This window comes from Nyctibius grandis, chromosome 7 (genome assembly GCF_013368605.1).
Source record: "Nyctibius grandis isolate bNycGra1 chromosome 7, bNycGra1.pri, whole genome shotgun sequence".
NCBI lineage: Eukaryota > Metazoa > Chordata > Aves > Nyctibiiformes > Nyctibiidae > Nyctibius > Nyctibius grandis.
The window spans coordinates 10,925,156-10,996,128 of NC_090664.1; the positions used below are offsets into that span (position 1 = coordinate 10,925,156).

General features: G+C 43.3%; 3 protein-coding genes across 3 annotated transcripts in view; 2 read left to right on the forward strand and 1 right to left on the reverse strand.

Moving 5' to 3' along the window:
* Positions 1-469: 469 nt before the first annotated feature.
* GGCT (gamma-glutamylcyclotransferase) lies at positions 470-10,664 on the reverse strand. The gene is made up of 4 exons (XM_068405513.1): positions 10,510-10,664; positions 6,947-7,092; positions 3,951-4,086; positions 470-1,976 (listed from the first exon to the last, which is right to left on the reverse strand). Exons 1-4 carry the CDS (start codon positions 10,639-10,641, stop codon positions 1,827-1,829), a joined length of 564 nt encoding a protein of 187 aa, XP_068261614.1. The 5' UTR covers positions 10,642-10,664; the 3' UTR covers positions 470-1,826.
* Positions 10,665-43,709: 33,045 nt separating this feature from the next.
* ENTPD3 (ectonucleoside triphosphate diphosphohydrolase 3) lies at positions 43,710-61,266 on the forward strand. The gene is made up of 9 exons (XM_068405251.1): positions 43,710-43,829; positions 47,943-48,060; positions 51,632-51,782; positions 52,550-52,709; positions 55,039-55,269; positions 55,714-55,986; positions 56,084-56,194; positions 57,815-57,952; positions 61,033-61,266. Exons 1-9 carry the CDS (start codon positions 43,710-43,712, stop codon positions 61,264-61,266), a joined length of 1,536 nt encoding a protein of 511 aa, XP_068261352.1.
* A 6,441-nt stretch (positions 61,267-67,707) lies between these two features.
* The window catches only part of RPL14 (ribosomal protein L14), a 3,522-nt gene continuing 256 nt past the window's right edge, over positions 67,708-70,973 (forward strand). The window contains exons 1-5 of the mRNA XM_068404970.1: positions 67,708-67,855; positions 68,395-68,496; positions 69,134-69,228; positions 69,935-70,034; positions 70,416-70,469. Of these exons, the coding sequence (XP_068261071.1) occupies positions 67,853-67,855; positions 68,395-68,496; positions 69,134-69,228; positions 69,935-70,034; positions 70,416-70,469 (354 nt within the window). The 5' untranslated portion in view covers positions 67,708-67,852. The remainder of the gene's footprint in view (positions 67,856-68,394; positions 68,497-69,133; positions 69,229-69,934; positions 70,035-70,415; positions 70,470-70,973) is intronic.

Consider the following 70,973-nt stretch of genomic DNA (forward strand, 5'->3'; position numbering starts at 1 on the left):
AAGGAGGCTGAGGAAAGACATCACTCCCTACAACTACCTGAAAGGAGGTAGCAAGGTGGGTGTTAGTCTCTTCTCCCAGGTAAGAAGTGATAGAACAAGAGAAAACTGCCTCAAGTTGTGCCAGGGGAGGTTTTTCTAGATATTAGGAAAAATTTCTTCACCAAAAGGGTTGTCAAGCATTGGAAGAGGCTGCCTAGGGAAGTGGTTGAGTCACCATCCCTGGAGGTATTTAAAAGACGAGCAGATGTGGTGCTCAGGGACATGGTTTAGTGGTGGACTTGGTAGCGTTAGGTTAATGGTTGGACTCAATGATCTTAAAGGTCCTTTCCAACCACAACAATTCTATGAAATTACATCCATTAAAAATGCAAATAGTCAATGGAAGTTTCAGTTACATTTCCACATTGCCAGCTTTTGCTTACATAAGCAACACTGATATTCTTGAAGCATGCATTGAAGGGACACAGGAGAGGTTTGGTAATCACAATTTTATTTACTCAGCTTCAGAGTAGACAGTGCTAATACAGAAAGTACCACGTTTTACTGCAGTCACCATGCCCAACTCTGGAAATGGGCATCTGACATCAGGACAGCACCAGTACATCCCTGGCAGAAGTTTACAGAAAAATTTTATGCAGAGAAGACATAAGTCTGTTACTTTGTCATTTGTCTAAGCATTCACAGTGACACCCCTTGTATCTTACACCCCTCTGTTCATCAAGACAAAAAAAGAAATATGTTGTACAGAAGATAAGACAAAGTTTTGTTGTTTGACATCTTCCAGGTTGTCAAATTTTCCTTGTCCCCCACAGACTACCTACAGGGGTTGCCAAGTACCATAAAGATAAGTTAAGTACTCAAAACCTTACAAGAGCTTCCAGTTTTGCAGGAGGTTGTCAAAGCTGCGGGGTTGGTGGGTACAGGGAAGAGGCCAAGTCTGTTCATCTGGGGTTTAACAGACAAACAAAACCATGAAACAAATGTGCTAGGACTCACAGGAGACTTCCTGATTTCATTGGACATGAGACCAAGGCCTACATAAGTAACAAGCTTGTCAAAAAAGGTAATTTAAAAAACCTTGGAATTATCTAACTAAAACGAATTCTTTAAAATCTGTTGGTTATACCTAACCAGTTCACCTATGACGATTACTAGACATAGAAAGGAGGAGGCCACTATGCTTTGAAAGAGATCCTTTTCTGAACGTTGTCTTCAGGCCTCGGTTGCCTTTTGGACTAACAATTAAAAACATGGAGATAGTTAAAAACCTATTACTCTGCTTTCTTTACTAACTATATCAACAGAAACAGGAACTCCATAGCTTCAGATAGGTTGGGCTTTAAACCATTAAGAGAAGCAGCAGAGAAAAGAAGTTTAGTCTTGGTTTAGTTTTGAGTCTACTTTGCACTCTAACAAATCTTTGAAATTACTGATAATTGTATATACAACAGTTAAAAACAAAGAGCCTGATCCTGCAGCCCTTACTCCTCAGAAGGCAACAAATGCCAATATCCAGCATGACAGCCTTTTTCTTTTAAAAATGTCTATAAAGAGGACATGAAGCACAAATCTGCATGCAGCACTGCACGACAATTACAAAAAGATAATTTCCAAATCTGCAAAAACTTCAGCATGTACTCAAGCTATACCACAAAGTGAAGGAGTTACCAATGTCAGTGTGTCTTCAGACTGCAAATTATGTCTAATGGCTTACTGTAGATGCACAGCAAACTCATCTTTTCTTGACAAATAAAGAAACTGCTGATCAGCATGGTAAGGAGAGGTATCTAAATCAAGGTGAACAGCCAAGCAAGTGCAGAGGTGTTCTATGCAGAATTTATTTTCTTTGCTTCAATAGCAGCTTCAATCTCTTCCATGATTGGCACTTGCCCTGCATACTTATTAGTTTCAATAGCTTCTAATTTATTTTGATAGTCAGTTGGCAAGCCATTCTGTTTTGCACCCATGCAGATAACCTATAATCAAAAGGAGGGGGGAAAAGTGCATTCATTAATAGTGTTAGGAAGGACAGACCCCCTCCAAACATTTACTCACACAGGAAGAGCCACTTAAGGTAACAAGAGAATTAATTCCAAATAACACTATTTGTACCTAAAGATAGCCAAAGGCTTCTGGAAGACCACTGAAGACCTTAATAGCATAACAAAATTACTCTGAAAAGGCTTGTAACTACCAAGACATACCTCTAAGATTCTGAAATGCTACTAACGTGCACAAGACTCTACAATTAAGCTGTTATTCAGTTATTCCATTCTTTCTTCCAGGGAGGATGAGAACTACTTTTTATGCCTTTAGCCAGCCATAGTATCACATCTGAGTGAGAAGCAGCATATATGACTTAAGCTATTCTTAAAACTAAGCTGTTCAAATCCAAAGCACAACAGTGTGTACCTAGACAAGTTATAGGAGTAACAGATACTTAGCTTAGTGAAAAAGCACAGATTCCTTAGATTATGCTACTACAGCTTCCTTTCTACATACAAAATAAACTTAAGTATTGGTGCAAGAGAAAATAACTGACAGTGAGAGGCAAAGAGGAGGCTGTAGGAGCCAAGGCTTGAAAGAGACACCAACAAGTTCCCATACAGAAATGAAGCAGCAGATAAATATGCAGATTTTAAAAGCTGACAATATTGTAAGTACTCTTTCATGCAATCAACAGCCAGGAAATTCAAGGATGAGGTGTCTAGAAAGGATGAACTTTGCCACATGAAGCACACAACAGTAGATGGGTGTAGATCACTGTGTGCCAATGCAGTCACCTGTACCAAATTTTTAGCCCTACTGCCTGGTTAGCTCAAACAAATAAAAGCTGAGGGTGGGGAGGGAGAGGAGAACTAGCAGTTGACCCCGACAACAGCAGGAGGGAATGTTTAACTAGATAAAGTTGCCAATATTGGAAGTCTGCTCTTACAGCATACTAGCACGAGCTGATACGCAGCAGCAGACTATGTATTAACTCCCTGAAAAGCCCTAAAGATCTGTCTTGACAGGAAGTGGGTTGGCATGGAGGAGGTTCATGAAGTAGCAGAGCCTGCTTTCTAAGCAAGCTTTCTCTTCAGAGTCCTGCAGCAGCTGGCCTTAGCTACACTCCTGGAAGCTGATTCATAGGAGCGAGTTCCTCAGTTAAGAGAGGGCAGCACGCTTGGGACTGAACAAGCTCAAGCCCCGTTTCTTTGCTTTCGGTAGAAAAAGCTAACACATTACAGTGATGTCTATCTGCAATTGCTGAAGTTATTGCACAGCTGCAGACATGCAGTCATGTCACCTGAGGCTAAGCCCGCATCAGATCTCACAAGCTAAGCAGGTCAGGCCTGCTGCATGACTGGATCGTGTGTCTCTATAGAGTCAGAGTGTTGCAGAACAGTGTTGAAACACTTCTGCCTCACCAGCCATCAAGCGGGAACCCTGCAGTGCTCTGCAATGTTGCAGGAACTCCCAAGATATACTGATGATGCATCTGGTAAAAGGAGGCAGGTGGACTCCTGTATTAAATGATAGTAAGATACTTCATAAGACAACAAGGATAATCCATGTCCTTGAGACTACTAGCCAGGTGCTGTGTTCTCCTCACAGAAGCTTCCCTCTGTCCTTTTAGTGGAGTAATTTTTCAAACAGAGAATTGCTGCATATATGTAAACAACATCCTTCAGAAATCCTTGTGTCAGTCATAACTAATTCACAAGTAGAAGCTTCATGTAAGGCATAACTAAGCCAAAAAAATAAAACTGATTTACTAGGCCTTTAAGAGCTAGCAATCTTCTGCAAGCATCATTACACTATTATTACATTGCACAAGGATTAAGTTATACCTTTACATTAGTTACTCATGCCTTCCATCCACTGTAAATAAAGGACTTATTAAATAGAAGTACTGCATTATATATTTCTGTTCATTCTCTCCAAAATTACAGTGATGCAACACCTACCTTTTTATACTGAGGAGAAGGGGGACCACAGACATAGTCCCTCATCTGGTAGCTTCGACAGGTCAGTACCTGTCCTGCTTGAGTGTGGACATTAACTTCCATTGGGACGTAAATGCCATCTTCAACTCCCTCTTGCCTGTGAAGGACATATATTCCTTTCATGCCAAATAACTGATGCATCTTTCAAACAAACTGTGCAATTAAACATATGCATTTCCTATAACAGAATTCGAGGCAGGACACTGGTCTGCACTGTTAACAGACTTAAAGAAAAACAAATAAAGCAAAACATAGTCCAGTACTTTTTGTGCAGACTTGTTTCATATCCAAAAACAAGTTTCTAAAGAAGCAGCAGCATTCACATTTATCATTTCAGCTCTGTAAGAAAGATGACTAATGGTTAACTCACAAAGTCAGAGTGAGAATACTCCTGGTGAATTAATTACTGTGCAAGTCTGGTAATCTACAAGAGAAACAGAATCAGAATTATCAGAATTAACGAGCCAGGCACATATCATTTGTTACCTTCCGCTCGGATAATGAAACAATTGCAAAGTTTTATCTTGGCCATTGTGTTACATTTGAATAAGGGGAAACTCGCACAACTCTTGCAATGCACATTCCAATGAATAATCCAAGACACCCTCTAATTTGCGCAAGACGTGTACAGCAACAATGAGCTAGATAAGGGCAAAACCAACTTTGTTATTTTTTTATTAGCAAAATCATGCTGTCTTAGGAAAACAAAATCAAACTCAAAAACAAGGCTATTTGTTTTCTTTAACCTGTAGCATTTAGCCACCAATAAAAGTCTGAGGAAACAGTAAGACATAAACGAGAAGCTTACGTGATACAAGACAGACTTTATAGTACAATTAATTTCAGATGTGCTTTAGATACTAGTGATAAGATGGGTTTTAACACTGCCCATCAAAATATCATTTTGACAACTTACCTTTCTTTCAAAGACTTACTACCATTTCACATTATTTAACATACATAACACGGGCCATGTTATGGGAGTAACTAGGCTAAGTGCAAGTAGAGACTGGAAGCTAACTGCAGATTCCAGGCCAACAGACAACAAAATAAGTCACATGGGTGTGTGAAAGCAAGAAAAATGTTACAGTTAAGTAACATCCATTGCTAGGATATATGCAGAAAAGTTGTGATTTAGTCTGTAACTTATAGATTTGTGAAGTACAGAGGACAAAAAAAAAAAAAAAAAAAATCACCTGACCATGAGACAGCACCAAGATGTGTTTGAAGCCAAAAATTTCAGCCATCTAAACAAAAGATTCCCCTCCCATATTTGTTTTCTATATATTACATTGTTTTACTAGTATTTCAACTAATGACATGCAGCATCAATTACACATTCCCTCCTCTACTTCTGGATAACAAAGCACAGACTTTATCCACATTAGGGGCGGGGGGGCGGCAAATAGTGAAAATTTTTTTTTCTCGATACATGGAATTTGCAGGAAATAACTTAGTTGAGAACTTAAATATATCTGCTTGCGCACAGCCAAAGAATGCCAATATCTTCAGCAGGAAGACATGCAAGCTCTTTCAAGTTGGTTAGGAGCAATCCTTAGAAGAACACCATCAACTATCATTATAAAAGTCAAGAACACATCCTGTTTCCTTCCATTTCCAGTCCACCTTCATGGCATCAATGAGGCAGCTGGGGAAAAGCAATCTTTAATGCCAGTGTCCGTCTTGCAGTTTTGGGTGACGGTATAGCACTCAAGTCTCTAGCATCTTTGCCAGCATTAAAGTTTATCCCCTGTCAAACAAATGCCAGGGATCTGCAATTCTATAGTATTATACAATACTATATATAGTATACACCACTTCTAGAAGTTAAAATACAACATGCTGTCCCCATAGGGACAGTGTTACTACCAAAGCAGATGCTGCCAGACAGCATGTTTATACTTCTGAAGTTTATGCTTTAGAAGAGCATGGTAAATCAGGAGATTTCAGTAAAGGTCAGCAGAAAGGGGACCGGGAGGTAAGTGCTAGTGTAAGCAACAGAGGGGGAATGGAGGAGATAATAAAGCAGGGACACGTGAAGCTCTCCCCAACCAGAAGCATACCAGCTAGATGCCCTCCTGCTTGAGAGTAACACTCCCAACCAGGACTTGAGAGTGCTGAGAGTGCCCATTCCCATCATGTGCAAACAGAACTTGGACAACAGTTCTGTTGTTTTTCAGGTTCACTGTAGGCAATGAAAAGCAAGTTGGAACCTCAAGTTTCATGGCCAAGGTTATGAGGACACATCTACACAGCACAGTGCAGCCATAACCAAAACTGCAACAGTACCAGAGGCAGGAGAACTGCATTAATGTAATCCTTTCAATGGGTTTAATACGCCCTGCTTGCTTAACCTCACTAGGCCAGATTTCTACTGGAATTAATTGACAGTGATGAACTGCTCTGAACAAACAATCCTTGTGTACCAGAAGCACCATGCTCAAAAGGTCCCTGTGCCTGTGTTAAAGATCTCCTCCTCTTTTGCAAAGTCTTGTCCTCATCCCTTCCTTTTCCACTACAGCTGGAGTCTACAGATGCATAGAGACAGAAATTTATGACAGAAATTTCTTTAGGGAGTGTCAAAGGACACTCTCCCTAAAACAATGGGAAAGGTGTCACAGGACAAATACAGAGTTTAGAGTAATTTAAGGGAAAGGATATTGTGAGGACAGGAGTTAAAAAAAGGAGCCTGACCAATATATCAGCTCCAAATAGAGGTCCACACCTTATTAAAATACCTTTAAGTAGCTTTAGCTTGAAAACAAAGCCATTTTAATCACAAATGTGTCAGAAGTCAACACATATACTATGAAGTGAAATTCACATATTAAAATCCAAAGCATCTTCTTGATTCTAACACCAACACTTCCACACAGCTCTCTACCAAAAATTAACTACTACTTTTCAATTGCTCTCTAAAATAGTAAAGACAGCAAAAGTTAAGTCAAGTCACCTACTTATCCAGTGAACTTAAATTGCTAGCGTGCATTTTCCACACTGTTCCCCATACTTCTTCTCCAGGGCTCTGAACAATGGTAGCTGTACCTCCATGCCAGACAGAACTTGTCCTGCCTTGATGATGGCCAAACTCGAGCTTAAAATCCTGCAAACAAAACCAATGCAGAGAATCAATTTCCCCTTAAGATGAGGGCTATTGGCTATTCTTGACATGAAAGGGGCAGCTAAAGCAGAGCCTACAAGTAGTCAGTGGAGTCGCAGAAGGAGGAACGGACAGGTGGGATCTTACAAGGGGCTGAAGTCAGCCTCTTCCACCTCTCCAAGAGAAAGAGCAGCCTTGGGACCAAGGGAAGAGGGGTCTGGCAGAGAGCATTACTGGTGCAAGTCTTGGTCTGCAGAGACCTGGATCAACATCCAAACCTCTCAGTATGCTGGCCTTAACAGTAGCTAACTATTTCTAGCGGTGAGAAGAAAGTGGATGTAGCCCTTTTTCAAGAGTAGCACACATACTCAATTCTGCAGTAAACACAGGAGTGCTGAAGAAGTGTCAGCTTAACTTTTGTCACACTTGAAAGAAGTGTCAGCTGGCAGTGACAGGATTGCTGATGTGCTTCCCTTTGGACAATCTGAAGGACCCTCAGCTGAGGTGCGCTATGAAGGAGGGAACTGACCACTGCCGCCTTCTCATTCCTCAAAAGACATGCCTACCCGGAGCCCATTCCTTTGCAGCTTTTGGTGCAGTTATAAAACTTAAATGCTACCATGCAGGGTCCAGGAAAATAGTAACAGTAAAGCAGCCTGCAAGATGGTGAGCTTTGGATTTTGTCCTCATGCACTAATAGAACTGCCCAATTATAAAATACCATCCTGTGTATTTTCCAGTGTTCTGTGCCATGTATCACTCAACTTGAACATTCTTGGGTATTTTTAAGTCAAGGTGTATACCTCCTTGAGTGAGCTTCTTCAGGTTTTTGCAAGTTGAAACATTCTTTTAAAAATACAATCTCTCTCTTCCTTATAAGTAATATCAAATACTACTTTATAGGCAAAAGAGAATAATGGGTTCTTGCATTTTTCCAGGGTAATTTCCCATCTGACTCCATACACTCAGTTTCCTCTCCTACTTGTTAGTTAGCTTGTGGATCCTTCCCTAGCAGTAGAGAAGGAAAAAAACCCCACCAAAACACAACTTTTCTGGAAGACTACCTGCTTAACCACAACCACAAAATCTGGCAAAGGCAAAAAGGATTAAAAACAACAAGAAAAATAAAACCCAAACCTATACAACCCCACAGCTTTGCTTATTTCTCATGATCACTCTCTTTAGGCTATAATTTTGATTTGAAATATATGTGTATACATATTAATATTCATTTTCTGAGACATGTTACCTTCTTGTAATATGTCTTAACAGATATGGGGAAAAGGTTGCAGAAGTTGAGCAGCTGGGGGCTTATGCACAGAACAGCACTGATCAGAACACTAATGTTTGGTTTTTTTTTTTGTGTAAGTGATAATCAGCAGCCTGGCAAAGCCACACTATTCACTCCATGAACAGAGTCATCTTCCTTACCCATAAAATGTCCCACATTAAACTAATTTCACTTAAAAAAAAGTTTACTTAGACACACTAGTAATCAACCATTCGACAAGCTGCTGCAAAATGGCTTTGCAATGTTCAGGTCACTGGATTGGGCCAGGATTGTCCGAGGAGGACTCTGGACTAGACCCTGCAGACAGTCAAGCCCAAGTCATTTGCACACAAGGCCAGTCAAGTTGCAGACTGAAGTTATAGATGTGGACAAGTGCTTGCAGGGCAGCCCCCAGGAAATACTCTTGTAGAACTAAGTATGCTCACAGTAGTCTAGTAAAAAAAAAAAAAAAGCACCAATTTTTACTTTATTCCTCCAGTTACATTTTCTTGGACCTGACCTCCACTGAATACCTGCAAGGAGGTACACACAACCATCAGGTACCACCCAAGAAGGGCAACCGAGACCGTATGGAAATAGCAAGGTTAGCTCCAGTTCTGGAAGCAGGAAACACTATGTTACGCCATGCGGGCAACTGCAGCAGGCACTGCATGGCAGAGGGAACACACACAGGAGACACTTTCTTGGGTCAAGAGCTTGGTCTTTGGCCCTTCTAAGTACCAGTGTAATACCTTTCCTGTGCTTGTTACGCATCCCATTTCTTACAGCTTTTGATTGAAGATTAACAAAGTTTTACAAAAATAAAAACAGGGAAGCTAATTTAATATTCTAGTTTAGCATCCAAGTACTCTGTTTACAGGCTATTTTTTAGCCTTTTTTTTAAGCCAACGTGGTACTACCATAGAGCAATTAACAGAAACCAGCTCCAACCTTTGTGCGCTTCCTCACTCCCAAGCATCAGTGATTTTCCAGTTTGAACAAGGGAGAGAAGCCACCCGGTGTTAGCAGGGAGCACAGCCATGAGTCAAAGGCTGGCTAGAAAAGCTAGCACCTGACCGCCAGCTCTAGCACAGCTAACCTGCAGCGTGGCAGGAAATATTTACCGTGTGACCTGAAAATCTACCTGAAACTCACAAGGGGAGCTGAAACATATAGCTTTCTTTCATTCAAAGGTAAGCGCACAATACTACTGCTTTCCTCCTCACCTCCAAGGCCTGATCCTGCAAGGTGCTGGGCTCTCGGCACGTTCAGCTCCTCAGTGGTATCTGTAAGCGTCTCACACTTTACAGGATCAGGCCTCAGTTGCCAGCCCAATGGTCCCAAGAGACACCAAGTATCTGACTATAGGAAGTTTATTAATTACAAGTTTTTGGAACTTCATACACTTTAATATAGACAGTTTCCTGCCAGTTACCCCAAGGGAACCTTCAAGTCATCCTTAAGTGGTAAGAGTCGATGCTCTGCTCCTCCAAGGATCCTTCCAGCCGTACATCTTAATGACCATGAGCTCCTGTTTCCAAGCCTACATTAAAGCCAAGCTGATATACCAACATTTAATAACCCCAGGCGAGGGGAGAACTGCTCGGGCCAAGGAAGGTGTCAGCTGCAGTACTGGGTGAAAGCTTGCGTCCCGCCTGACACGCAGCACGGGGAGGGCTCCTCGCCTGTAACCAGCATGGCAGGGGGGAAGGAGCAATTTTGACTTTTAAACAAAGCACCATCTTTTAAAAACTGCCAGAAACTTGTCCCACAAACCCAAATGAGCACCTGCTACTTACACGTTCAGGTTCATAACTCCTTACGCCTGGGGCCTTGCCTGGCAGCCTTGGTTAAACCCGGTGAGATGAACCCCGCAGAGGTGGGACTAACGCACGCACCGCCTTTGGCCGAGGGCAGCCCACGCAGCCGCCCCGAGCGCCCGCAGCTTCACGGCGCACGCCGCGACCTTCGGGGCGATGGGAGCCCCCGCCTGAACCGCGCTACGGCCGCCCCCGTTACCAGCAGGAGGGATGGGCCGGCCCGCAGCACTGGACTGCGGGCGGCGGAACCAGGCTCCCCCGGGGCAAGCGGGCTTCCACCGGGCCCCGCTCCGCACCCGCGGCACCGCCGCGCCGCCCCCCTGCACGCACCTGCAGGCGTGCCACGGCGCACAGCGCCGCCGAGGGGTTGCTCAGCAGCAGCCGCTCCCGCAGCAGGTTGCTGCCGTACGCGTAGTACAGGAAGCGGCCGCCCCCCGGCTCCATCCCGCCGCCCGGCTCCATCGTTCCGCACGCGGCACGGCCAGGCCCCGCCGCACCGCCCTTTAACGCCCCCCTCCCGCCGGCGCCCGCCTGGGCGGGGCCTCCGCGCGGAGCCGCCCGCCATTGGCCGCCGCCTGCGCGCCGCGCCCGCCTTCGCTACTTCCGCCGCCGCGTGGGAGCGGTATGCAGCGGTGCTGTGACGTGGCAGCGGCGGGGAACGTCCTCGGCATACGTCACGCGGGCTCGTGGCGGGGTGTGACGTAGAGCAGCGTGCGTTCCTCTCGTCCATCTGCCCAGGAGGAGGGCAGCGCGCTGCCCCGGGTCCCTGCCGCGCGGCACCGCATGACGTCAAGGCTGCGTTCACTACGGCCGGGAGCGATGCGCGTTTCACGGCGTCAGCCGCTCCCTGCGGAAAGGCGTTCTCGGTGCGCGGAACGCGCCGTCGGCTCCTGCAGCCCCTCGCACCGACACGGGGACGGTTGGCGTCCCCCTGCTGAGTTCAAGCCAATGCGTTTCGGTCGGGAGCCGCCTCTGAGGGAAATGTGAGCTGTGACGGAGTCTGGGTATTGTCTCCGCTCAGCCCGCACCCGGGGCTAAACAACAACCGGTTCTGTCACCCAGCGTCCCCTCCCCGACGGAGAAAGGGAACTGGGAAAAGGAGGGAGACTCGTGGGTTAAAATTTAAACAGAGTCAGTAAAATAAGGAAACCAATATCAATGCTAATACAAAACACACAAAATTATACTTAGCCCACAGAGTGGTGGCAAGTAGCTCCAGGGATAGTAAGTGTTGAGAGAAGAAAGAGGGAAGGGAAAAGAAAGCAGAGCAAAGAGCCCCCCCATTCCTAGCAGCTTTCCCATTTATAGTGAAAGTGACATTAATGTTACAGAATACACCTGTGGGCCAGCCTGGGTCAGCTGCCCTGGCTTTCACTCCTAATGGCCTTGATCACCACACCACGGCTGGACACACAGTGAAACAAAATGTAACAGAAAAGTGACTCTATAAATTTTATCTCTGCAAAACCAGGACATGTATATTCCATGAGAAGTGAAATAGTGCAGCTTTTCCCAGCTGGGAGCGTTCAGAGCAGAGTAAGCTGGGAATATATAGGAGTAAAGGGTGAGAAGGTGTGAGCAGCCAGAACTGCAGACCCACAGGGGCATTTCCTCTCTTTCCCTGACGTAAGTGATGCTCAAATGAGACAGGAGGAGGCCTTATCGCTAGCTCTCCCTAAGCATAGGCCGCTGAAGGAATATATACATATATATACATAGAATACAGCAAAACAGCCATGGAAGGCCATAATTAACAATAGTGTAACAATTAATGGTGAGGCACCGTTCATTAATGCTGTGACAGCAGCCCTCAGCCCACGTTGGCTTCCTGAGCGGAGGCAGCTCATGCAGGATTTGTCACAGGATCCCTGGCAGCACAGCGCCCGGTCTCTGGGCACATCCTCGCCTGCGTAGTACGGAGGGGAAAGCAGCAAGCGGGAGAACTGAAGCCGCTCCTTCCTTTAATGACGTGTGCCGCGCTCCATTTGGATCCCTGCTTTAGTTTTCCCACCGCAGGTGTGGGCAAACTCAGATTCATCATAAAGTACACGAAGTGATAACAGTGGTTCTGATCCTTCACGACAAGCAGTTTTCTGTTTTTAGAGGGGGTTTTTCCCTTATGTAGGAATAAATATTTTAGGCTGAGAGAGAATCACCGTGTTCACTTGTCACACGATCATAGCATTACACAGCAAGGCTTCCTCAATCTTACTCCTTACGACAGCGAGTGGCTGAACATATCTTTTGAAAATCTGCTTCTGGTGTATGCTTTTAGTCCCCTTTCCCTAAGGAAATGCCAGCTCCATGAGGAGAAATGTTATCTCTCTCCTCTTCCAGAAGCTTCTGGACTGTTGGCTAATTTCAACCAGAGGTGACAGAAAGCAAGAGCTTTCAGAGATAACTAAGTTTCTGCCACTTCCAAGAAAATGGGCAGACAGAGGTGGCTGTGAGACAGTGAGGATCCCACAGGAGAGGCTTCTGAAGGGCCCCCGGCTTTTGACTAAAGCTCACAGCTTCGTGTATCCTGACATCAGCCAGCCCCAGGGAGCAAGCCTGCTGGAGGGCAGGTTTTCCAGGCATTGGTGCATGCTGAACTGCCCGTTTGGGTTTGCTGTGAGCCGAGCTTGACATTTCATTCTGAACAGAAAAAATCTTCTGTAGGAATTGGAATGAAGCCTGTAGCAATTGCTACTTTTTAATCTCAAAATGACTGCCTTGTAGAAAAAATCCCCAACCAGCCTTTCATAACACTTTTTACATTATTGAAACTTTGGACATTCTGCACAAAAAATGCCATTTTTTCTCAACATTCAGAGTTTCAACAACAATTCTGATGACTTTTCATTCAAAAAGCATGGATGTTTTGAACAAGGAGAAACTCTTAAACTTGTGTCCTTTTTCATGCTATTCAAATCGAGACTTAAATGTTACAAAATCAGATGACTGACAAATGAGGAGACCGAGTCCCTGATGTCATAGCTGGGTTTGTGCACGTGAAAGCCTTAGTTAGCAAAATTACAGTCACACTTATGGGACAAGAACTAATTTAAAACGCTGCCACTTGCAATTCTAAGTACTTAATTACTCAAAAAAGGCCTTTTCAAATTAAAATGTCTTCAGGTTTCCATTTTTTATAGTCTGTAGTGAATACCAAGCCTGTTCTATGACCAAGGAGCAGTAGCCAGTATTTCCAGAAGCGTGGTTTTGGTGTGCGTGGTGTAAGTTGGTTTTACCTATTCTAGATATAGCATAATGCTAATTCAAATGCTATTGAAGTAAGACCTATATTTATGGTGTTTACATTAATTTTTAATTGATCCGAGTCAATCAGTTTGCACTTCTGAGGCCCATTTCTTGCCCCGCATGGCCCATGGCAATTTAGAAACAGCACACTGAGCCTCTCAACTATTCATTAGGGTGATAGACGTGAAAGTCGGATTGGAAGGGCCGACACTGACGGTGTGGGTCAGTGTCACAGTAAGTTTTGGTTTTAAACTATCTGGAAAATATAACCCTCTACTCCCAACAGCTTTTATTAAGCCTTTTTTTTTTTTATGAAAGCCTTTATTAAAATACAACTGATAGAGCACCCAAATGTGCTCTGAGCCAGTGGCAGTGAGGTGGCCAGTATCCACAGCACATCACGGAGCAGCTTACAGAAATGAGGCCTCTTGAGCCTACAGAAAGCGCAAAGCATTCTTTAAAGAGGAAATGTTAACTCTGAAACCTTCTGTCAGAAAAAACTCATTTTTCATCGCTAATCCAAAGACGCAAAGGCCAGTGTTCATGCTCATTAGGAATCAGCCCCTGAATTGTCTGTAGCTTCTCACCATAGCACTGTGAGGTGGCACAGCTTAGATTGCTCTTTGGTTTCATACTCTCAGGCCTGAGATGGAAGAAAAATACTTCTGCCACGAGCCAGAAAAGGGACAGAAAGCCCCGGGTAGGCCTGCTGAGACATGCTGCAGGTATGACCCTTGGAGAGGCCCCAGCCTGGGTCTCCCTGCTGCCCTTGGTGCAGTGTGGCCACTCTGATGGCGAGGCAGCATGGGAGGGACGTGAATGTGGTCTGGAGGGAAAGCTTTGCAAGCCTTTCCGCTGATGTATGTTGAAATCATGGCCAAATGGCAGTATGTGCATAGGGAAATGCTTGGGTGCTGTGGGCAGACCTTGCTTTGAATCCAAGTTTCCAGTTGAAAAAAGAGGGCTGAGGGTGGGAGGACCTTTTCTGTAGCAATTTGAGTAGAAACCTGCAGGGCTTTGGTGGCACTACTAGTTTTCACACTTCTGGTTCACGACCTCTTCAGGTGACAATTAACTCTTCTGGAGAGGAGGGTGTTAAATGAAACCCTGGGATATTTTTTGACGTTAAATCAGTTCTGGAGTTGCAGGCTATCTACAGAGCAGCTGACATGAGACCTGCGTTAACCTGTTTGAAGCCCCGAACAATTTGGAGGTATTGTTTCCCCTTGGATGTAACTACAAAACCTGCGCAGAGTAAGCAGTCAGGACTATGCTTCTAGTTCGGGAGCTTCCCAAACGTGGGTGAAAGCTCTGGATATCCACCGTAGTTTGTGCATTGTCCGTGGACAAGATCAACAGGGTTATTTATGCAGAGAAAACAGGAATTTGTTTCCATCAGTTTTTTATCCCTAGATACATTATATTCCTGGGCATATCTTACTTAGGTTTTTAGGGAAAAAATAAGGAAATTAGGAAAAGATAAGGTGTAGTGGGGTAAGTTAAACCTGCTGAAATGTCTGCCAGTCACTCAGTGTGCCTCCTCATCATTCTCTCTCCACCCCATGGTTGTCACAGCATGAGCTTTAATTAATATTGAAGAAAAAAAGAGAACCTGGAGGAATAATAAGGGCAACTGATGCAAATGAACCACGTGTGCAGTCCTCCCCACAGCTTTCTCTCCTCCCTGAGGAGCCATAGTAGGGCGTGCTCTGCAATTAGTATTTCATCGAAATGATACCTTTTTTTGCTGCAAGATGGCTACAGCTGGTTGTAGCTTCTTAATACAGTGTGCAAGGTCTGGGGGTCTGCAGAGATTTCATGTTCATGCAGATGAATGCAAATGGTTTTACAGTGTTTCATGGTGTTGCAGTCCTTGTTCCTTCTCTACAAAACAGGGACCATGATGTCCTGCGGAAACCCAGCCTCCTTCCCTGCCCTGCCTGACAGCAAAACCACTGGCCCACAGGGCTTGTAACCCTGCTGACCAGGAGGAATATCGTCCATCGTTCATTTTGCAATTCTGTTTTTGCATGTTTCTGCAAAGAGCATGTGCAGTCATTTAGGAGAGAGGAGCTATTAAAGTGGCTGTTCCTCGGCATGTAAACACCTGCCTTTTTTTGGCTCTGGCCAATGCCAAAGTAATTTTTGGACCTTTCCTGAGGCAGTCCCAAGCTCTCCCTGGCTGCTGCCCACTCAGCGCTGTCCTGAGATGTTTGGGGTGGAGGAAGTAGCAAAGGGAAAGGAGAGCCATGTTAATCCCTCTTCCAGATCAGATATTGTGAAGAGGAGGGTGTGTATCTATGTATTCCTTTGGCTTGTACCTCCTGGAGCCCAGGTCTGTACAGACAGACTGTAACAGGCTTCTTGCTGCCTGAGCTCCTTCTCACTCTTGGAGGGGCAAAGCGTATGAGATCTATTAAAAAAAAAAGCTAAAAAAATGATGTGCGTGAAATCTGGACACATGAAAAGTGGGAGAGAGCTTTTGGAAACAGATCCCAGTGCATGCGATCCCAGCATGCAGCTGGCTTTGATCACTTTGGCTTGTGAGGGCATCTGCTCTGCTCACAGACCTACAGGTACTCGCGGGTGTGACTGCAGCAACTGGTTTGAAAATCTTGACAAATATTACATCAGTTTTCAAAGGAAGAATCCTGGGTTGTACTGCACAGGCTGTACCTGGGGCCCAGTTTTTTATCTTGTATATGAGTGTACAGTGGGAACAGCTTAATGTTGAATTTCTGCTTATCTTTGTGTAACTAAATTCAAAATCTGGCTTCTTTCCTTTGACCTAGCATTTTACTTCTTTCACGCAGAAGCTCTTCTGAATGATAGCAATTCTCTAGTGACAAGGGGTAATGGTTTTAAACTGAAAGAGGGTAGGTTTAGATTAGATATTACGAGGAAATTCTTTACTGTGAGGGTGGTGAGACACTGGGACAGGTTGCCCAGAGAAGCTGTGGATGCCCCCTTCCTGGCAGTGTTTAAGGCCAGGTTGGATGGGGCTTTGAGCAACCTGGTCTAGTGGAAGATGTCCCTCCCTGTGGCAGGGGGGGTGGAACTAGATGATCTTTAAGGTCCCTTCCAACCCAAACCATTCTATGATTCTATGATACAAAGCAAACGGTTACAGGAGATTTTGTCAAAATAGTTTCCCTTGTTACTGAAATCTCTTCATTTGCTGTGTCAAAAGAATGTTGTCAGTGTGATGTTTCTGTGGTCTGTTGTTTCAGGGTGCATTAGCATCTCCCACTGCAGAAGCGATTGCCCCTTGCAGAGGACCAGCTCGTATTGCCGTCCTCCTCTAGTGGGGACTTGTGTCTCACCAAACACCAAGCACGTTGTCTCTCCAGGCTGTCAAGTACTTGAGAATTTTTTTTACCATGAATGTTACAACTATTGAATGTAGATTGACAGATGAAAGGGATATATCCTGCTGTCTTTAGGCAGCCCTGCTATTTAGTGTCCATTTACAATTTATTTCTGATTTTTTATTATATTTAATATTCATTATTATTTACAGTTTAATGTTAGTTTGCTTTCTTCCCATCCTTTTACCTTCTATAGGCTGGGAGCACTCTTGTTTTCTTCCTCCTTTTGTTCTCTTTCAGCACACGAAACCTATCGAATAAATTCAGTTCCAGATGGTATTTTCCAGTTCTGTTTTAAGCCTATGGCTTTACATTTGAACCCTGCAGTGTGTTTCACACAAGTGGCACTTTTTTTTTCGCTTGTTTTAAACTCATTTCAGCATGACATAAGCTAAACCAGAAAAATCCCTGTGTGTTAGAAAAAAAGGTCGACCCTCAGTATTGCATTGGTGTGACAACAGCAGCCTGAGCTTGCACTGTGGCTTACCATTGCTCTGCTCTTCTGTGTAAGCAGATCTTTGAACCAGCAGCAAGACCCAGTCCAGCTCAGCTGCACGGGACTCAGCTGTGGGTAGGGTGTTGGCAGTGTTTTCCTCACACCGGCCTTATAATGCAAAACCAGCAGGGGAAGAGAGCAGGCTGAGGGCAAGCTCTGTATGTCTGGAGAAGATGGGGCAAGAATATTAACGCTTCTCTGCCATCTGTGGGCAGATCTCAAGGAGAAACAAGAAAGAATAAATCCTTTGTCCCTCAAAGCTGTTTTTCTTTCCATCTTGCACTCCTACGTTGTTGTCTTTGAATGACTGTATTCTTAGCACTTGTTCCCAGCGATGGAGAGCTCTGCCTACCATCTCTCTCCCCTCATTTACCTCTTTCTTTCACAGCCTCTGCCATTGCATCAGGGGTGCAACTCTTGGAGCAGGACAGGAGAAAAAACTTGCTGGAGGGAAGGGTGCTAGTATGTCTTTGCTTTCTTCACCAGATGAACCTTCCAGGATACATCGGAGATGCATCATGTACTATCACATTTCTGTTACCTCGAGGGTCTCGGTTAAAAAAGCCAGAGAAGACATCCACAGGCTGTACCTGCAGATCCCACTCTTCATTAAAATTGATTGCGGTGCTCACATAAAGTCACCCTTTCTTCGGTTTCTGCCTGTTCCAGCTGCAATGCCAAACAGGCGGATTTCCCTCTCTGAGTGCAGTTACGGTGCCCAGGAAGGTGAGCCTGGCACACAGGAAAGCCAGCCCTGGTGACTTTTGCCCTGGGGCAGTTGCTGTATAATTGCTTCATCTTTGCTCTCATCATTTCTTTGCAGAACAGCAGCTATGGAAAGCTGGAGTTTGTTTCCTGCAGCCCCAGACTTTGTAGTGTGTTTTCGTAAGGAAGCGCAGCTCGTGCTATCACATCGTGTGCCTATGCCACTGAGTGCGCATCCTCCACTGCCCATCCTACTGACTTCTGAACATGTTGGACAACTCCTACCAAACCTGCAGAGAGGTACCGATTTCTGAGACCGTACATTCCTGTGAATTTTAGGAAAGCGGGCAGCTGGGCAAAAAATAAGTCTCAAACAGGGAAAGGTAGAAGTTTGAGTACAGCTGCTTTTAGACAGTAAATACCCTGCCCAGGAGAGAGACAGTGGCCCAGCTGCAGAAAAACTTCCAGTAGGAGTTTGTTTGTCAGAAGTAAGGGGACAGACAACCCCTCAGTCTCTGATCTCCAATGAAGCACTCATGCTCCAGCCGTACAACAATCACTCAGCGGCAGGACCTGAATTCGATGAAAAGAGGCTGTCTCAGGTTCAGTGCTTTGTGTGGGCTTGCTTTTCTGTTCATCTCTCAGACAGAGCCCTTCTGCACCAAAAATTTGGCTTGCCAGTCAAGTCAGTGATGTGAGGAGCACCCCCGGCAGAAGTTCTGCCTCAGAGCGCATCTATTATTCGCAGGGTTTGCAGAGGGAGTTACAGAAGTCGTGTCCTGCCGAGGCACAGAATGTCTCAGAGACAGACAGGAGAATAACAACATTTTCTTCCAAGGCACATGTGGTCCTAAGCATCTCTAGGGATGCACATTTGGTCGCTGATTGGAAACAGGCTTATTTTATCTCTGCCTGGAAAGGAAGCCTTGATTTTTTTTTTTAAGCAGTCAGGAAAAAAATAATACATGTTTTCAGCGAGCTAGGACAGGTCCTTGTTCCCTCCTTTCCACTCACAGGAGCATGATGATGTGGGTAGGGAGGCTTGTGCAGCGGGTGTGCTGCAACGACGGATTGTGAATTGGTGCTACCTGCATGACGAGGGGCTCGAAAAATAGCGAGTTACAGGAATAATTGCAGCCAGCAGTTGTCACTGATCTAATTAATCAGGACTGCTTTGCACAAAGTGCTCCCTTGTCACTTCCACTGTACCGAGCACTCAAAAAAAATAGTGATAAAAAATCAGTTTATGGCTAGTGCGAGGGGGACGTGACCACCAGGTGCCACTCTCGCTCCATGGGGAATACAGGGCGGCGTAAGGCTGCAGGAAAAGCCAAACCGGGCAGCCATCCCTCATTTCGTCCATCTCTGGTTTTTCCTACAGGCTTTCCCCACTCTCCAGTAAGGGGGACACTGGAAAATCCCCGATGCTGGAAAACCGCAGATACCGCTCGCCCCCGTCTGAGTTTCAGTTTGCCAGCAGCGTTTTTGCGCAGGGAGGGAGGGATGCAGACGGAAAGCTACTGCTTGGGAAGGCTGTGGCATCTCTCACCATCTCCCCATTCTGCTGTACATGGGAAAAGTTGGTTCTTCCTCCAGCCCACATCCCCTCCAGGAGGGATGAACACCCTATGGTGTTGTTTAGCACTGAAGAGAGATTTTTGTAGCTGCTTTACGCGCAATAATTACCTGTTCAGTTTTCACCATGGAATTCAAGCCTACGGTTTCCACAACGTAACCTCCCTGGTTTCGCTCATCTTCTGGGCACAGTTTTCTGTGTCCCAGGGAACAGGGTCCTGGCATTTCCTGTTCCTCATGTTTACTTCTGAATGAAATCAATCCCTTCTGGAGCCACAGCCACTGCCAGACTCCTTGGGGCCCCAAGTACAGTTTGGTTTTCATGGAGAGAAGCAGGCTTTCCTACCTGCTTGCCACCATGAGAGTTGCCCTGATGGCTGACTGGTATTACCAGTGGCCCTGGGGATAGCTCATGATGGGGTGCTGTAACCACTCTCATTTTTCAAGATGAAGGGGGTGGGAAGGCACAATTTGCACTTCCACTCTTGGTTTTCTGATCTTGGTGATCTGGGCTGATGTTTGAGTGCAGCGGTGTTTGAGAAGCAAAGGGCTTCTAGACCTCTTAGGTTCAGGTGGGCACCATGTGTACTTCTCACATGAGCCTTGATCACATCAATAAGTTCAATTTTTCCTCTGTTTCTGCTTGCCTTGCTCTCCCATTCCACAGCCCTTCATTCTGTCCTGCCCTGAAATGACTCGTCAGACTTGGTTTGTGAAGTAGCCTGTAACATCCCACTTGAGTTCTCTGATCAGATCTCTTTCCATTTGAGTTCCCCATGGACTAAACAAACCTGACATTGCCAGCCTCTGCTTCAGTTGAAGGCCCTTCTTGTCTACTGGTTTATACTTTATGCTGTTTTAACTTTTCTTTTCCTAGATCATGAATAAAGATATTAAATACAAGGTCACTGGGGGCTGCTGATTTCCAAACCCTGGAGCTAGTGATATTTCAAGACCAATTCCATTATGTGATTATGTTTCACTTACTGGGTTTTCTCAGGGAAATGATTTGTCACAGAACAGCAGGCTCCAGCTTCCTGTAACCCTCTTAAATCAATCTCATCATATCACAGAGGCCTTATTTTAATATCTTCTGTTGTAATTGTTTAATTGTTTGCTTGAAGAGGCCTTCCTGGTGTATTTAGAAGCAATTGGGTTTTTCAACCGATTACCATTTTAAAACACAAGAGCTAAAAAAAAAAAAAACCAACAAAGAAACCCCCAAACAAATCCAAATTTCCTGGAAAAATTATGAACTGAAAAATATGTTGAAAAATGTCAGCTTTCTGTTGATACTGGCCAGCTCTTTGGGTTTCTTCCAGTGGTGAGTGAGGTACCTCATACGGGGCTGGTAGGGATTTACAACGTTTGACAAGGTAGAGAGTGGGGAATGCAACAGCCTTATTTGAATGTAGGGTGGGTGACCCCATGGAGACTTTTGCAAGCATATTTTCATGTTCCTGTTCTGATGTGCTCCCTGGAGGAAAGTGGATCAGCTGATCTGCAGAACCAAATTTAATCTGGTGTCTTATGTTTTACATCTGTGTCCCGCAGAACGTATGCTTCTGTTAGGACAGGGTGATGTGTTTGTTAAGCTCAAAGTGGTATTTCCTAGGAAAAAAGAAGCAAAGTCCAAGTCACTGGTTTGGCATCCTGCTTCACATCTGATGTGAAGCACAGGGGAGAAAGAAATATCTTGTGCCCTTGCAAACAATGTCCAACTGCAGCCGGTTGTACAAGGATGAGAAGTTGCTGCTATTTCTAAAATGGCTGTACTTTGTTGGATTTGGAGGCAGCTGTTATCTGCACATTGGTGCCAGTGATAAGGACTCTCGTGGCTCCAGCAGGTTTTGGTTAGCTAGAACATTTCACTCTTCAGTGAACACTTTCTTTTTTCGTATCTAGTGTCAAAATACTTCCACAGGCCAGCCTACTGGCATGTTTCAATATAGAGAACAGTAATCTATAGATTTGTCTGCATCCGCAGACAGCCCTACCTGTTCTGCAGAACAAGTTCTTCCTGCAGTGATGAACACGTCAGGCCATTTAAAATGCAAAGCTATTGCTAGAATAATCACGATGGCTGATCAAAATTTGCATTTTGTTTTCCCCATTTCCCTCTTTTATTAATAGAAGTGTGCTTGTACAAATGAGAAAGAAAATATATCTGATTGTTTTCTGCACTTCTGTCCAGCTTGACTCCTTGGAAAGGCTCTTTGTCCATTTCTGCATTAGGAACCAGGTGATCTTCTATAGCATCAGCTCTGGATCTCCTGCTCCTTTATAGACTTCTGACCTCATCTTCCACCCCTGCTCCATGCACTAACAAGTTGGGCGAGCCAACCCTGGTATGTGCGTTCAGCGTGTTGGTTTTTCACATGGCGTGGTCCCTCAGTGTGGTGAAAGAAAGGCAGTAATGGAAAGAACTGCTAGTGGCCTGACTGACTCAGAGCTGGGGGAAATGCAATATGCCATCACTGGGAAGACACAGCCAGGGTGTTTTTTCTAGTTCTGATGTTATATGAAGGTAATACAGGGTTGTCAAAAGTATCCTTTTTGTCCAGGCAAAAACCCAGCTGGGGTCACATCACAGGGAAAAAAACTGTGACTATAACTCCAGAAAGGACCAACAGGCCCTGTCTGCAAAAAAATAAAATCAAAACCGATCCATTTAAGTGACCAGCTGTGCATCCAGTGATGCCTTGGTCTACCTGGTTGAATGCCTTTCTAAAGTAGAGCTTTCCCTCGAACTATTCTGAATTAACTGCAGTCATTGTCATTTGCTGTCTTGAGGGCTATACCTATTCCTAGAGCTAATTTAAATCATCTGTTCCAACTAATTAAAGCATCTTAATTAATGGAAAAATACTGAGTCTTTATCAGGCACTCCTTGGCCGGAACACAGACTAAGATACCAGAGCTGAGCAGAAAAGAGATGTTTTCTCTTATGCTTTAAATAGCTTGCTAATATGAAAATGTGGTTATAACCAAACTCTCAAGAGGATGAAGTTGTTTTCCCACAGGTATTACACAAATCAGGATTGTCACTCCATTTCCACTCAAACTTCCACTGAAGGTAGAGTGGTGTTACCTGAGGAAAGGCTGGTTTGGTGTGGGATGGCTCGTGGAGGAAGCGCAAGCTGGGGTATAAACAGGGGAGAGCATGAAAGCAGTATTACTCCCTTCCCTGCCAGAGGAGTGAGAGGGTGACGCGCTGGAAGTGGCTGGCATCCTCCCCCTCTGCCCTCCCAGCCCTGTGGTCATCAGTTGGATCAAAAACAGCAAGGAGGAGGACAGGGGCAAGCCATGGCCCTCCCCTGCTCAGACACTTGCTCCGGCCACAGGGTGTGAAGGCCAGTGGTGCCACCTAAATAACCCCACGTGAGCCCTGCATTTGCATGGGCCAGGCAGTTGAAGCCACACGCTGAATTTACACCAGGACTTTTGTATTTGCCTCCTTGTGGAGACAATATTCTTGTCTTGCTATTTCCAGATTCACCAGCTGAACATGAGAATCTTATTTGGTCAGCAAGCTTCCTTCTCTTCAGGTTTCCTGGGGGTTTCTCTGTTCCTGAATGTCTGGTGCTTGCTGCTTCTCTGCTGCCCAGGCACATCTGGCTCCAGACAGAAGTGGGTCTGAGCAGCAACGGATGTGAACATCGGAGCCCCCAGGAGCTCCCTCTGACCACCAACAGCACAAAAGAGAAGTGTTTTATAAGCACTCACCAGTCTGATGACTATGATGATACGTAGTTTTTAGAGGGCACATTAAAACAAGAAAAGTAATTACTATCCAGTTTAATTAGCTCAGAATTTAATCACCCTTGCAATTGAGGAAAAAGACCAGAGTCTGTCTGTTTCTAATTTAAGCGGTACAACATTTCTCAGTGCATGTCCTGGAGCACCAAATAGGTGAATCTATGTACCTTTTACCTCTCAAACGAGTGACCCTACCATCCTTTTAATTCTCCATTCCACCAGTGATTGTAGTGATCCAACGGATCATTTAAAATAGTCAGTACTAAATAAGAGTGATCATGAAGCCGCTGTCCTAGTTTGTGTGATACTTTCTCTAACACTCATTTTTTTCTGCTGCCACAGATAAAGAGTTCTTGACTGATCAGGACAGGAGAATCCCATGTCTGTTCCTGCAGTGTTTGCAGGAGAGAGCCCCAATCCACTCTGGTTTAGAGAGGGTGAGGGAGGAGAAATGTTCCCCTTGTGAACACTTTGCTGCGTAAACACCATTCCAGATTAATGATTTTTTGTCCATTAAATCAGCAAAGCAGATATTTCTTCCACTCTTCTTCAAGTCACTGTGAGCTTTTTTATGCCTGACTCAGACCAGATCATTCTCTTCTAGTTTGCTTTCATTTTTCTTTCCTGTATTGGCTTTTGCTAGGACAGGAAAATTATCTGATAGCCAGCTGGTGCCCCACTCAGGTGCGTTAGGAAAGGAGAGTGAGGAATTTCTGAATGGCTGAACATGTGTTTTGCACTATTGGGGACAAGACCCTGGAAGGTAGGAGCACAACTGCACGAAGGTTTTCTAGGTCCAGTTACTCTTACATATAGCTAGGCAAGAGGAGTGCATTGGATGAAGTTCAGGAGCATAAGAATATAGGTAAGTTAGAATGCAGATCTGCAGAGTGTAACGGGGGTAGCTAGAGCTGCTCTGTATTAAAAAAAACCCATCAACTAATGAGGGTCATTAATGTAAAAGTCAGAAAGTTGTATGTAGAAGCAGAGTGGACTTTAGCAAAATGTTAAGAAAAACAAGTGTAAGGAAGAATGAAATGAAGTCAAGGATGATTTAATCCAAAAGAGCTGTGTGTGATATGCTGCTTGTTGGTATCTGCTTGGGAGTATTGGCCATGATTCAAAGTGTCTTGACTTACTGGTAAATATGTTCCACTTCTGGGGCTGCACAAAAGAACTTTATCCAAGACTGTACTCCATGTGTATGGGTCTTCTAGTGAGCTGGTTTCTTCCTCTCACAGAAGCCTCCATTGTGGTCAGGTAGCTGTTCATAGTACAGTATAAATGGCTACAGATCCAAGTTCTGCCTAATGATGCTTCTGACTCTTGTCATTTGTCGTTTTCAAGGGAATAGACATAAAGGAGGAAGAAGGCCGTTAAATAATATGACATTGCATGGACTGTCCATGTAATTCACACTTATACCTTTATATCATAAGGTCAAGAACTTACCTTGCCTTGGGAGGGCTCCCTGGCAGGGAGATGAAAAGAGACTTTCCTCGGAATCACAGTAACTATGGGGTGGCCATTGCTAGCAGCAGGTCATGGGATTTGTCAGCCTGTCAGGTGTTTTGTGGGTGGCTATGAACCTGTTCACCTCTAACTACAAAGCATTGCTCAAGAATCAGGAAAGCTTCAGGGTGCCATTGTACCATCTTCTGCTATAGCTTAATGCTGATTCTGCAGTGGTATGGTTTGGTGATTTGTGATAAAAGTCTAACAAAAGTAAGCAAAAGTTTAACAACAGTAAGTGGTTGTTCTAACTAACTTGTGGGCCAGTAAGGGAAGAATGAATGACCACAAAAAAAAGCATAGCACTTGTAAAAGCAATACTAAGTGGACACCAAACCAGGGAGGAACAGAGGCCCCCCCCCACACACACATATTGAGCAGACACCTCCCAACAAAAAACTTGGGACACTGGTGACTCACTTTAAACCTTCCCTCTTAAGACTGGCACGTCAACCTTAGGACCCAGGAGGGCATGGAAAGGCATTAACACCAGAGAAAGGACTGAATACTGGGAAGTTTTAACAGTTTTAACTAGAGAATCAATAGGAGTGAGTAATAATTGGATAGCTTGGTCTGTATGTGTTAGTATTATTGTAATTGGATTAATAATATCTCTAGTCAGTATAATGAAGATTTTTCCTTCAAGCCTATGTGCCATGCTTGTCATCTAGCACAACACTGTCTTATGAGCCCTACTCCAGAAACACGGATGAAGAGACCCAATGCACACAGGAATATATATATCTATATGAAGAACATACATATCTATATAAATATGTGTGTGTGTATATGTATGTATGCATATATATGTATGAGATATATATGAGCTATTCTCTCATGACATTTCCAAGAACAGAGATTGCATGAAGGTCAAAGGGACTATGGAGAAGTAAAGGTAACAGAGCGATGAACTCCCTCAGCCCTTCCACCCTTAACTATGTAGCATTGACACACAGAGAATATGCTCTCAGGAGTGGCTTGCCTTGCCTCCCTCTGTGACACACAGGTGTTGAGAGTTGCCTTGTCTCAAGACCAAGTCAAACAGGTACAGCCACACAAACCCTGTCCATCTGGGTGAAAGAAGGAGGAACAGGCAATCTTCTCGTCCTTGGATGAATTGTTAGAAGCTCCTTTTACTATGCTGGATTATTTAAAACCTCTTCAATTTTGCAGTAGGTTCCCTGGGATTAATATTTTAAGTGCTCCTGTGATGAGCATAACAAAATTTGAGGGAGGTCACTGCCGGTTTTTTGGATATTGATTTCTGTCCAATGAGGAAGCATTTTAACTGGGTTACAAAGTGTTCTTCTCTAAGATGCTTAAAATAGGACTGAGGAACCATTATGATATAAACTAATCAGCTGGACATCAAATTCAGAGATGGTCCTGAAATTGCTTAGACGTAAATTCTTTGTTATCTTTTCCTGTGGAGCATATTGCTCAATTCTGTTACCATCAAACTGGTGTCAGAAGGAAATTTCAGTGAGTGGCAACAATACAGAAAACTTATATTTTTTTCCTAGAGAAGATTTTGGTCTTCTCAGTATTTTAATAGTAAGGGCATGTGATGAGAAAAATTGCAGGTTTGTATATTTTTTACTGCTTCTCAATGGAACAATATTATTACTCATGATTACTAAGCCAGTCAGGCCTGAGAGAATGGATGTTGCAAGTATAGCATGATACTGCTCTCAAAATTTAAAAGACATCAAGGTAAAAGACATCAGACATTTGATCTACCTCCTGAAAGTCCCACTGAACCTGTCCATGCAAAAAGAGGGCAAAACTGAGAACTTTCTTCCCCTTTTTAAGTTCATTCCTATTTGTTTAGTACTTTTGAGAGCCTAAGATGAGAGGAATAATCCACAGCATGCACAGTGTGAGCCTTAGCCGAACCCCATAGAAATCAACGGGAAAATACCTTTCTTGGGAGGTGGACTAAGCTTGGTATTAATCAGAAGCTGCCAAAACTTAAGTAGTTGTCTCTGTGCTAATGCAACGTTGTCTCCCATCACAGACTCTGCTCTGATTTAAATCTCCTTTTTCTTCCTGGAAGGTGTAGGTTTGTTTCATATTTTAAAGTGCCATTGGCATGATGTTAGCAGAGGCTCCCAAGAGCTTGCGGGAAAATGTTCTGGGATGCTTTTTGTATCTGAATACGGTCTGGTGCCAAGAAAAAGACACAGCACTGATATGAGCGCACAAATACAGTTCTGTACAAATGAGATGTTGCAAAAATAAACAGAGGCAAAGAGGGCTGGTCCACTGAACTACTGTTCTTTGCTGGAACTTAACATTGTTGCTGTGCTATGACAGTTCAGCAGGCAGCGGGGAGCTCTCCTGAGGTCCAAGGAGCACACGGGGTTCTAGGTGGAACACATGACTGACGCAAGGGAAAATTGCCTCTTTCCTGAAGGGGTGCAGGATTTCTCAAAATCAATCTATGATCCATGTGGAGGCAGATCCTGTGCTGGTCTGAGGCAGCTGAGAGCTCTGTTTCTTAATGTCAGTTGAGAATTTTGCCTACAAGTCTGATGCAGAATTTATTTCCAGGAGGAACTGCTAGGAGCTCCATGATAGCTAATGGCTGCAGTTCTCTATTAGCCCTCTCATTGCAAGGAGGGTTGGTTTTTTTTTTTCTTCAGTCTTCTGTTTTCTAACTTTCCCTCTTTGCCCCCTGTAGCCTCCTTTGCCCTGCTTTTCCAGCAGGCTAAAAAAAAGGATCTCTAAATAGGATCAGTTCCTCTGTTGTGCTAGTTGACCACTGTGAAGTAGGATCTGCGTCCTTTTTCGAGCTTTTGCGTATATTATTCACAGTCTTCTTAGTACCTGCTGGCATATGTCATGGGCAGTGCTCTGTCAGTTTGTTTTCCTGACTGCAGTGAGAATGCAAGTTAAATCCCCATAAGTGAACTGGCACACTGCAGGACCACCCCCCACCCAAGTGCCAAATAGATGGATGTGGTGACAGAGATACGGTGACTGGGATCTAAAAAGCATGGGGAGGGAGAACCAGAGTGAGGAAAAAAGCATGGGATGCTTCTCCTTTCCCGTGTTCTGCAACTAAGTGGGAAATACAGAGATGCACACGAAGTAGGACCGGTCATACCCTCCTTTAAATTCTGCTCAAAAGTGAATGACGGTTTCCCTGTGTTTCTCAGTGCATCTGAAAGCGCGTTTCACCAGGGGAATTAGAGTCCACCAGTCGTTCAGTGCAAGACATATGGCAGGTCTTTCATGTTGGAATCATATAAAGGATTATTTTTTTCAAAGTGACCCCAACACCTTAGTCTAAATAACATTCCAAACCAGCAAGGAAGCTACTTGGAAAGAAGCAAAATCTTTGTGTTTCTTAGCTTGGCTTGCCGTCCTACCTGTGTTTGCTCTTCCCACCTCTTGCCTTGAATGCATTAGCCTTTTTTCTCCCCCCATTTCAATCCCCAGCCTGGCAAGTCACAATGTAGGCAGTGCTGTGGATAGCATGGCTGTATTTTAAGCACAGGAAGAGCTGGGGCTACTGTTTTAAAACTCTTCTTCTGCTTTCCAAAGACTATGAAATAAACTGGTCTCCTGGGTGTTCACAGAAGCACAGCTCTGTCCTGGCTGCCTGTAGTCTTCTACTGAAGATCTAGATACAAGAACTAATGCATTCACAAAAAGCCTCTGGGAATAATGCTTGCAAGGCAAATATTTGTTAAGAGACAAAATCTTGTTCACTTATTTTAAAATAGGCTTTTTTTCCTCTTTGCTCAGACCATCTTATCTTGCTTTTCAGGGTGGGACTAGCTGGCAAAACCAGTCAAGCCCAAGAGCCTAGACCAGAAGCCCTGGGAAGGAAATGAGGTTTTGCCGTAACTGTTTCCCACCACCTGTATCCAGAGAGAACATACTGTGGTGCCAACATTTACTGTCCTTGCTCAGTTGGTGGTTAAGGGTAGAAGTCCAGACCCGGCAGAGAATACAGATATCTGCCACGCATTTGTTTCCTGGAGAAGTGTGCAGCCATCAGTTAGTCCCCATGGCTCTCTAGATTGTGCATGGAGACAGAGAAGTGCCTCCAAATGGGATTCATTATATCCTCCTCAGAAATGTCAGCCACAGATAATGGAGGAGAAAATACTGAAGAGTGAGTCTTAATTCCCTATTGTCTCTGGGAGGGAGGAGCCTTACTTGGTGTCATGGAGAAGCACCTTGTGCCACTCAGGATGAAGCTTGTCCTTCTTTCCTGCAAGTGGGTGTCAAGGTCCTTTATGGGATCTGGCAGAGAAAATCACCCTTTGAAGCTAAGCAGATGGCAGGTGTTTTATCCTTTTTGCCAATAATAAGCTCTGTTAAAAGCTCTCTTCCATGACATGAGAGACCCAGTTCCAGTTCATGCCTCCTCCAGTGGGGATTCACATACACGCTTTCCATTTCCCACAATGATGTTGGGACCAACAGGCAATAAACTATTGTGAGGGGAGGGCTGGGGGAGTATTTTTGGTGTCTCCTGTTGAACTGAGCCCATTTTTGCATTTTCACCATTGTGTTTGTGGACTGATTTCATGTCATTTATTGCTGAAATAAGCTGAAATGGATATTTTTGTTTTGGAATGAAAATTTTGATCAAAAATACTCATTCTTTTGCCAAATTTACATCTTCTAGCAGCAGACTGATTTTTAAAAACACTTTTAGGCAGGGAGGTTTTTAAGTCTCTGCAGAAAGTAGATTCCTAGTCCATAACTAAATTTTCAAATTATGGAGAGTCCTAGCATGTTATTTACGTTATGAGTGAACTGAAGAATACATGAGACTCTTCCTTTGTGTCTCGTTACCAGCCTTAGAAGGAGAGAATGTATCTTGAAGCAACCTTAACTATCACTAAAGAAAAACAGTTATTTGAATTTGTTGCATGAAATAATCAGTTCCCATTGTTACCTTCAATGCACGAAAAAAATTCTGCAAAGAATTAGTGAACTTTAATTTTGTTTGTGAAGTTTATCTTTGTAAAATTTATGACTGACGAATTCAATTAAAGTTGGTGGAGTTGAGCCAGTAGAGAATTTGACCTCGAAAGAATAAATACCTCTTATGGTCTCAATAGACCGGTTTGTCAGTGGATTGTCAGTTCCTAGAAGTCAACTGTATTTGCTCTGGAAAACAGTAATAACTGTAAACAACTCTAGCAGAAGCTTTAAAAAAATATTTTCTTTCATGCCGAGATTTTCTGTTTCATTGTGGGATGAAGGTACCCAGGTCTGAATTAGGCAAAATTGCCCTTCTGACATGGAAAGCATATTGGGATGTTTCCAGGTAAAAGGGATGAGATGGGTGTTACCCGGAAGAGGAGGGAAAAGGGACGAAATAACTGAGTGCAACAAATTTGCTGTGTTATTTTCTGTCGTTTTTATCTTAGAAATATGAGATGCTTAATAAAAGCTGCTTCTCGTAATACCATGTTTCCATGCCCTTGGCAGCAGTACAGGGGTCATATGTTCACACAGAACAATTCTTTGGTGACCTCTCTGGTGGGCTGAGCACAAACAAGCTTTTCTTTGCCCTGGGCATGCTGTACTTTTTCTATTCCCACTTGTTTCTTCAATAAATATACACCTTGTGTCAGCTATAGAGAATTGACACTGCCTGCATTTCTGAAAGTTGCCTCTGTGTCTATCTCAATATGTCTCACTGAGGAGCTTGGCAATTCAGGAGAGCACTTTCCATTCGAGTGGTCCCTTAATTTCCAGTCTATCACTGTTGGTGATTAGTGGCAGGAACGTGGACAACCCCTGTGGGCAGACATGACAGCAGTAGGTGTAATGTTTGTTAATTTTTGACCCTTCCCAGGTGACAGCAGCAAGCCCCTTTTTTAAAAAAGAGACCGGAATGGAATCATCGTGGTTTTGCTTGAATGTTTGAATTCTCTCTCTCTATTTTTTTTGGTTTGTAATTAGGATGAGGTGGCACTAACAGTTACTTCTCCTGCTGGATTTCTCTTATGACTGTGTGCAGGAATGGATGCAATTTCCTCACAAGGTCAGGTTGTTCTAAAAGTCTGTGCAGAGTCATGCAAATATATATAAATTAATGCAAAAAAAGTGAATCTTATGTTTCAGAGTGTATAGGCTGGTCTTTAACTCCTGTGAGTTGTTACATTCTGACCCTGAAAGCCCCTAATTCACATATTTTTCTCATGTGTTTGATAGTCCAAAAGCCTTGCAAAGTTATATCTAGTGCATATTAAAAGTCTGACAGAAACATGAAGGAGCCAGAGGGACCTGCAGGAGGTGGCCCGTGGGTCACAGATCAGGTCCAAGGCAAGTGTTGACAGTCAGACTCCTAAAAAGATGTGAAGTTTCAAATTCACATCTGGGTCAGAAAGGTCTGCCAAGGTCTGGCTGTAAAAGTGATACATGTAAATAAGCTGATTACGAGACAGTTTAGTAGTGATGAAATTCAGCTTGTGCAGGGAGCCAGCAAAAAGCATCTGTACCCCATCACACTCCAATTCAGCTCTTATTTTGGCTGCTGTGTGTGCCCCATGAAAAGACATTTCACCCACAGCAAAGACCATACATACACACTGAGATTTTGCCTGTGATGATACAGTCAGAGTCCAACATTCTCTGACCAGGCTCCTTCAGATATTCCACAAGGAACGTTTAATACTTAATATCAAATTGACTTCTATATATTTGGCTTTACACGTGATTTTGAAGAGTGATAGTAGCAATGTACTGACGGCATAACAGAAGCATGGTGCTGCAATAGTAATATACAGTGGGATCACAATACAAACGTGATTCCCGGTCTCTGCATGCTCCACTGTCACCGTGTCGGGTGTCCCCAGTTGCCCAGCCTGTTTGGTGCTGCACTTTGCTGCCCACACAGCCTGGCCTTCAGGCCCGTGTTGTGCTGCACAAATCCCTTGGCCGCAGGATAAACTTTGCAGTTTATTGTAGTGGAGGAGGCTGCAGGCAGCTCCCTATTGGCATGGGTGATCAGGCCTCCTGCGTGTCCATGCCGTTACCTAGGTGTGCAGCAGCAAGTTCTCCTGTGAGCATCCTTTCTGTTTGGCAGTGGGAGTGATGAAGAGAGTTGTTTCTTGTAAGAAAATCCTATAGTAGCTCCAATAACTGAAATGGGTGAGTATCTCCTCTACGGAAGGTGTCTGCCCAACGTGCTGCACATGGGTTGGAGGCCCATTTGATGCTACATCACCTGCAGTTCCCACCAGCTAATGGGACATAAGATTATCTATATCATTCTCTCCTTATAGAGTTAGCTATAATAAATAGCATTTTAAATGATACCTTACAGAGTCTGTGTGCCTGTTTTACTGTTATCAGTATGGACCTGCACCTCCTGGTGCAAAACAGGAGGAAAGGCTGGGTGCCTGCAAATTTAATAGTTGTTATTATTACCATTATTACTGCCCAGACTTTTCTAGTCCTGTTTGGGCTTACTTAGGAATTTGAAGCAGTAACATTAGAGCATTTCCTGTTTTCATTTTTCATCATTTTACTAAAACTAATAACCTAATCGTAAGCAGTAGGCAAGCGTAAATATACCCGAAAAAAAACCTCAACAGTTATAACACTGGTTAAATATCCCTCAGTTTATAAAAGAATTAAGCATGTCTCAGAGATTTAAAAAAAGACATTTTTGGACAAGGTTTCTGTGTGCAAGTCTGAAACTTACTGAGAGAGCCAAGCTGATTAAACCAGACCGCTTCTGGCATTCGAACTGCGGTTGAACTTCTAAGAAACAGGCACCTTGTGGATTTGCCTGCTGCACATGCATGTGCTCAAAAAGGCATCAAATACATTCAGGGGCAGAGAGGTGCATCAGGGGCTATTAGAGCAGATACGACAGCTGGCTCAAGAAGTCTCTAAGGCCTGAGATGGCAGCAGCTGAGAGGGTATTTCAGAGGAATTACCCCTGTGTGGTAGCCCAGTCCCAACAGCCTTCTCATAGACATCTGCTCCTACCGACGTTTAGAGAGAAGACATATCCACCTTCTGTCTGATCCCATACGTCTGTTAGTTCTTTTGTATTAGTCTTGGGAAAGCAGGGTTGAATTATGGAGGTGAAGAAAGAGAAGCAAACTGAAAAATACAGTATTAAAGTATGCATAGGCATGCTCCCAAAATACAGTTAACCTTGGTCAGCAGATAGAATTCAAAATGAAAATGCCTGTCTGGCAGCCTCTCACATGTAAAACTTTGCGTATACAGGTTTGTGTAAAAAGCTGTATATATACAGTACAAGATGAAGCTAATATGTTCTTCACAAATAAAATAGCTTGGAAACTGTAGAGAAGTGATTTGTTTTCCTGTGAGTGATAATAATTTGCACTGATGTGAAGCGACCCCAGGGAGGTCAGCTTTTGTGCTCATGGATCTTAATCAAAGTCAGATGGACTATGAGCACGTGCAGCTTCATGGAGCCCCATTTCAGATTTATGAGGATTAATGCCTTTTGTCACAGTTCTGTCCTGTACCCTGGCCAAATGAGGGCTCCACCGTTGTTGACACCATGCTGCTTCCACTTCAGAGATAATCCCTTCCTCAGAGAGCTCACAGGACAGACCAGGACTCGGGGGAGATCAGAGGACAGTGCCCTGGCTGTTGTCACAGAGTATTCAATGCTCACATATGCTTTTTTAAGGAGAGGATTTTTTTTTGTCTTGAATTTATTTAAAGGCACCACTGGTAGATGGAAACATTTTGGAGAGAGGTCTTATATGTGTGATTCATTTGAGGAGGAAAACCGTTTCACCAGAACAGCACAACCAGTGGGAAGAGCTGAAGAAGATTGAGCGAGGAGCAAAGCAAGATAGGTAAGAAGGTGCAAGATGACTGTCATGCTGAGGGCCAAAAGGTGGATTTGGCTTTGGAGGAGGAACGGTGGGACAGGGTACCGTTAGGATACCTGGCTTGGGGGGACAGAGCAAGAAACGAATAACTAGGCAGACTGATACCAGCTTTCAAAGTGTTCATATGAAATTATCACTCTTCTTATGTTGTGCTTATACTGCTGATATGGCCAAGCAAGTAACCACAGTGTTTGAGAGAGACAGCACCTTGGGTGTGGCTGGTCCATACCTCAGCTGCCTTTAATGTGTCTGGCTTTACTGTGCATATACAACGAATCCTATGGTTGACAGGGCCTATTGCTTAGGACTGACATAACAGACTCAATTTTCTGGCAGGATCTCTGTCACTTAGATTTTATATTGTCTCTGGCATTCATACTTACACCCAGGGCTGACTCAAGGCACAAACCTGCCTGACATAAGCCAGAGGCGCAGCCTTGAGAGGGTTCATAAACCCATCAGCCAATGCCAGAACGGTGTGTGTGATGTGCCCTCATGCAGGTCATAAATATTCAGAGCACCAAACTGGAGACCAAAGGAATGAACAAAAGGAAAAATCACAAATATACCAAAACTGGATGCATTTTTCACATCAGGTGTGTTATTTACCATTACTATCATGAACTGGAGAGATGGTACTGTACTTGTGACTGCAAAGGTGAATGAAGATAATGAAACACGGGGAAGATTGCAGGAATATCCCAATCAATGTGCACCTCACGCCCTCCACCAGACCCAGCTTCACACTCCAATTAGCAAGTTCTCTTCCCTCATACTGGATAAGAAAAAGCTTTTCAACCTATTAGAATAAAACCTGTGATTTTAGTAAGTGTCTCTATGTTTATTCAGTTGGTGAACAAACAAGCTATTTAGTGCAGGCTGTTTTCAAGCAGAAACTACATAAGGGTGAGTCTGCAAATTAGAAATGGTTGTAATCACTATTGCAGGGATCATTCTACTCCTTCGTGTGCTGGTTGTTTTCTCCCACAGGCTTCTTGTTCTGTACAACTGACTTTAATGGCTATAATCGCATTTCTGAGCCTAGGAACGATCCCAAACAATTGCAGTTCAATGTTAGTGCACAGAAACCTACAAAAAGAACTTGTTACATTGACTCTGAGTTAGCATAGCAAAGCAACAGTAAATAACAATAAGGGCAAGTGGACTTGGAAAGAGTTGTAATAGAATTTTTTTCATCCACAGATCTTGTACTCAAGGAGATAACCTGACCTGCATGGAATTGCAATGGAAAGGATTTTATCTAGGAATTTTACTCAGCCAATTGGGTCCATTCCTGGAAGAGCAGAAAAAGATGATAAAAATATTGTTACCAGAATTACTCATACTTTTTTGAAAACACAGGGGATGAATCTCTTATCCTGAACTAGCAATTTGTCAGCAATTACTTGTGAACTGTGAAAAGTGAAACATTATTCATTTAGAGTTCTCAGCCTCACAGAAATAATCCACGTTGAGCAGTTTTTCACATAGCAATATTTAAAGGATTAAGTCCCAAGGAGCAGTTTCTAGAATTTATCCCCATTCACTGGAGATGGTGCATTTCTTTGAGTACAACAGTTCATTTCTTGTAAGAGAATGGTATTTCTCTATCAGATTCCTGTGGTCAGTTTTATGACAATGAAATATACATGTCAGGACATAACATACGTTTGCAGGCATGGCTAAAAGAAATTGAATGTTTGCTGTAAAGCTCTGTGAGCTTGGCTTGCAGCTTAAGGGCAGGGAGCAAGAGGGATGGGAGCAGTCACTGTTACTCCTGGAGAGCTCCTCTCCTTCCAGCAGCACAGCACGGCTGGCCCACAACCTCTCCTGTTGCAGCAGCTAGTTTGGCTTTCTAAAACTCGAGCATAGCACAACAGACAAAGGGCTGTCTTTTTCTGCTGTTCCAGCAATCTGCTGCCCTACTTACGTGCTTATTTTGCCCGTGCCTACAACTTGTCCTGGCTCATAACCGTGTGATCAAGGCTGTCCCTGAGGGTTTTTAATTGATTAAAGCAGCTCTTGATCCTTTGGATAAGAGTTGCAAGGTATAACGCTTTAAGTCTCAGGAAGGGAAATAAATAGATAGGAAAGTATTTTGGTTCAGCTTCAGAATTAAATTATTTGTTTCAAGACCTCACAAGAAGATGTGGACCAGAAAACTGTTATTACCACAGAGTCATATGTATGAGACAGAAGATTCAGAAACTGAATCTAAGACACATCACTAGCTTTAGTGCTGCAGTAAAGGAATAAAAACATAAACAAACAAGTAGCTGCCTAAGGTATTTTGAAGAAGCCATCAGTGAAACTCTGAAAGAGAAAAGGCAATGTCTATATCCAGCCATAATTCAAAACAAAGAGGGACAAACTGAATTTCTCATGCCATAGCTGTGAATTTCCTTTATGGTTGTTTTGGTCAGTGATGATAGAAAACTATAGGGCAGCAGATGCTTTTAAAGATTATTAAAAATGATGTGTGTAAAACTGTGTAAAAGAAACAAAAAACTGCATTCTTGATCTCTGAGGAGAATCACATGTGACATTCTTCAACATGTAGATTTTAGATGTGGTTTGTGACTTCCTTGCTTGAAAATCTAGGGAGCTATCTTCCTAAATTTGGCAATTAACAAGGTATGCTGCTATAATCATAGAATCATTTATGTTGGAAAAGACCCTTAAGATCATCAAATCCAACCGTTAATCTAACACTGCCAAGTCCACCACTAAACCATGTCCCTGAGCACCACATCTACACATCTTTTAAGTACCTCCAGGGATGGTGACTCCACCACTTCCCTGGGCAGCCTGTTCCAGTGCCTGACAACCCTTTCAGTGAAGACATTTTTTTCTGATATCCAATCTAAACCTCCCCTGGCACAACTTGAGGACATTTCCTCTTGTCCTATCACTTGTTACTTGGGAGAAGAGACCAACACCCACCTCGCTACAGCCGCCTAGAGAGTCATAAGGTCTCCCTGAGCCTCCTTTTCTCCAGGCTAAACAACCCCAGTTCCCTCAGCTGCTCCTCGTAAGACTTTTGCGCTAGACCCTTCACCAGCTTTTTTGCTCTTCTTTGGATGCATAACATGTAGAACATTTGTCTGAAACAAATAGAAAAAGTGCTTTTTGACTTGGAATAAACTGTTGGTCACAAAAATGGCCTAGAAACTTTATTTAGTTTAAATGTCCTGACTCCTGCTGGCCCAGAGGGTCCCAAATTCTTTAGACAGCTCTGCCTGCATTCTCACAGTTGATCCTGAGGCAAAGAAGTGAACATGAAGATAGGAGGTCTTTGGGAGCAGAAACCTAGTGAACGAAGGGTCTTTGTCAACACTGATGAAAAGTCCCAGGAAGAAAGTGTCCAGGAAGATTGATGGAAGTGATGAACTGAGCTAAAGGGCATCACACCCATCCACCGACATCAACACAAATGGTGAAAAAGGCAGTGGAAGCTTAGGAGGAATAGGAGAAGCCCTCTGTTTACCAGACCTAGCAAAGAATGCACAGAAACGAGGGATGGATCTCACTCCTGTGAGCTGCCAAAGTACCATGCACGAAACCAGACTCATCTTATTGCAGTCACCAGTGTCTTCCTACCTCCATTTTTACATTAATGTTTCTCTCCATTTCACCCTCTTGCTATCTCTTCAGAGGATATTTTGAGGCCTCTTACTATTCCAGGCTGTATGAACATTACACAAGGAGCAGAAGCAGTTCTGTGGTCTCTTGAGATGTATGATCATCCATCCCCTCTCCTGATGTTGCTGCTGTCACTCTATAGGGAAATGGAGCAGTATCTGCTGTGTATCCTGTGTAAATGTGATACCATAAATGCATTGCAGAAGTGTATCTGTAACAAACACTTTATTCATATCCATAATATTTTAGTTTCTAGAGGTTTGCTATTGATCATAGCAACTGGTGTTCATATATGAATCTGCCAATATCAGTCATTGTCTTTTAACGCCACATATGTGTCCTCAGTGGTAGCAAAAGCAATAAATTTTTCCTTGGGGCTGTCGGCAATCCAGCTCATTCGTCATTTTTAAATGGTCACCTGGGGCAGATTCTGTCCAAGGAAAACAAATCAATACAATTAGTTACATTAAATGCATTCAAACAAGGATACTTCAAGGGGGAGAAGAAAAAGGTGCTGCAGCAAAGGAAATGATGGAGAGGAGAGGTATGCATGCTACAGGCTTGGCAAAGGCTGGGAAAATGCCAGAGAGTTTAATCTACGCCTTGGGAGTGAGGAAGGGATTGAGGATCAGGTGAAGGGAACTATAAAAGAGAGGACAGGGCTGAGGAGGAAACTGAAGAAAAGCCAAAGAGGTAGGCTTAGGAAAAAAAGAAGATAAAGTAGTAGATCTTAAGGTTAAAGCAGAGGAACCGATGAAACCAGTTACCATGCCACAGACACCGGGCAGGCCTGAAGGGGAATCTTGTTTCTAGTCTGTTTGATTCAGGACCAATGTTCTGGACTCTGAAGCAGCTGGGGGATTTTATAGCCTGTATCACTTATGCTGCTATCATGGCGTTAGCATGGCAATAAATGTCAGAAGAAAAGCAGCTCATGCAACAGCCCAGCTCTTGGAAATGGTGCAGAAAGAAAAAGAATCTCTTATGTCTCTTTTTATAGAAGTAGATGATATAGAAGGTAGGGTTTGCTTTCTTTGCAAGCATCAAATTTTAGTCACTGGTGGGGGTTAGTTGTAGGACTGGTTGAAGGGGTGTTGATGTTTTATTTTTTATTCCAAAATGTTTGTGTTTGACGGTAGCAAAAAGAATATGCTTTTCTGTGGGGTAAGCAATCCAGCTAACTTGTCATTTTAAATGGACACCTGAGACAGATTCTGCTGCAGCAGAGCAGACCAATACGGTCAGTTGGACTAAATGCATTAAAACAAATACCCTTGGATGGGAGAAGAAAAAGATGCCACAGGAATAGAAATCCAGAAAAAAAGAAAGGTGTTACATGCAACAGACAGGGAATCAGGAGGAATGGGAGGCTTTGTCTTCACATGCTAGAAATAGCTGAACTGATCCACCAAGATCATCATTAAACCAGCTTTAATAATTTGTTGTCATCAAAAAGAGAAATTACCGCCACTCCCAAAATGAGAAGTCTATGGAAGGATGCTTATAGATGGCTCACAAGGCTGCAGCTGGTTTCCTGTTCTCCTTCCTTTATTCAAAAAACACGGATACTGTAATTCATGAAGATCATTATGAGGAAAGGAATCAGAGGTGCATTTAGTTTTTTACGTTATGTGAATCTGAATCCTAGAACAATAAGCAAATGGTGGCAAACTGGCTGAAGTGTCTCACTGTGATTCCAAAGGTCATGCCTCTGGCAAACCCATCCTGCAGGCCGTAGGCTGATCCTTGGCTGTAGCTGATCACACAGGTCAGACAGGGGATGGGAGCAGGATCTCAGTGACGTTGCTTTTACATACGTTTCTGGGTATGCGCTAGCTCCACTGAGCAGTCTAGGTTTGGCAGGAACCCCAGCAAAACTACAGAACAAGTGGTGCCTGTACGTTGGAACTTGAATGGAAAGGTAGCCCTGAGACTGGAGGGCTGCTAATTTTGTGAGAAAAGCCCTCCTGGGAAAGAGGCAGGGATGCACCATTCTTTCTCTAGACAAAACCCTCTTTCTGTCTTTGCTTTAGGAGGGAACTGGGGATTTAGGGACAGCCAGGAGCGTCCTGCTGTATCAGCTGCAGGCACAGCCGGCTCCGCGGTGCCGGGAAAAGGAGCGCAGCTGGCGGAGGGGGAAAGGAGGGACCGCGGCCGTATTGCTGAACTGGTGCAGGCGGGTGGTTGGTCCCGGCACGACCTGCCCCGCGGCTGGAGCCTGCCCAACAGCAGCGGTGCCTGGGCCGGGCGGACTGGGAGGGGCTGCGCCGCGGGGCCCCCTGCCCGGGCCCTCCTCCGCCGGCGGCTCCCCTCGCTGGGCACAGGCTCACCCCGCACCCCCCGGCTCCGCTCCGCAGCTCTGGGCGCGGCAACGCTTCGGATGCGCCGACTCGCCGCAGAGCTCCTTCCTCCGCTTGAATCAATTCATCCGGATTTTTTACCCGCAAGTTGGTTGGTTTTTGGGGTTTTTTTTAATCTATTTGGAAATACGGGAGCGGAGGGCGAGCAGCCACCGAGTGTCTCTCCACAAAGTCCCCCCGGGGCGAGAGGCGCTCACAACCGCCACCTTCCGCCTCCGAGAGGGCACCCTCTCCCTTTTTTCCGCAGCCCAGCGCGGAGCGGGGAAGCCGCGGGTTACGGTGCGGTGCGGGGCGGGCGGGGTGCAGGAGAAAGGCCGGCGGGGGGGCCGGGGGATCCCCGGGGCGGTTTCCCGCCCACCGGCCGCCCCGCTGAGGCGAGGCGGGGCCGCCGCGGCCCGTGGTGGTGGTGGCGGCGGTGGGGGGGCGTTTCTCTGTCTCTCCGCGTTTTTTCTGAGGGGGGAAACTGTCCTTTCTCGCAACCCACAGCCGTTGTGTGAAGCTTTCTCACCCGGTGAGCTGAGGGGAAGCCCTGAGATGCAGCCGCTAATTTTGGGCCCATGTGCTTGTTCTCACTGAATTTCTCCTCCGAAGCACGGAAGGCCTGTGAAACCTCCTCGCAGGTTTTTGTTGCGGGTTTTAAAATGCTGTGGGTGTTGGGTTGTTGGTGTGTTGGTTTGTTTTTTTTTTTTTTTCCCCAGCCCTTAAAAAACATTCACCTGCAAACCACTTCTGAAATAAATGCTAATGTGTTTGTATCTCTCCGGTTATAGTGTGAAGAGAGGTTTACGGTGCTTGCCTACCCACCCTATGAACAAACAGGTCAGTACCTAAAATAAGTGCGTTTGATGCTTCAGGTAACTTGGGAAAAGGAATTTCAACATATAATATGCACTATCATTCATACAGATGTGTATTTAACCGAGTTAAACTCAAAATGTTGGTGGCCTGAAGAAGTTTAGTCCGTTTTCATTTGCAGGCAGGAATTCCTTTTGCTTGAAATAAGGTGTAGAAAGTGATACTTCCAATATGCTCCCGTGTAGTCCAGTGTACTTAATTGGGTGTGGAAAAATATGTAGTTATGCTGTTTCTTGCTTCAGGATGATGTTGTTTTAGTAATGGGATGCAACTGCTTTTTGATACTTCATTAAAATCTATTATTTGGCTTTTTGCCAACAAGCATGCAACGTTAGCAAGAGTTACTTGCGTTACAACTCTGTTTAAACTGTGGAGTGAATGAACTCCTGTCTGGTATCTCTACAGATTTCAGTGAATGGGCAAGTATGACTGTATTGCCTGGTATGTGTGTGAGACTCAGATGAGTGTAGCTAAAAGTAAATACAGCCCCGTGCTTCTGATCCAGTTATGTGAAATCTTGCAGCGTCTTGCACAATTCAGGTAGCGAAGATGTCAACTGTGTGATGACTTCAAGCAGGCATGGAGTGTAAGGTGTCCTTCTGACACACAGGCTGTTGGTTAAATCAGGATTTACAGATTATTCTTTGATAAAATTGTCCTGATTGCCAATGGGACATATGAGGAATGTGTTAAGAGATGCTCCCTTACCTAATATGCTCCCTGTCAAAAAAAAAAAAAGATTTTTGGAAAGAGAAATCATCTCTGATGAAGACAAATCCCAGTACCAGGGAAGCACGTGAGAAACTCAACAAACCAAGATTTCAATTTCCTCTTTACAAACAGATACAGCAGAAAATATTTCAGCAATCATAGGTGTTAAGTGTTAATATTGTAATAGTGGTTATTGCTTTGCTCTTTCATAATAGTTTTTCAAATAGTGTTTTTTCTTTGATAATGACCTATTTTTTCCAGCACTGAACATCAGTGCTTTGATTCAGGATGACTGGTATATATTAGGTTGCAAGCAGATAGTTCTCTTTTAGTCACTTTACAATTATAGATAACTCCATGTACAGTTGAAAGCAAAAGAAAAAGATTTTTTCCTCCTCCTAAAGACAAGTATTTTATCCAGATGGTTATTCATAAATGTATAGTTAAAGTCTGCTGTCTTTTTTCAAAAATTAATTGATCTGTATAAGTACTTCTAATTAGTATGCCCACAGATTACAGTGAGAACTCATCTCAGGTGTTAACATATTTTCTAATAGTAAAAATAAGATTTCATTCTAGTAGATGTGGTGCTTAGGGATATGGTTTAGTAGTGGACTTGGTAGTGTTAGGTTAACTGTTGGACTCGATGATCTTAAAGGTCCTTTCCAACCAAAACGATCCTAACATGTCTGAATGCCTCAAGATAACAAAGCAATGGACAGCAGTAAATAAATCATCAGTTTGGCTGGTAATTTTCTCTTAAAACTGGCTTATGATTAAGATAATAAAGCTATTACTAAGCCAAGAAAAAAAAGTATTGGAAGAGTAGATTGGCAGTAAACAAAGAGCCCATATGGATTTAGAAAAGGGTGTTAATGAGTATAAAAAATGACATTCTGGAAGTGAGATGTGTCAGGCTGAAATGAAGAGTTTCCAAAAGCCAGCCTGAGTTAGATTTCACAACAGAAATCAGAAGACAAAGAAGGAAAGCAGCAGCAGTGGGCAAAGCTCAATGAAGCTGGTCCCAAAATAAAACAAGTAACTTGCTTCTCTTTTGAATGTGCACATAGATGTTGGACTTTGGGTATGCAGGCTGAAGAACCCATGGGGTTTAGAATATGGAAACTATGTGAAGAAGCATTTGTTCTGTCTTCCCCCTCAGCCCTCTGGCTCTGGTTGGAGCTAAGGAGAAGACCATGTGTGGCAGGTACAACGGGGCTGACCCTGTGTGCTGCGGCCGTGGACTGTAGACCACCTTTTAGCTCCTGTCCTCAGCTAGATTGGTATTGGCAATTGCTGAAACAGCAAGGCAGCCCTGAACAGCCACTGGTATACTCCACTGTCAATACAGAAAAATTAGGAGATGGGAGTCAGGATAGATCATACCAGGCTAACTTGATATTTCTATGCCAAAATAACTGGTTTCTGAAAATGAGAAAGGCAGGAAAGTTCTCCTTTTTGTGTTCCTCTGAAACTTTTAGGCTTGCCATCTCCCACCAGCCACTTCTTTCCTCTTCAACCCCTGGAGAATTTTTGATACAGGGATTGTCAGTACTCGGAGGTACTGAAAGGTCTTTTCGGGTGAAGGGCTGTCTGGCCAGGGACATGCAAAAATAAAGGATGAACAGAAATTACAGGAAACCTAAAACTCATTTAAATTCTGGAAAACCTTTCTAGAGGATATAAACATCGAAACAGCCTTATTGTCAGTATGCATGTTTCATGTCACTTTTGGGTTCGTCTAACATAACTGCACTTTAGATTTACTTAGATTTAGTAACTCTTCCTGGCAAGATCTGTGAGTTAAGCTGTATATTTTATGTGTAGTGCAGAGTGATAGTTATAGGCTCCACATTAATATGCACACACACATGGACACAAACATGCTTCATGAACACATCGGCAGTTAAAAGAAAGATGCCTACTTAAATGTTCTTAAAACCTCCTTTGTTTCTTGCTGAAGCAGCCTGTATCTATTATAGACACCAACCTTGCATCTCTGGCAGAAACACCCAGCTGTACTCAGCAGTCGCCAGCATTGCGTCTAGATGGCTGTGGCGGTGTCTGTGTTGTAGGCATACATGGGATCGTTGAGTGTGCACTAGCCCCAGCCTGCCCACACTCTCATTTCCTGAGGCAATGGGAGATGGTGAGCATGCATTTACATGTAGGCAGGCGCATTTCATGTAGGAATTGAGCAGACTGGCATCTGAGGGTGAAATCTGGCATTTGTTAGCATGACAATGTAGACACACCCCTTCTAGACAATAAAAAGGCAGTGCTAGCAAAACACCAGGCAGTTCTTGAGAATGCAGAATTTTCATGCAGTGTAATCTAGTTGACAAAATGAGATTTTTATGAGTCGTCTCAACTGATTCAGGGCTTCAGGCCTTAAGACAGAATCACTGAATCCTTTCACATTCTGTGTTTCCCTTTTTGTTTCAGGATGCTCACCAGAACCCCAAGTGTTGTTGCCCAGGTGTTCCTTCTTCTAAGCATAGTTCTTGTCATTGCTATTGCAGTGATTCAGATAAATCAGCAGCAGATCCTCTCCCCAGGGCTTAAGGTAAGTCTTAGAATATGTAAGGAAGGAGAACAATGTTTTGAACTTATATTTAATAATACTTATTTCTAAACTAATTTTTATGGGGTGATTCAAATGAGCTTACAGCCATAAATTAATATTTAATCACATCTTTGTCATGGGAAAACCGAAGCTGAGAAAAGAAGAGAATTGGTCAAGATCACAGAGTCAGTGGCAAAGCAGGAAAAGCGTTCCTTGATTCCCTGTCTGTGGTGCCTACCACATGTCTTCTCCAATACTGAAAGGCCAAACAAGGAGAAAGTGCCACTGCTTTTTTATTTTTGCCAGAGATTGGAAGTAATTTTAAAATAATTTTGAAGTGGGAAATACCAGGAGTTTAAATTCTGCCCCCAAGCACAGCTAGGAACTCTATGCTGAAATCTTTGCAAACTGCTCCTGTGTATCAAAAGCGTTTGGGCTCTAAGTGTGCACTTTATGATTTACCACGTGTTGGGACTTGCTGGATATTAACAGAAGCAAAGTAGCTTCATGAGGAGGGGCAGAACAAACTGGAAAAGACAAACTGAAATACTCTGGAATTCAGATTTTGCCTTATGCTGCTGGAGTATGTGCAGATCCTTCAATGAGAGATGTACACAACTGAGGACAAAACTGTAGAAATCAGCCTTCCAGAGAAGCTGTGCAGTCTGGCATTTTGAATTCACTGTTTTTTCCCATGATAGCTACAGGCATATAAACCTTGTCAGATCCTTCTTGAAGTCCTTTCCACCTTTCCCTCTGCATATGTATTTAACTGGATAGTTCACATACTGATAGCGATAGGCTAATGTCTCATTACACTTCACAGGATTATAAACACCTTTGGCTTTGTCTGAATCATTTGTTGATGTATGAGTCAGACAATGGGATAAAACTGTATTCTGATACCAGTTTTATGTGTTTGTGTGGTGTGGCAGGGTGTGTGTGCTGGGATCTTGCATGGGGACACAGTGTCTCAAGTTTACTCCCTGTTGTGCCCCAAATCTGCTTGCAGCAGCCTTACATCCTGCCAGTTTTCATGCAAGGTGAGACTGGACTAAAAGACAGCCTGCACATCCCTTGTGTTTGTTATTAATTCAGTTTCACATTCAGAAAGACATAATTGTCTACCTTACTGTTTGAGCAAACATCGGACCCACCTTGACCATCTGGAGCTGGTTTAGGTGGAGAGGTCTGTTGCTTGAGTCACAACAGCTTCATGACTGGTTTTGGAGGAAGGCTGGCGGTCCCTCTGCTAAGGTGCCTTGGCCATGGATTTCTTTTTAGGCTGTAAGTCTGCCGATGCAGAAAATCCCAGTTGATATGGAGGAACCTATGTTTGATTTCTGAGACACTGAGTAGTCCTCAGTGAATGATTAACGCTCGCAAGAAGTAATTCTTCAGGAGCAGAGGGAGGACCTTGGTATGCCAGTGTGAAACCCTCCAGTACTTAGCTGATATGATGGAGCCTGGAAATGGCAGTGTCCTGAAGTTAGTGGTTGACTAAAATTAAATATGGCAATAACATGATGAAGACAGACTTATTCTTTGTAAATGGCCTTATTCTTCTTCTGGCTCTTCTCCGCGAAACCAAAACAGCTACTGAAGGATAACTAGAGTTCGTGTTATCTGTGGCATGATGGCTCTTTCCCCAAGATGAACATTGAGAGCGTCCAGGTTCATTCCTTTGTGGCATGAGAGATAAATTATCTGCTATACTACTGATGTTTTAAAGTGTTGTTGCAAAATTAAGTATTTTGGTTCCTTGGTGGTTGGGTTATCTGAAGATGTCAGCCAGTGATTTGTGAATGAAGGACCTGCCCACGTGCATGAGGCTGAGGCACTGAAAGAACTCATGACTTATTGGCACACACCATGAAGTCAGATGAGTGATGAAGAGAGCACAAACATCCGTAGTAACATGGCTTGTGAAGGAAGTCCAGAACTGTAAAGGCTCTCAATGTAATGAGCCTTTGTACTAGTCAAAAAAAAGGTCTGTTTGTCTACTGATGTTTTGTTAGCCCTAAAGAGAAAAAACCCTCCCTTCATTATTGTGTTCCTTTAATTTGCCTCTCCAGGTGTTACAGTTTTATACACCTAAATTTTCCACATCTCTTTTGGCTTTTAGGAAGTGTTTTGCCTTGTTTGTGGATGTTATACTTGATTAAAAGTAGTTCAGACCTATGTAGCTGAACTGAAGTGTGCTTCTAGCATGGATCCACTTTTGTGGCCTCCATCTTCCCTGTAACTGGTTTAGCTTGTTAGCTTCTCGTGGCAGTTTTCCAAAGTGACTGGAAGGCAGGTGAGCCATCATAACTGTGCCTGCTTTAAGGGTTTGCTCATCTGTACATCCTCCTATGGGAATGGTACTCTGTCTGAAAAGGTGATTAATCCTGGGACTTGTTCTTGCTTCCCGATTACTACTCTTCAGGATGTACTTGCAAAGCCATTCATATGAGTATCCCTTATATGTTTGGGCCACAGCCGGGTTGGTTCAGTGAACAGCATGAAACTGCCTCTGAAAAAGTATAGGTAGTTGTCACTCACATGGGTAGCTCTTGCAAGGGCAGGACACCAGTTGATGAGGAGGGGTAGTTGTCTCTTTAGCCAGCCCAGCTGCAGCTGAAAAAAGGATATATGAGTGCACCTTTAAAGACACAAATTCTGGTTTATTGTTACCTTGCTTTTTATTTAGCCTCTGATGTGTACAGTAGTCATAGTATTCTGCCAGTCCTAAGAAGCAAAATGGTACATTTGCTTCATGCTGTAGGCAGTGTCATCACCTCTGTGTTGGAGGTACATGGGGTAACAGTAAACCCCAAAATAAGCATTTTCCTTTAAGTCACCTTTTTTCCTCCCTCTCTTCTTCCCTCCCTCGTCTGGATAAATATAAATGAACTTTTCATTATTGAACAGTCCTCTAGGAAACATACCAGACTGGTATTGCTGCTAGTTCTTAGGGGGCCAGGAGTTTGTAGGATTACAGTGGAAGCTGGAAGCTAATGAGGTGTGGAAGCTGAATGGTTTACCACCTGCAGCAGGGATCTTTCTCAGTCAGACTTGAGGCTCCCCAGGGAGGCAGTGGGATGAAATTTATCGCCCTGCTGCAGGGGTTCTTACTGCTTTGCAGCCAGATGGAGGGTCTCATTTTTCAGTATTATCAGGCTCCTGGACATCTGTCTTTTTTAAAAGAAAAAAAAGTTGATGGAGAAATGAGCCCTACACTATGTGATTCTGACCAATTAAATGACTTTGGATGAGAGGGGCAACTAAACGTACTTTCAGAGATCACAAAGAGGATAAGCAAAATTGCAGTTTTCTTCCCTTCATGAAGTTTGCCTTCCCAGTTGGTACAGTTTTCTACTGCCATAAAGGATGGGGAAGGGGAAAGACTGGTCTGGTGAGCAGTGGAATGGGATGGAGAAATTTGTGCTTTAATCCCACAGAGAGTCCAAGTGACCTGGGGCAAGTAATTTAAATATTTCTCATTTATTTAATAAATAAACATGGGGTAATATTGATTCTCTTTCACTCTGTTCTCTTACACTCTGGCACAGCCAGTTTTCAGTGGCAAACTCTCAGGCAGACTGCCTAAACCACTCAAAGGGAGAGGTTTATGGGGCAATTAGAAAAGAACCAGACTTGTTACACCATTCTCACCGTGGACTGTTATGTACTTCACCTCTTTGCTCGTAGCTTTATGGATCCCTTGTGCATCCTTGAATCTAAAGCCTTTGCTTAGGTATCAAACCCTTCAGTGTCCAGGGAGTGTAGCTGAGATAATGGGAAATGAACTTGCTGCAAAATCAAGTCCTAACACAGTGTTATCTATGTCTCAGTGTGGATTTTGAACCTGATGCTGAAGGGAGATGAGCATTCTCCATCCCCACTGAATTCATTATTGAAGATACGTAGTATGTTCTTTGTTTTGCAGGCACATTCATTCTGTGCTTGGCTGTTGGATTCATGCCTAACTGCCTAACACTAGAATTAATTTCTCTTGTAAATGTACTGTGCATACATTTTCTAAAGTGTTTGATGGTGCAAAGAAGTACAGCTGCATTTATGCTGTCACTGTTTGTTTCTTGATCTAATGTGTTATTTTTTTCTCCCCAGTATGGAATAGTCCTTGATGCTGGATCCTCTCGGACTACAGTCTATGTCTATGAGTGGCCAGCAGAAAAAGAAAATGACACGGGAGTAGTAAGCCAAACCTTCAAGTGCAATGTGAAAGGTGAGCTCAAATGCAAGTTCCTTATTTCTTTCTAGCCTCCAAGAAGAGGTTATCTGGAAGCCTATACTGTTTTATTTCCACTGTGTTCCCTTTTCAGTGGTAGGGAGCAAGAACTGTTAAGACTATGTCTATATTTGTCAGCATCAGTCCTTCTCCTACTGATACAGCAGAGTGCTCTAATCTGCAACGGAGAGAGGAAATTGTAGCTAAACTTGATTTACTCCATTGCAGCACGTGATTGGTGCGGACAGAGTTCGATGTAAAGAATATCAGGCCCTGTAAATGTTCAGTCCTTGTGCCTTGAAATAATTTATTTTAAAAGGAAAATATGAAATATATTTTAAAATAGCTTGGAATAAAAAGTCTTTGAGAAGAATGGGTATTTAGCTGTTGTTAGATGTTAGCCATTAATTTTGATGGAAGCAGAAGTGGGTGTCAGCTATGCTATAGGAGTCTGACAAATTAGTTTTTGTTTTCCAGAAGTCTTATCGTGATGTTTAAAAAAAAAATCTCTGCTGTTTAAGTCAGGTTTCCTAGAGAAACAAGGATTATGCAGTTCATCTGGAATTGTTGTGTAATTACTTGGAAAGAAGCAACAGAAGCATGCAGAAAGTGAACAGGAAGAACTTCTCCATACTACAGAACTAGGAAGCGTCTAATAAAATTATCAAGTAAAATAGCTAAATTGCAGAGCTGTTTCTGACAGGATGTCATAGTTATATCACAAAGGCAGGTCTGGCCTTTGGCTCAGGAAGACCTGTAGTTGTGCACTGCTAGAAGGTGTCCCACGACAAGTACCACTGGCTACCTGCCTGGTCTTTTGTCTGAGGTTTTGCATTGATTCCTCTCGGAGAGGATGCTAGACTAGACTGACTTTTGCTCATACTCCCGTATGGTTAAGTATATGTTCTAATAGCTTGTTGTGGATTCCTTCATAAGAGCTTTTGAATCTCTTAGTCAGCTTCACTGACATTTGACTAAGCTTTCAAAGATACCAAAATTCCACACATTTTATGAAGACAGGTGGAGAGAAATCCACATTATTAAACAGTAGCTAGTCCATAAGGGATTTCAGCAGGAAGCCAAACTCATAAATTCTGCTACTCTGAGTTAAATGAGCTTTAGATTATCCTCTAAGATACTGACTTCAGCAGTGCTGCTTTGTTTAGTGTACTGCTTTGAGTTTGCAAGTTAGGTAAGAGGAGAAGGTGGGGCAACTCAGGAAGTCTCAATGCAGGTTTTATTGATCTCTAATAATAACTGCAGCATTCAAGGAGAATTTTTCCCTTTCGTTCTCTCTCAGTCATGATCCTGCATCCCTCTTTGTGTCTGGAAACAGATGCTGGAGATGTAGCCATAGAGGTCCATGAGTAACTAGGAGATTAGTAGAAGGCAATGGTTTCTTAACAGCACCAACATTTCTGTCTTCAGTGTTAGATATATGTGTGGACATTCTTAGCGATTTTAGAGCAAGGAAAGGAAAGCAAGTGTAAGGTGCACAGAAGTAATGCACTGTCATGTGCCTGATGGTGTGTCCTTACAGACTGCAGGAATGGCAGCCAGCCTGCCAAGGTGGGGGGTACACTCTGCTAGCTCATGTCTTGACTCATTAGGAATGTTGCCTTTAGGAATTCTGGTGAAAGAAAAAAGCACAGAGAAACTGCATTATTCTTCTCCTCGAAAAATGACAGAGGAGTACTTTGTGAATTTGTTTTAATAGGTTTAGATTTTGTTTTATTCCCGGGGAATACAAAAAATTTCAAAATGGAGTCCAAATTGCTGTGAACTGTTCAGGTCCAGAGAGGCTTTAACCACGGTCAACCGAAGTACTCCTCATCCTCCAGTGTACAAAGTCACCAGGGTTCGCTGCTCCAGTCTTGGGCGACTCTGCACTGGAGATAGAGGGCTTATGGGAGAGGTCCCCAACTAAGCTGTGGGGAGCAGTGGTGAACACATCTGTCCATGTTTCTTTTGTGACCCTCTAACCATAGCCTTAAGCACTTAAACTGAGGGATGGTTCTAAGCATACTGAGAGGCAGACTTCCATATACCTACTGAACTTGAAAGTCAAGTGATCAACTACTCTGTAAGTTCGTGGTGGTTTTATGATTTCATTTCTGCCTTTATTAAGTACGTCTGCCCATGTGTAGGAGCCAGCCTCAAATCAAAACCCTTTCTATATAGTGCAATTAATCTGTCCTGGTCAGGCTCTAAGCATTGGCAAAGCAGGCAGTTGTCCAGAACAAAATGGTTACTGCCTTGTGACCTGCTCTGTCTGAACACTGGGAGATGGAGGTTGCTGCCACCAAGGGAGTGTGAGGCAACAGCAGCTGCTGAGGATGTAAAACAGTTGCTGCTCTGTTTTCCTCTGGTAACAGCTTTCCGTCCAGCTTCAGGCCTGCTTGTGCTAGACTTAAGACTTTTAGAAAGTCTTATTCCAAACCAGGGCTGTGAACATCTAATGATGTTGTGGTAATGTTTATGTTTAAGTTCATACTGTGGAAAAGGGAGTGGTGGAATGTGGAGTCTGTAAAGTGTTACATATTTTTTCATCTGTTTTTATCAATGCAATGTGGCTGAACATAAATGGTTTCTCATTTTAACTCTGTAAGAACTTCCTTTTGTTTAGCCTGGGATCAGGTTGTGAGAGAGATGGCTGTTACAGCAGAACTAGATGGAGTTCCGTCAGAGTTGTTCTCAGTGGGGCGACGGCTTCATGGGAATGCTTGGATTTCTCCCTGTGCAACTTATTCAGCTAGGGAATTTTAGTAAGGAATGTTTTTATTCACACCCAAGTTGAGCCTGAACAAGTTGAGGGCCTGCTGGTCCTTGAAGTGTTGAGCAAGGAAGGAACGACTTTGATGTTAATTGTTCAAATAGTTCTGCCTTATGCAGCATGGTGTAACTCTCGTTCCTGTTATTTGAAGGCTTTGGAAATTTGGAAAGCTATGAAAGACTTAGTAGTTCATGTACCAGCCTAGACTTGGACCTCTATGACTTCAAGAACCATTTGTGTGCATGTGAAATTTCACCAGCAATTCCTTGCAGAAGCTTCTTTATTTTATTTTCAGTTGAGAGCAGTGAGTTGTAGAGGTGCTATGGTGTCCACAACAGTTGTGGCAAACCAGATTAGGAAATCTTTGTCTTAGGTTGTGGAAGGAGGGATTTTCTGTACTTTAGCAGATCAGAGAAATTCTACATCCTGTAGACATGCTATTTTCTACAGCATCTGCCACGAGTAAACCTGTTTTCCTCATGAATATAGCACTGCTGTTGTTGTGTTGTTATATGGTTATACTGTATATCTTACTCTAGGTATGGTACTATAGGTGTATATGTATACACACAGAAACACAGGCAAGCAGTTTGCAAATATCTTCTCTGTCTCACACAGCTGAGACAGTCACTACATTGTTTATTCCTTAAGCACTCATATTTTTCAACCATCCTATCCTTGTTTGCAGTTACAGGAGGGAAAGGGGAAATCTCTTTCTCTTAACATCTGTTTGCTAATTGGGCTAATTTGTAGTTGGCAAAGCAGAATGAAATCAATCTACTTGTTCTCTTTTAGGCTCTGGTATATCCAGCTATGAGAGTAACCCTGGAGCTCTTGCCAAACCCTTTGATGACTGTCTGAATAAAGTGAAGAAGAGAATACCAGTTCATCTGCATAAAAACACTTCTGTTTATCTGGGGGCTACAGCTGGCATGAGACTACTGAGGTATGGCAGAAACTTGAACTCCTCTGTATGTGTACTAGTACAGCAGCCCGTGAAAACAGAATGTGAAAAATGTACTGGATGCATTTTTATCCATTGGAAATTGGCCATCTCAAAAGGAAATGGAGCCCAGCCAATTTAATTTAATTAACTTTTTTGATAGGGAAAGTGGGACTGTATAAAAATCCTCTGTTATGCCACATTGAAAAGAAATGCTTGCTTTATTCTGGAGAAGGCAAGAGTTTAATTTTCTCTTCCATATCTGTCTTAAAATTCAGTGTTATGTAAACAGATAATGTTTGTGCGTATCCGTGGGCAGCAAAGGCAGATTAAAGCTGGACACTGCAGAGTTTTCTGAGTGTGAATGTGGTGTAATGTGGCTTTTGGGGTCTGTCTGTGGCTTTAGCCCTGGCACAAATTAGCTTTTTATTTTTGTTCTGTGGCTAAACAGAGTGGGGAAAAAAAGGATCCAGGACTGTTTCAATCGGCAGCTGTCATATAAACACTCCGTTCACTAAAAAGTCTATATAAGAAACAAAACACCCATGAACTTGTGTGATGAAGAGTGAAGTTTGTACACAGTGGGGGAGTTGCTTGCTGAAATGATGCTGGATACTTGGCTGTTCCCTATCATGTTTCCCATTTAGGGAAACAATGTCTGTTTTTTATTAGGTGATTGTAGGAGTTTTCGTGAATTGCTAGTCAGTGAACAATAAACATGAAATTGCCTTTCCAGATGCTCAGTGTCTCATGTTTTGTGAATTGCTTAGGTTGCAAAATGAAACGGCAGCCAATGAAGTCCTTGCAAGCATTCAAAACTACTTCAGAGCACAACCTTTTGAATTTAGGGGTGCGCAAATCATAACTGGGCCAGAGGAAGGGGTGTATGGATGGATAACAGCCAACTATTTAATGGGCAATTTCTTAGAGGTGTGTGGAAAAAACTGCATGCTTTTCTTTTCACTGTTTCTTTCTTATAAATGAGAAGTTTGAGAGGACATGCCTATTAAAACATCATAGCTATAGCTTCCATTTTGCACTGAAATATATAACGGTGTTTTTGTGGCAGTAATAGAACAAAGCAAACATAAATCAAAGAATATGTTATAGGAATATGATATGGCAAAGGTAAAATTGTTGATCCACAAAACAGGGCTCTTCCCTAAATGACATCGGATGCCTCACCTGGAAACAGAATGCATTGGTACGTTAAGTGTGAGAGGTATTGATTGTCTTGACAGTGGTGCCAACTAAAGATATTTTCTTCTGCTTTTGTGTGACTTCTTCAGGTGGTTGCTGTCCCTGCAGCTCTGCTGGTGAAGGATCTGCACAGCTTAGGGGTCTCCAGATTGTTTGGCAGTGTTGGCTCACTTGCCTTAAGCAGACAAGAGTGTCTGAAGCAGTGAAGGTGGTTAAGCTGATGTGGCCAAATGTGCCTCAGCTGAGCCAGAAATCACTCATACACAGTTCATTGCAATACTGCTGAAAAGCTGCAGGCTATGAGCAGTGGGCTGTGATACCAACTGTCTTGTGCAGACAAAGGGATACCAATATAAAGATACTTACATGCTGTCCTTGAACTCAGAATAGGGTCAGGCAGGAACCTCAGAGCAGAGAGGGAGTCAAATCACAGAATCACAGAATCAACCAGGTTGGAAGAGACCTCTGGGATCATCGAGTCCAACCGTTGCCCTGACACCACCCTGTCGACTAGACCATGGCACTAAGTGCCATGTCCAGTCTTTTCTTAAACACATCCAGAGATGGTGACTCCACCACCTCCATGGGCAGCCCATTCCAATGTCTAATAACCCTTTCTGAAAAGAAATGCTTCCTAATGTCCAACCTGAACCTCCCCTGGCGAAATGTGTTGGAAGATCCCTTTTTGTATATAGATATTAATTCAGTATAATTTCATTCCCAGTAACAGCTGTAACAAGATGATCAACAACTGCTCATCTGCATTCATGGCAGCAGTGTGCTGCCCTTAGCATTAACTGCACTTCTTGCAGATAGCCTTGCTAGGTTGAAAGAAATTTCAGCCAGACCCCTGAGTATTGTTAGCTGTCCTGCTTGAACAGTTCCTGTTAGATCATGGCAATTAATAAGCAGCAATTAGTTGCTGGCGATCTGAGTGATAGCTCATGGTGAATGTGTCGTTGACTCTTGCAAAGTTATGAAAAATGGTATTGGAATCACACATTCTGGAAGAGTTTTTCTCATTGTGTGCGTTTCATACAACAAAAATTACATGATGAACTTCAGGGTGGTGTCACTCTTCTACCACATTAATTTTAATAATCCAAATATCAAATTCCATATGGCAGATTCATAAGGACTCCTGAAGGGACTGCAAGATGCTGTGAAGCCAGTTGAGTGTAGAGAGTTGTGTGAAGACCTACATGTGGAATATCACTAGTAGGAGAGAGAAACTTTTCACCATTCTTGTGACAATGGGCTGAGTCAAATTCTGCTAGGGGCTGTTAATGGGAATCTTTCAATGTAGAATTTTCTTGTGAGTGTATTTGCTAGCCCATAAAGTTTCTTTTCCCTTCTTGTCTATACATTCATATTATTGTGCTTAGTAAATAAAACTAAATATTGAGATAGATAATCATACAAAATCTATATTCTGCACTGTGACTGTGTAGATCAAACACAGAATTTGGGGGATGTTTTGGGTAATAGGGAAAAATGCCAGCCGAATGGATCAGATTTATTGCCACTGCAGTTTCAGTGAAGGAAATGTGCAGGTTAGGGGTTCTTATTCTTTTGACTTTGATGGAGCTTTCATTTGACTTTTCTGTGTTTTTCACTCTATTTTCATGCTCTTTTTCTGTGTGATCTCTTAATATTCTATTCCTTTAATAATTCTTCTTGCCTTGAAACAAGCAAATCTTCATACTGTTTCCATCCAGATTTGTTCAAGATCTCACGAGTACCTGGACTTCAGTCCCCTGCATTCTAGTACAGATATTGATCTGGCTAGTCCTGTGCTTTGATCATTGTGCTGTCCTCTGAGTTGAAAGCTACGCTGCATTACTTTTTCCATCTTTCAAGATCATTTCACTGTGTGAAAGTACATCCCTCTTGTGTAAAAAATATCTGCATGTTTTCTGTAGAGCTAAGTTTTTTTGGAAAGGGTGCAGGACAAAGAGGCGGGGGAAATCTCAAAAAGTTAAGTAAAGAGTAGAAAAGCTTGAAGGGAGAACAAGCAGATGATATTTCTAATGAGACTTGGTTTTATTTTTACATGTAGAGAAACCTTTGGAGGACATGGGTCCGTCCTTACAGAAAAGAGACTATGGGTGCACTGGATCTTGGAGGAGCTTCCACTCAAATTTCATTTATCCCAGAGGACTCTGAGGAGAACTTCAATAGCACCTTGCAAGTGAAGCTGTATGGTTACAACTACAATGTCTACACTCACAGCTTCCAGTGCTATGGGAGAGATGAAGCTGAGAAAAAGCTTTTAGCGTTGCTGTTCCAGGTCTGTTTAAGACCCTTTGCTATGTTGCTCTTGCAGGTGTTCAGTAATTGCCTGAGCAGGTTCTTAGGCTTGTGTTTGCTTCCCTGTGGTGGAGTTTGGAGACTCCAATAAGAGCTCTGTTTGGCTTAGTTGTGGACAAACGCACTTAGGTTTAATACAAAGTTCTTAATATTTGTTAAAAATTGGTGAGAGTTTTGTACCATTTGACAAAAAGGCCCAGCTAGTCCTGTAAGTGTTTTGATGATCTTGCAGAGGATTTTTTGAGAAAGGTGTTTCTATGAATTACAATGATCAGCAATGTTGTACTGATCAGCCATGACAGAGGACAAAAATACATCCATATGTAGTTTAAAAATATTCCCATAGTTAATGTCAAATTAGGTCTTTCTTGCTTTTGAGTAGCCTTTATTGTTTGGGGTTTTTTGTTTGTTTTTTTTTTTCCAGAAATCAAACACCAGTTCTCATGTGGATAATCCATGTTACCCTCAGAATTATAATACTGCATTAACAATGAAGTACTTCTCTGGCAGCCTTTGTACACAGTCTCTGAGACCAGCAAATTACTACCCAAACCAGCTTGTGAACTTCCATGGAACGGGAGACCCAGGTCTGTGCCAGGAGATGGTTTCTTTATTGTTTAACATCACTGCTTGCAGAGACAGAGAAGACTGTCCATTTAATGGAATCCATCAGCCAAGAGTTAAAGGGAATTTTGTGGTAGGTTTGCAAACACAGCATTTCTTCTTGAGCTTGCTTGCTTTTGATTTGTGTAGTTCTGAAAGTAACAGGCCTGTCATCTACTCCTTTTCTATAGGCTTTCTCAGGATTCTACTATACAATTAATGCTTTGAATTTATCTGGACACTTCTCTCTAGCTGATTTCAATTCAAGTATGTGGTTTTTCTGTTCACAGAACTGGGCACAGGTAAGTGGGTTGTTTGGTTTTTTGTCTTTTTTTTTCTTTTGTATCTGTAAAAGGGAGATATAAAAAGCATATGGGCTGGACAAGTATTCAGAACTTTTCAGAAGGTCTGTATCAACCTCAACATTTGTTTTCCCACTGTGCTTCAAACCATGTAGTATTTCTAGCATGCTTAAAACTTGGACTAGGTTTGGAAATTTAATTCCCTGTGATTCTAAGCTGAGTTTCCAGCCTATATTGAAATGTGGCCAAGCAGTGTGTGCATTTTCCTCTTTTTATGTTTGAGCTTTGTACAGCTGAGATGTCACAAAGAGAGTAAGGGGTGTTGCAGAATATATGTGGATGTAAATGTATGCACTTCAGGGGATTAGAGATTGCCCTGACAGAAGTTTTTAGAAGGCTGGTAGAACAGGTCAGTTTAAATTTTAAAACAAAACTCTGCTAGACTGACATTCATCAACAACACGCTTCAATCATGACACACATTATCAGCATTATCACTGTATATTCAAAGCAGTTAGTACTTATCAGTTATATCCTGCATTATCTGTGAGTGCACAGTAGCACAGAGCTGATGCAGTGTAGTTGGAGCTGATGAGGTGGAACTAGCACTGCTGCCTGAAGAATTTTTACTGGTGGAAGGCAGATTGCTATTTTTTTTTTCATTCTTGTCTTCACAGAGTTCATCTGAGGAAAAGGTATAGTCTTATATTTTTTGCTATTACTTATGCTAAGAAAAGCAAGTAAAGCATATGGTCCCCAACTGGCAATCCATGACCTTTTCTGAACAGCTTTCAACCAGCAGTTCTTCATTTTTCCAGCTTGCTTGATCTGTCTGTCTGTGTACGCTGTGATATTCAGGTCCTGATCTTCTTGTAACCACTGGGACTTGCAACAGCACTTTCGCATCAGACTGTGAGATCAAAGCACTTTGCTTGGGTCTGTGAATTCCAGCTGATATTCATGATCCAAATGAGCACCCCAGGTCACAACTGACATCCACAGAGCAGTCTTGTGATACAACATGTTCCATCTAACTTGCAGGCATCTCTATTTAATGGAGGTTTAACTCTGTATTTTTCTAGTCCTGCAATATTCCTTATGCCCTGTTCTGATCTCAGCTCTGTTAGTGTGAACCTAGAGTAAATTGACAGACCTATTTTAAATTTCCAGGAAGGTACCTCAGATCACCAAACTGGCTCCCTCTTTGCATTCATTTTGTTGCTAGCATTTCCTATTGTATTTTACTGTCATCACTTGATAGCTGACTGCCACATGCAAGGTTGACCCTGTCTGTGATCTTCTTAGAGATTTGTGGCCATGGTTTACTACCACAGTTTTAACCATGCTGCAAAGATGACGTGGAAAATCTAGGAACCATAACATCCTCAATCCTTTATGTGCAGTTTTATGTTTATTTTAATTTTTTACCACATAAGCTATATCACTGTCAGGGTCTTTTTTTTTTCTAAATCTCTCTATCTAGTTGTCCACAGCTTTACTTGGTGTTTTTGAAAAATGCTAATAAATTCTAATTAGAATCCAGAGTATTCTCTATTTATAAAAACCAAAAGCATTTGTTTTTCATAATGTACATGTTTTTAAAAAATCTTTTGCTTTCAGCTCCAGTTTATGCTGCCTAAATTTGAAGAAATATATGCTAGATCCTACTGTTTCTCAGCCAATTTCATTTATTACTTGCTTGTACATGGTTACAACTTTGATGCAGAAACTTGGCCACACATACATTTTCAAAAGGAGGTGAGTAATAATCATTTCCTCTTACTGTTATTTTAATCCAAAGAAGTTTAGAAGGAGACAGAAGGTGCGACAGCCTACAAAAATATAATGATCATTAACAGTCTTTGTAAATGATTGTCAAAGCACTTTTCAAGCCTCAGGAGCATTTTCAGCCTGGTTCCAGGGGTTGCAGCATTACTTGGAGATGCTCCCTAGATTCTTTCAAAGAGCTTTAAGAAAGGATCAAATAATTGTGTTTTAAACCTTGCCCCAGTTGAAGTAGTGGCTTGCTCTAGGCAGTCATCTGCCTGAAACACTTTGCCAGTCAAGGTTAGTTTGAGCTAACCGCACTGAGCTGGACAGAACTCCTGCTTTTCTGTCTGCTGGCAGAGCCTTGTGGGAACTGGCAGAGGTGGTTTGTAGACAGTGAGTGGTGCTGAAGCAACTAGGGCAGTTTTCAACCTCAGCTGGCACATCCATCTGTCCCGTAATCTGGTTCTCTGTAATAAGAATGTATGTTGATGGGGTATTGGCTTTCAGTTGGCAGAGAGAGAAGTCGTACAACAATGTTTGTGTAATAGCTGCATTTCTCTCTTCCCTGATGTCAATTTTTCTCCTGAAAAACAAAGTACTTGGGATGAACTTGTATATATCCATTCTAAAGCTATTGCTAAGAAAACTTTGCTTCCAAATCAGAAAGCATGGCCACTATCTAAGCCTGGCTGTTACATCAAGAAGTGTGGTCCCCACAGCGCTTTGTGACTCCATCCTTTCCTCTCTGCTACTGTACAGAGCCTTATTCTAAAACCTTGTTCCAGACTGTAATCTCTTAATCTCCATACAGTTTGGAAATGCTTCAGCACTTGCATGCAAAAAAAAAATAGGTTGTAGATCTTGATGGTGTATTCTCAAATACAGGGTATGTTGGCAAGCTGTGAATGAGAAATTGTAAGCAATGTTTTGTGAACAGTCGTGTTTATTACTGGGGCACTAAAGAATCAAGTAGGATTTTCTTGCCTTATCTTGTCCCCTGGTGGACAACCATTAGCAACTCTGAGGGAGTGCCCAGAGTGTAGCCCTTCTACCAGGAAATCAGCATAGAGCTGACTTTGTGGTCTTAATCTGGACCTGGTGGGGGGTGGATTTGTCTTAATATTTAAATATATCTTGTATTATCCCCAGCAGATAGGAGCAGCCAAACACAGCAACATTTTTCTGTATTTAGCCAAGACTATAAAAGTATTGACCAAAACAAAAACCCAAAAGGCTTATTTGAAATTAACACCTTTGTTACCTAGATTTTGCACTAGGGTAATAATGAAACTCCAAAAGGAAAACCTATATTCTCTTAATTAGATCTGCCCCTACTAAAATAATAAGATCTAATGTTAACTGATCAGCTAAGCTACCCCAGAGATAACAGCACAGTTTCTCAAAGAGTGGAGCGTGGGGTTTTTTGCCATTGCTAGGAGTATATTTCCTTTTAATTAGTGAACATAACCAATGAAAAGAACCTTAACCCAGTCCCAAGATCTGGGTGAGATCTAAAGCTAGATGATGTGCAAAACTTCTAAACCTCATAATGAGAGTTTTTCCCCTCTCTCAGCAATGAAAAACCACCTTGATCCATCTTACCTCTTTGCTCACCTGTTGTATTCCAGTTCCTGTTTCTGTAGCTTTCTTTTTATCAGTTAAACAAAAGGTATTAGGATATACACAACTACAGAAAGGATCAAATATTATAGGCCCTTATGGTCTCCTACAACCAGTAGCTGACTGCTGAAAACTGTTCATTAAAGACATTATATCACTTATTAAAGTTCATCCCTCAACTTCATCATGATGCTTTTTATAAAAGAATAACCAGAGAGGTTTGGTTCCCCAAATTTGCCTTCCCAAATTTAAGCAAACTACTTACAGGCAGCCATTCAGGCAAGCTCATCTCTGTAGTTGCAGAGTGTGGTGACCTGTAATAAAGATGGAAAGCCAAATGAGTTTGGGAGAGCTGGTTAGTTGTAGAACGCAACTTCAGCTTTGCCTGTCCTGTAGGATGCTCTAGAACTACCTGGAGTGATTTGAAGGTGGTGCAGTCCCTTTGAAGAAGAAAGCAACCTATGCCAGAGTGTAAACCAAATATATATCTTGTAGCTGGACCTCTAGGCTAGCCCTTGTTTAATAAGTTCCACCGATTTCTCTTGAAATGCCTCACCTTATTTTTTCACTCTGTTTAACAATAGATTTTTTTTAAAGTCGTGGTTTGATTTGTAGAAGGCAGTGATGTGTACTTATATGTTTTATATGTAAATACGCAAACCATTATTAGAGCTTGGAGATGTGGGAGGAGGATGAGGGACACTACCTTCACCCTTTGATCCTGTGCTTATCAAGTGGCAGGTTGATGATTTAATGAAAAAGACAGTGGAAAATTGATAAACTCTGTTACTCAAATTAGAAGTGGGGAAAGACAGCAAAGCAGGAGGAGCATGGAGCAAATACAAACGTACCCCCTTTGCTTTTGTTTCACCTGTTCCTAAGTAATTTTCCACTTATGTTTAATTTTTAAATGGAAGAGCCTAGTTCTCGTTCATTTGCAGGCACAAAACCAACCATGGAACAAAAGACGATAAATAGAGTTCCTGCTCTGGGGACTTTACCCTGGCCTCCTCTTCGTCCATGTCAGTGTGACTCTTTGTGGGGTTTTTTGTTTGCTTGAACTAAATAACATCCTAGGATTTGGCTAAGATGAGGGGCTAATTCTAGGAATTAGCACAGTAGTGCTGTTTTGTTTTTTTTTTAAAGTGTGTTTCTTGCACAGAAAATCCCATAACTGGCTATCTGCATAGGTACCACACATCCTTCTACCCATCCATCTAATACCTATGTCTCACTTCTTTAGCTCAGTGACCAATTTTATTAGCATCCTCTGGAACTACAAAAAAAGGGTAATTTAAAATGGTTCTGTATCTTCTGTGTATACTCCACTAAAGTTTTCTCCTTGCTAACTCAAAGGAAAGTTGCCAGCATCAGCAGTTGAGCTTTTGGAACCTCTTTTCTTTGACTGAAAAGTCGATGGGAATAGGACTCTTCTGTCTTTATTTCAGGTTGGTAACAGCAGTATAGCATGGTCACTCGGTTACATGTTAAGCCTCACAAACATGATTCCAGCAGAAGGCAAGCTGATCCAATTACCTCTGAAACCTTCTTTGTTTGCTGGGCTCCTCATCTTCCTCACAGCTACGGCATTGTTGTGTCTTCTCTTCCTTGTTTACTTGTGTATTGTATCACGTAATCGGAAGAACATCAGTCGTGTTGAACATGTATTTATCCCAGAATGAATGCACTTTACTGAAGACAAAACAAAAATTTTATAATGCTATTAAGTAGGACTTTATTTTTGAAAAATGGAGGGTGAAATAAAGACAGGCAAAAAGACTTCAGGACCAGAAGCATAAATAGAGAAGAGACACAAAGGAATCTGTGATACGGTGAATTGGAGTGCTTTTGAAATATTTTGGCAATTGTTTCTGTAAAATTAGTTTATCTGGTGTGCAGCAGAGAAAATGTGGGCAGATATGTCACTTTGCTTGATAAGGGATTAATAGCCTTTTCCTGCCAGGTACGTATTTTTTTTGTTCATTAACTGCCATAACTGGTAAACTGAAGTGGTGATGGATTTGATCAGGGCAGAAGTTGTTTAAGATAAAATTGAACAACAAGTCATTAGGAATTGTGGGAGATGGGAACACGGTAGCTGTTCTCGTGTGCAGTGCTGACACTAAAAGCCCCCAAATAATCTAATTTCTGAAACTGGAATAAGCACTGCGTAATGACAGGCACTGAAAGGAGCAGCTGGGATAGAATTGTTTTTATTGCTGTTCCAAACTGGTTGATGCCCACCACATAAAGGTGCAAGAAACTGCCAACACCTCTCAGGACTTTCAAATCTGTCTTAAAACTGAGCTATATCTTTCAGTACCATGGAGATCTCAGAATGCTTCTGCTACCGTACATAAGATTTGGTTTGAAGGTGGAACAAAATGCTTTCACGCTTTAGTAACTGAACCTAAATTTAAATGTCTCATAGTTACCTCCAGAAGCCACTAGAGTTTTCAGTGTCCTTTTCTCTTTCACAGAAATACTTTTTGTAGGTTCTCATACTGAAACACTGACCTGTATTCCCCACGTTTTGTTGATCTCAGTTGCAGTCAGTACTGACTTGTCATGTGCATATTATTTCAGCTGTCTGGATAAGAGTCTCAGACCTGGGACCTTCTGAAGCATTAACATGTTAAGCCCTTCATTCGAGGCCAAGAGGAACAGGAACCAGTCTGCAGGCCAGCAGAACACCCTTTCTATAGTGGGTTTGGGAACACATTGCTGGAGCCGCAGTCATGGCTGTAGTGCCTTGATCGGCCTTTCCACTGTCCTGGCCTCCGTGTTCCTTCAGCAGCACTGGGATCTACCTAGCAGATGCTTCGGCCAAACGCATTAACTCCAGAGCCTTCCTGGAAGTGCTGCTGCCTTCATGCTCCACAGAGCTGACTTCCTTGAAAGCCCAGGCATTCTTCACCAAACCTCTCACTCCCTTAAATCGTAAGACTACAATTTTAGCCGCTGCTCGAGGAGATCTTCATGGTCAGTGCCACTTTTACCTGCCTGTCTTTTGTATAGCTTTGGTCTTCTTCAGCTGGCTTCTGAAATAACCCTTGAAAAAGCCTCCTGCCACATCATCTGCCATCTCTTCCCTTTGTACACCGTTTCTGTTGATTCCTCTTAATATTGTTGTAACATTATCTGTGAAGCTGCAAGGGGAATACATCTGAAGGGCCTTAGAGTTAGCAGGAAGAAGGGATTTTTGCACTCTTCAGGACCTGCAAGCAGAGAAAAGAGCATCTCTGCTTCTCTTCCCTCCTCCTGTTCTACCATCTTCTTTCACCCAGATTCAGTACCTACATGGAGCTCCATATTTCCCCAAACAACCTACAAATAGCTGCTGCCAATCACTTTAATACATTCCTCCCTCTCCATCTTCTCAGGATTGCTTCCCTCTGTGTGTAGTTGCCCTTGCTTGCATCTTTCCTCTCTGGAGGGCTGGTTACTCATTTCGTGCACAGAGCTTTTCACCGTAAGAAAGTAAAAACTGAAAGGGGGATTACCATATTCGACATCTATTGCTAACAAGCTAAAGCCCATGAGGCTGCTTGAGCAGTGGTTTCTACCCAGATATGTTGCATGTAGGAGATCTACTTGTTGATGCATACACTCACAAGTCAAGTTAACATTGGATTATGAATTCCAATGGCACATAATGTGGTTTCTATCCCAGCTTCATCTATTCCCTGTATTGATTAGGTTGTGAGATAGGAGAACAGTGGCCAGTATTCTTACCCATGAATATTATTTTCTATTTCTGTCTTTTGTCTCTGTATCACCTTCTTACTTTCAGGTTTGGTTGTGGGGTTGAGGTTTTGTTTTCTTCTGGTTTTCACAGGCTGATAGATGATTTGAAAGGAACTAAGTATCTTTTTAAGTGGAAAAAAAGGAAAAAAAAAAAAGAAAAAGTGATTTTTCAAGAGGATCAGCAGTGAGGGCTTTATGCGTTCTCTGTTGGTATACTACTGTGTCCTATCAGTCTTACTAGAGTAGCAGTACTTAAAATAAGGCAGAAGGTATTACAAGATGATGAAGTGCTCTGTGGCACCCAAGTTACATCTGATAAAATGTAAAATTTACTTCGTAATGCATGTACGTTACAGAGGTTGGCATGAGAGAAAAGCTTTATCTTTTGTGTGATGCATGTGGAACTGTAGTTAAAGGTAAAAAAAAGGCAGTTGGATGACAGCATTAAAATGTTTCCTTCAGTTGCCAAATTTCTGTGGAAAATAGTATTCTGGAATATTTACTTGCCCTACAAAACCTTTGCTTTGCTTTCTTTGTGAATGGCAGGGCCATTCAGACGTGGTTTTGCACAAATGGAACATGCTTGGAAGTTAGTCTCCTTAGAGTCAGCAGCTAAAGAACAAGTAAATTTGTTCAAAAATCGTTTGGACTTCCACATGTAGTTGGATAGAGCCAGTATCTGTTCAAAGAATGCCTTCCCTCCATGAATCACCTTCTTTTTTCCTTTTTCAGTAGTTCTCCCTTCTCACTATGTGTATAATCTCCCTCCTGTATCACCAGGATACTCACCTGCTCAGTCTTATGTCTCCTGCTGGTTTCAGCTGGGAAAGCTGAAACTACTGACCTTGCAGGCAGGCAGCTGCACCGCCATAGCTGGCAGCTGCTTCCAGGCCAGCGCCATGGCTGGAAGTGTTACAGTAAAAAACCATGGCTCGGACACGCAGCCAGCTTGGCTACCTTGCGCTGTCGTGATTGCTTCTGGAGGGGCGGTGAGGCAGTGGGGATGGTGATTGCTTCAGTAACCCTAGCTAAATGTTCCCCCAAGTGGGAGTCAGAACCAGATCCACGGGTGTAACATTGTCCTGTTGTCTAGAACTGAACCAGATCTCTGGGAGAGCCCGTGAAGCGAACAGCATTTCGGAATGTGTACGAACTGTAGGTTATTTATCTTTTTATACTCTCTACTGCCTGCTTATGAAGATTAATAAAATTGTGAAAAGCTAAGCCAAGTGTACTTTTTATTTATTTTTTTTTTTTCCCCAATACCAGTATTTTCATTCTGGTAGACAAGTTATTCTTATTAGAGGGGTAGGAAATCTCTGAAATGCTTTCCTGGGGGATGGAAATTTGCACACTGTGAAACTGATCCTGCAAGATTCTGGAGCGGACAGTGCTCATTATCTCCAGAATCCATATTTTCAGCAAGGAAACCCTGGTGGTTGAAACCAAGCCACTCTTCTGTTTTGGTTTTTTTTTTTATATATACAGAACACACGTAAACACATATAAACAACTTACACTTTTCAACAGTTAACATTTCACTCAGGGGCACCAACACTTTATAGGGCTTCTTTCAGGTTCACTGCCATAACGTTGATCTGAAAGCTTATGTGCCAAAGAGAAGCAGCGATTCCCGGTTACCAAAGACAGCTGATGGAGATACAGAGTGGTTAGAAAACCAGAGTGGTCAGGCATTGGGAACAGGGACAGGATTATATAATATGAAAAACATCACCTGTGGAGAAGCAGCAAGAAATTAATCCACCAGAAGAAAGAGATGAGAAATGAAACACATATGGACGTTTCTGAAGAGGAGAAAAAGCGCGAAACTTCTCAGAAAGCAATATGCAAACTTGGCAGAACCAAGTGGTAACTTGTACTGCATGGCGTAATTCAGCATTGGTGAGATCAGTTCAGAGGACAGAACAGTAACCAATGCTGAGTATGGCAGTCAATCATACCCCAGTTTGGGTAGGTTTTATTCAATTTTTAAATTTGATTATTATTACAGGAACAATGTGTGTTTACTTGGGTGGCAATGAAGACTGTGTCACAAAAAGTGCTCACAATTTATGAGTGTTTTTCTATGTAGTAAGAGGAAGGCAGTATCTAGTTACTTGCTCAGCAACATTTGTGCAGGCCTAGTATGTTTTTAAAAGTGCATTCATGGGAGAAACTGGTTTTAAGCTTTAAGTTTGGTTTCAGTGTTTGATGGTAAGGCACAGCCCAAGTTTGGTGTTTTTTGTGGTGCCTCTTCCAGTCATTTATGACCTTAACAGATGCAGAAATGCACGCACACAAGTTATCATTACGGAGAACAGAGGCAGCCCTCGTACTCAGTCATCAGTGCAGTCACAAGTGATGTTTGAGCACCTCTGCCATAAAACATGCAAAGGTCACTAAAAAGGCCAAGATTGTAGGTAACCTCCCTTCCTTCCTCTGAATTGGTGCTGGAGAGTGATGTTAGATCAAATGAAGAAAATGAAAAACGCTGGTTTTGCAAATCACTGCAGAATGGAAGAATCCAAAAGTCATCATCATCTACTGACTTGACCTAGAACATGTTGTTTAAAAATAACTGGTTTAATACATGTATTAATATATTACTGTTGTAAAGCACAGTAAAATAATACTGCTGTAATGGTATTCTGGTTGGGGCTTTCCAAATTACCTGGTGGAGTTAAGTGCTCATTAACATTTTAACGATCCATTCTCATATCTATACCATTTCAAATTGCTTAAGTGCATTTTTCACTTGCTCTCTTTTATTATAAAAGCAAAACTGTACAAGCAATAAGCACTGTGCTTTAGCTAAATTGGGATGGTTCATTCCACTGTTGACAGAAGACCCAGAAGAATGAAGGTCAGACCTATTTTCCAGCAGTGCTCTGCAGTACATTTTGCTTACACTTTGCTAGTCCCAAAGCTCTTCTTTTCATAGGAAATGTTTTGGCTGATGTTTATGCAAGTGAAAATCCTGCAAAATGCAATCTGCACATGTCAGTATCTTGACTCATGTCCATCAAAGCCAGACCAGTGAGCTGATTCCCACCCATGGAGCTTTTCTGCCATGCCCTGATGGTCCGCAGGGTCCCTAACCACCTGCCTTCCCTTCTCTTGGCAGCAGCGGTGCCTGGCAGAGCAGCAGGAGGAGTGAGGGCTGTGGGGAGCTCCGGGTGAAAGGCTGGGCTCCTGCAGCGCTGTAAGGGTGCTCTGGCCGGTTGTCCCATGGAACGTCTCTCCTCACAGCATGCCATCTCTGCAGCTCTGCTCGAGGTTGGAAAGGTCCATCCTGCATGCACCGCAGCAGCTCACACTCTTGTCTTTGCTCTAGGAAATGCCACTCATGTGGCAATAGGTACCAAGCAATAAAATAAGAGCACTTGTCGCTGGAGCTCGGCGGTAACATGGTCCAAGAACAGAACGAACACGTTCTTCTGGCAGCGTGTGCGTGCACCTGTGACACCAGTGCTAATGGAACACCTTCTGCCACCCGCAGCAGGGAGTGATGCACTGTTAACAGCATGGGCCAGACCCTTGACTTCTGCATACGGAGTGCTACCTGCCCCTCTGCGCTGCGGTGCGTATCGGGGGGTGTCAATTAAATGTTTGGTTTTCAAGCCAGGAATTTTTCACCATCAGGTGGCATCACCTCCTAAGCTGAATTGTAACGCTGGTTTTACCCTCTGGAAGTTTGTTCTGCGTGTGTGCTCCTGTCTGCTCCCCAAGCCCGCTCTGCGTTTGTCCTGTCGTACCAGGGCACTGCCTTGCCCGTTGCCCAGCTGCTCCTTCGCGTTAGGGGCCAGTTCCGCGCTGCGATACGAAAACCCACGCACAACCGTGGTGTATTTTCCACCCATCCCCTCACTGAACTGTTCCGCCTTTCGAAGAGAGGGGTAATTTCAACAAACTCGGAGCACGCTGGTTGTGCTCTGCCAGCTGTCTCCTGCGCTCGCACACGACGAGCTCACCAGCTCTGCGGCGGCACAGACGCGGCCTCTGGGTTTGCTGCCCCCTCCGGTGTTCTCCTGCCACCGGGCCGCTCTCCCACGGGGGCTGGAACCAAAACCGGGCCGCCGCACGCTGCCAGCCGCGGGGTCGGAGCACCGGGGCTGTCCTTACCCCCACCCCGAGCTCGGGAGGAGCCGCACCTCGCTGATCCGACACAGCGGGACCGGCCCTGGGCAGCGCCCGCTTCCCCTCACGCACCGCGCACGCCCCGCACCGACAGCGGCACTGCGCATGCGCCCGGCACTGCCGGCGGCCACGACGCGCCCCATCCCCAGTACGCATGCGCGTCGAGAGGCACGCCCGCCGCGCCCACGCACCTCCCTTGGGGCGCATACGCACTGGCGCGCCCCCGGTCCCGAGTCGCCGCCGCGCTGGGAAGGCGCTTTCCGCACGCGCACTCTGCCAGGCGGCTCGCGGGGCCCCGCCTCCGCACATGCGCAGTGGCGGCTCGGAGGCGGTTTCCGGCGGCCGCGGGGGCCGCCCCTCCCTTTCTGCTCGCGGGCGGCCATCATGGTACGTGCGGGCGGCCGGCGCCTCCGCGGCATGGCGCCCCGCGCGTCTCCCCGCGCCCTGCCTCCCCGCCTGTGCTGTCCGGCGTGTGTCTCCCTGCGCCTGGCCCGGCTGTGGCGGCGCCGGGCGAGGGAGGGAGCCGGGCGGCGGGGGGAAGGCCGCGGCCGCCTCACCAGTGCTGGGCTGGGACCGGGCCCCGCGTGCGGCCGTTGGGCGGGCGCGGCTGGGGTCGGGCAGGGCCGTGTTCGGGGGACGGCGCCTGGCGCGGCCGGAGCCGGCGTGGCCGCTCTGGGCTCTTTGCGGCCCGCGGCGCTCAGCGCTTCTCCCCGGCGCCTCTTTCTCCGCCTGCCTGCGGTCTCCACGCGGGGCCAGGGCCGGGAAAAAGTGGTTGTGGGCGTTACTGTGGGCCCTTCGCTCAAGCGAAGGGATTTTGTGCAGTTCGGAAGCTTGGGAGCCTGCTTCAGAGGCTGTGAGAGCCTTGACTCTAGCAGTGGCATTAGATGTATTCTCACTTAATTTCTGACAATTCTTACTGCTCCCAGGTGTTCAAACGCTTCGTCGAGATTGGCAGAGTTGCCTTCATTTCCTTTGGGCCGCATGCTGGCAAGTTGGTGGCCATTGTGGATGTTATTGACCAAAATAGGGTAAGCTGTGAGCGCTGTACCTTTATTTTCTCCTTTCTGACTTGACAGAAGCTTATACACTAACACAGAGTGTATCGATTTTAAAGGAAACTTTCTGTGAATAGATTTTTCAAAGAAATAAACAATTGACAGAAGTTGGGATTTAACAGTTGCTGTTGTATTTGAAAATTTCAGTAGCAAGCTTTTTTCATTGGCAAGTGATATATTCCCCTCTGCTGTGTTTCCTAGGAGTAGAAGTGGACAAGTGATGTCAGTTGGAGTCTAGAACTTAGAAATGGAATGGCATTAATGTATGTTTAAAGCAAATATTTGGGCTAGGGGACTCTTCACTTAATGTTCCTGAAAAAGCTGGAAAAAAAAAGAAAGATGAAGCATGTCATCTTAGTTCTGTGTGCTTTCTTTAAAGTTCAGTTTGGTTTTTTTTCAAAAGACAAAGATGGGCCTTTAAAATTTTTTCTGTAAAGCTCAGGTTGTGTACCCAAGACTTAACAATCTCAGGTTTTGTCTGCATAACATTTATTGCAGTTTTGGACCACTGTTGTCAAGATACTGTTCATGCATCATTAGGAGGCTGCTGTATAAATCAAGTATGATGGGAAAGCTGCTACAAACCCCTCCATTTGTTTTCCATTTTCAGGCGCTAGTTGATGGCCCCTGCAGTGGTGTCAGAAGGCAGGCTATGCCCTTCAAGTGCATGCAGCTGACTGACTTTGTTCTCAAGTTCCCACACAGGTGAGCTGGCATTTTTTTGACCTGTGTGAAAAACTTGCTGTCACTTGGTGACTGAATTACGTGATCTGATGCTTGCTAGATCGAGGAAGTTCATACAACGTAAGGTCAATGGATTAATAAGTGTGCACAGTAAAAATTTGGTAGACTGTGTTATCATAGTTGAATACATTCAAGTTTTTGTTACCAATATTGGCTGATAACCGCTGTTCAGGAGCAAAGGAAATAACACACTGGCCTAGGCGATGTGCAGATAGTTGTGGGGTGGATGGTCTTAGGGTAAGCAGTTGTAGTAAATACTGTGCAGCTTTGATTTTGCTACTGCTTAGGTCACCTTCAGACACGAAATACGTTCCCTGCCTCAGAACTAGGCTGGAATTGCAGGAGGCTGGACTCACTCTGTTCTCTGTAGCTTAGTTCTATATGAGTTTCTGTAATTTAGAAACAAATTGCTGCCTTTCTGATTCTGAAGCAGTGCTAGGAGTAGTGCGTGAATATGCTTCTGGGAGTCACTCATCTGTCAGTCGTAGAAAAGCATTTACAAACAAAATGTTAATTAGGCCACAGAGATGTATGTGGCATTGACTTAAAGTGTCTGAAGTAATGTAGAAGGATTATCTTCCCTTGTATGAAATTTCATGGGCCAGCATCAGAGAGAACCTTTTCTTATAAAGGCTGTGAATATGATTTTGTGACTGTTCTAATGCAGTGCTCGTCAGAAGTGTGTGCGACTTGCCTGGCAGAAGGAAAATATAAATGAAAAATGGGCAGCGACAAGATGGGCAAAGAAGATTGAAGCCCGAGAAAAGGTACAGTTTTCCACTGCATGAGTAATACACATTGTACTGCTTCTGCTATTAAATTTGGGTGCAATCTAATAAACTATGGGTTTTCAATTGCAGGCTAAGATTAAAGATAGACCAGGCATAGATTTTTAAAAGTTGCTAGTGATCAGCTTCAACTTCTTGTATTTTAACAGTATATGTAGTTTTGTTAAGTCCTTTCTATAACCACGTTTTTTCCTGTGCCATCACTTCCCAGCAAAGGCCTCAAATAGTGAACTAGTTCCAGATGTGCAGCTAAACCTAACTGGGAGATAATCAGTGTTACTTGTGGAATGCTTTGAAACACTGGGTTTTACTGCTTGCATATGTATATATCAGAGCTTCATGACTCTTCTTTTCAAACAGAAAGCCAAAATGACCGACTTCGATCGCTACAAGGTTATGAAAGCAAAGAAAATGGTAGGTGTTTGAGTGTCGCTTCTTTATGGGATTAATGCTTGTAGCTTTCACTTTAGAGTCACATAGAGGTGTTCGTAGCCTTACTTTTATAGCTGGCTTGGGTTATGGAGTGATACGAAGTACGTGAATGCCTTGAATTTTTCATGCTTTGGCTACTGCTTTCTATTCAGTAGTTGATCAGACTTGAACCCCCATAATCTGTGGGTCAGTCCTCCAAGTTATAGCTGAGGAAGGAATTACCTGCTGATGAAATCAGATATTATTGATGGGTTACTGTTAGTATTTCATTCTATAGTGAAAGTCATTACACATGAAATATTGGGATGCCCGTTACCAGCTAGAATGATGTTGTCCACTTTGTAGATCAGAACAGTTTTAAGTGGAATTTGACATTTTAAATATAATACATGGTAAATCTTTTGACTACGTAATATAAATATTGCTGGTTAGCAAAGGGTGATTATTAAAAAGGGCAGAATCTGAAAGCTTAAAATTGAAATTAAG

Excerpts from the sequence above, each read along its gene's own strand:
- ENTPD3 (XM_068405251.1), top strand. The coding sequence starts at position 43,710 with ATGCTCACCAGAACCCCAAGTGTTGTTGCCCAGGTGTTCCTTCTTCTA. Across the intron at positions 56,195-57,814 it reads GTTCACAGAACTGGGCACAG|CTCCAGTTTATGCTGCCTAA; the intron begins GTAAGTGGGTTG and ends TTTTGCTTTCAG. Across the intron at positions 57,953-61,032 it reads ACATACATTTTCAAAAGGAG|GTTGGTAACAGCAGTATAGC; the intron begins GTGAGTAATAAT and ends TCTTTATTTCAG.
- GGCT (XM_068405513.1), bottom strand. The coding sequence starts at position 10,641 with ATGGAGCCGGGCGGCGGGATGGAGCCGGGGGGCGGCCGCTTCCTGTAC. Across the intron at positions 7,093-10,509 it reads GCGCCGTGGCACGCCTGCAG|GATTTTAAGCTCGAGTTTGG; the intron begins GTGCGTGCAGGG and ends TTTTGTTTGCAG. Across the intron at positions 1,977-3,950 it reads CTTCTCCTCAGTATAAAAAG|GTTATCTGCATGGGTGCAAA; the intron begins GTAGGTGTTGCA and ends TTTTGATTATAG.